The sequence below is a fragment of the Amblyraja radiata genome, chromosome 19 (assembly GCF_010909765.2).
Source record: "Amblyraja radiata isolate CabotCenter1 chromosome 19, sAmbRad1.1.pri, whole genome shotgun sequence".
In the NCBI taxonomy this organism is placed as follows: domain Eukaryota; kingdom Metazoa; phylum Chordata; class Chondrichthyes; order Rajiformes; family Rajidae; genus Amblyraja; species Amblyraja radiata.
This window is the reverse complement of record NC_045974.1, coordinates 22661837-22726233: the sequence shown is the minus strand read 5'-3', so window position 1 is coordinate 22726233 and position 64397 is coordinate 22661837. Positions and strand designations below refer to the sequence as shown.

General features: G+C 44.3%; 3 protein-coding genes across 4 annotated transcripts; 2 read left to right on the top strand and 1 right to left on the bottom strand.

Annotated features, from left to right (window-relative positions):
* The first annotated feature begins 3956 nt into the window (after positions 1 to 3956).
* LOC116984216 (GLIPR1-like protein 2) lies at positions 3957 to 10536 on the top strand. Its single transcript, XM_033038354.1, has 5 exons — positions 3957 to 4380; positions 6134 to 6246; positions 9998 to 10083; positions 10172 to 10198; positions 10292 to 10536. Exons 1-5 carry the CDS (start codon positions 4210 to 4212, stop codon positions 10387 to 10389), a joined length of 495 nt encoding a protein of 164 aa, XP_032894245.1. The 5' UTR covers positions 3957 to 4209; the 3' UTR covers positions 10390 to 10536.
* Positions 10537 to 14684: 4148 nt separating this feature from the next.
* LOC116983992 (GLIPR1-like protein 1) lies at positions 14685 to 31330 on the top strand. Its single transcript, XM_033037999.1, has 6 exons — positions 14685 to 14888; positions 20556 to 20804; positions 22156 to 22271; positions 29016 to 29098; positions 29200 to 29226; positions 29311 to 31330. Exons 1-6 carry the CDS (start codon positions 14718 to 14720, stop codon positions 29409 to 29411), a joined length of 747 nt encoding a protein of 248 aa, XP_032893890.1. The 5' UTR covers positions 14685 to 14717; the 3' UTR covers positions 29412 to 31330.
* Positions 31331 to 40410: 9080 nt separating this feature from the next.
* On the bottom strand, positions 40411 to 55133 carry krr1 (KRR1 small subunit processome component homolog). 2 transcript variants are annotated; one of them, XM_033037997.1, is made up of 10 exons: positions 55031 to 55133; positions 54163 to 54338; positions 52259 to 52393; positions 50270 to 50395; positions 49543 to 49626; positions 45409 to 45465; positions 44063 to 44233; positions 42568 to 42645; positions 42237 to 42330; positions 40411 to 41103 (listed from the first exon to the last, which is right to left on the bottom strand). In XM_033037997.1, exons 1-10 carry the CDS (start codon positions 55077 to 55079, stop codon positions 40970 to 40972), a joined length of 1104 nt encoding a protein of 367 aa, XP_032893888.1. In that variant the 5' UTR covers positions 55080 to 55133; the 3' UTR covers positions 40411 to 40969. The 2 variants fall into 2 exon arrangements, with proteins under 2 accessions (XP_032893888.1, XP_032893889.1); XM_033037998.1 differs by lacking the exon at positions 52259 to 52393.
* Between the last annotated feature and the right edge of the window lie 9264 nt (positions 55134 to 64397).

The following is a 64397-nucleotide window of genomic DNA, read 5'->3' as shown; positions in this document are numbered from 1 at the left end:
GAAACTTCCAGAAGGACAACTATATCAGCAGCACTCCACCAATCAGACCTTTATGGTAGAGTGGCCAGATGGAAGCCACTCCTCAGTAAAAAAGCACATGACGGCCCGCTTGAAGATTGCCAAAAGGCACCTAAAGGACTCAAACCATGAGAAACAGGATTATCTGGTCTGGTGAAACAAAGATTGAAAAACCTGAATGCGAAGTGTCATGCCTGGAGGAAACCATTGCCTGAACAATACCATTCCTACGGTGAAGCATGGTGGTGGCAGCATCATGCTGTGGGGATGTTTTTCAGCGGCAGGAACTGGGATACTAGTCCGGATCGTGGGAAAGATGAATGGAGCGAAGTACAGAGAGACCCTTGATGAAAACCTGCTCCAGAGCGTTCTGGACCACAGACTGGGGCGGAGGTTCACCGTCCAACAGGACAACGACCCCAAGACAACGCAGGAGTGGCTTCATGACAAGTCAGTGAATGTCCTTGAGTGGCCCAGCCAGAGCCCGGACTTGAAACCCGATCAAACATCTCTGGAGGGACCTGAAAATAGCTGTGCATCGACGCTCCCCATCCAACCTGACAGAGCTTGAGAGTATCTACAGAGAAGAATGGGAGAAATTACCAAATTACAGGTGTAGCAAACCTGTAGCGTCATACCCAAGAAGACTTGAGGCTGTAATCGCTGCCAAAGGTGCCTCAACAAAGTACTGAGTAAGGGGTCTGAATACTTATGTAAATGTGATATTTCAGTTATTTCTTTTTAATTACTTTGCAAAAATGTCTAAACAACTTTTCACCTTTTTATTATGGGGTATTGTGTATAGATTGATGATTTAAAAAATGAATTTAATCCATTTTAGACTAAGGCTGTAATGTCACAAAATGTAGAAAAAGTGAAGGGATCTGAATACTTTCTGAATGCACTGTACTGCCTGGCTCGCTGAATTACTCTAGCACGTTGTGTCGGTCAAAGTCCTGAGCTTGGGCATTAAACAGAAGCAAGAGCAGGAACTGGGTCTTCTACAGAGAAGGGAGACCCTCTTGACCTTCCAGGAACTTTTCAACATCTACAAAACACAAGTCAGGCATGTGATGGAATACGAAGAAAACCAAAATACTGGGGATGCTGGAAATCTATACATAACTAAAACTCTGATCTTGTTATCTTCTGGTTTGGCGGTCATTCTATTTGCGCAAAAATGGTACGCGATAGTGCTACGATTTTTCGCCAGCCTACTTACCGTTCTCCAGTACTGTGATTGCACCAAGTTTCGTTCTGATCGGTGGAAGCTGCTAAGAATTATCGAGGTTTAAAAATCTTAAAAACCGCACATGCGCAGATCGATTGCCTCTCTTGCCATTCAATGCGGCGCCGATTGGGCCCTTCTACTGTCACTCCACGGGACGGTCCACCCCTTCCTGTGCCGTCACATCTTTACTGCAGTTGCGGGAGGCTCTGGATGGCCGGCGGAGGTCTCCAACCGGACACAATTTTCGGAGGGAGGGATCGGAAACAGCCCAGCCCAGCCCTCCCCACAACGCCCGCCCTACCCCCACACCCCTCCCCCCACACACACCCCTCCCCCCACACACACCCCTCCCACACACACCCCTCCCACACACACCTCCCTCCCACACACAGGACATATATTGTCACATACACCAATTGGTGCAGTGAAAATTGAGTTGCCATTTGCAGCACACCAATAAAAGTAAAACACAACATTAAAGAACTTGACATTAAACATAAAAACATATACCAAAATATTTTTTTTTTAAATTAGACTCTAATATTACTAATTATATTTGGGACTATAGATCACATAGAATCACAAAAAAACACTTATGTAAACCAAAAGAGGTCGGGGGACTTTCACTTCCGAATTTTATGTATTATTACTGGGCAGTGCATATTAAGAATATGATTTATTGGTTGGATAGTTCTACCCAACAGACAGAATGGATAAAAATGGAGAAGGAGGATTGCCATCCTTGTAATATAGGAACGATCCTCTTCTCCCCAAAAAAACTGAATAACACAATATATAAGAAGAACCCAATTATATATGGTACAATAAGAATTTGGAAACAAATAAAATTATCTTTAAAATTAAGAAATCTATCACTGTTAATGCCAATAGCGAATAACCCTGTATTTAAACCATCTCTTATTGATAAGACATATAACCAATGGGAAAGTCTCGGAATTAGAAGGATCGGGGATATGTACGAAATGGGAAACCTACTATCATTCCAACAACTACAATTAAAATTTAAATTGAAAAACAACCAATATTTTAAATATCTTCAGATTTGCGATTTCGTGAAAAAATATATACAAGGATATCAAAAAGTAACTCCTGACTTATTGGAAGAAGCAATGAATATTGAAGCTGACTCACAAAAATTAATATCATATTTATATAATAGTATTCTAAATATAGACCTACCATCGACAGAGGTACTTAGAGAAGAGTGGGAACGGGAACTAATGATAAAAATTACGAAGGTTAAATGGGAAAAATACCTGATTCACAAATGTTCAATTAATGTAAGACATAATCTAATTCAATTTAAAATTGTACATAGATTATATTATTCAAAAACAAGATTGAACAAATTTTATCCAAATATATCCGCCACTTGTGATAAATGTCTAGCCCAAAAGGCAACTATAACACACTCCTTAGTTTCCTGCATAAAACTTTATAGATTTTGGAATGATATTTTTGAAATATTTACAAAATTATTCAAGACAAGAATGGAACCTAATACTGAAATGATTATATTTGGCGTAATGGAAGATGGGAATAAATTGAACACATCTCAAAATCTATTCCTTAACTATGGTTTAATAATAGCAAAAAAATTAATTCTTAAATTTTGGAAGGGTACATCAATACCAAGGCTTAAAATGTGGATTGCAAGTATGTTGGACACCGCTCATCTTGAGGAAATGCGATTCCTCCTAATGGATAAATCAGACCAATTCATAACGAGTTGGTCTCCACTCGTTGTTTTTTTGGAATCATATGGTGCAACACAATTGTAAAAAATAACTGTTTCAGGACTGGACGAGGGTTGGTCAAGATTATAAATAATGATCTTTTCTTTTTTATTTTATTTTCTTTTCTCTATTTTCTCTCTCAACTTTCTTCATTTACTCGTTTTCTTTTTTCACACACTATATATTTCACATCTTTCTATCCTTTACTATCTAGCATCTTTTTCTTATTCTAATCTTTTTTCAATGTAACAAAAAAAAAAAAGAAGTTGTAAAATTTTTTTTTAAAAAACATTAAAAAAATCCCCCCACAATGGTTCCCACTGAGAAGGAAGGCAGCAAAGTCCAGTCCTCTTCCTCTTGTTCACCCATAGTTGGGGCCTATTTGAGGTCGCCGCGACGGCGGCCCGATGTTTCAGGCCCTCTCGCCGGATGATGGAGCTCCGGTGTCGGAGGAACACTCAGCGGCCTGGAGTGACTGGAACGGCCGCTTGCTGCCAGAGACCAGCGCGGCTCCCGAAGTCCACAGGCCGCGCTGGTCGGAGCTCCAACACTGGCGATCTTGGCGAGAGATCCCAGGCACCGCGGTGTTTAAACTCAGCGCCGCCCACAGCTGGACGCTCCGCGATGTTGGATTTTGCGGTCCCAGTATTCCGGAACTTACCACACGGCGACCCGGGTAAGGCATCACCCGCTCCGTGATGGTGCTTCAGCGCTGTTCCGCTGCCGAAGCTGATGTTCTGGCCGGTCCCGGCAGGAAACGCCGCTCCAGTACCGCTGGTAGGCCGCGAGGAAGGGGCGAAGATGCGGCTCGGATGAAAGCCGCATCTCCGACCAGGTAGGGACTGAGAAATACAGTTTCCCCCTCCCCCCCCACCACCACATCAAAAGACTAGACCTCCAAAAACAAAACTTGACACAGTAAAAAAAATTAAAAAAGGGTGAAAGGACGAACAGCTGCAGGCTGGGCAGCCATACTTGACAGCGCCTCTTTTAGGAATAGATTTAACAACTTGGATTTCTCACTGAAAATCAAATTCAATATGTTCAGTAAACTTATTTACTTTGTTTATAAGTCACTTGAAATGCTGTTGCATATATGTAATTTTATTTTTTGCACAAATCTAGAGCTGGGATGCAGGACTTGCTAAAACTGCCAAAGCATGGAGCAAGACATGCAAGTTCATAAATAATCCATTTCTGAAAATGCCAGGAAAAGGCCATCCATATTTTAATAGCATTGGAGAAAACCTCTACATTACCCCAGACAAATTTACTGTGGAGCAAGCTATTGAAGAATGGAACACAGATGGCAAACATTTTGATTATTACCAAAATACATGCGTAAAGCAACAAAAGTGTGATCGTTTCACCCAGGTAATCCTTGCCTTTCTCCCTACTATGCTTCCTGTTTGATATTGTCATATATTTAGTCACAGTAAAGGGGAATGCGCAATATAAATTATCACCTCAAGATACTACTCTTCAGTTTGGATGAGTGTGAAATGGGTGATAAATATCTACTTGTAAGAATGAAATAGAGCAGCAATAAATTCATCAAACCGACTCTCAAGATTATAGTTTTGTCTACTTTGATTTCTCTGCTGAAAATCAATCTCTCAGCCATAAATACACTATTGTTGAACATCAAAGCCAGATGGGGTAAAAACAATTACAACATTCTTCATAAAGAAATTTGTCTGTAATTTCATCCTTTATATTAAGATCATACTCCCTAATTCTTAATTTTTTTCTGGATTTTATGTCCAGCAATCAAAATTGCCAAATGAAATGCTTGATATAAGGGTGTGATCTTAGCAACTTGCATGTTTGATTACATTAGTTTCTATTTATGAAGTGTACAAGTTATAATTTTCCAATAGTATCCATTTGCAGCTGGTTCCATTAAATTAATACATTATTTGAAAAGTACTATTTCATTATATGTAACCGAGAAAATAGAACTTTTCATACTTATTTAATGGAACTATTTGCATATGATAAATAAATCAGCAAATTTATTCTACTTTGCCTGATGTCCTTGAATAATCCCAGAATTAACTGTTTCAACACGCGACTTGAATAGTGCTATTTATTCCTTGGAAGTCTAAATGATCAACAAAAGTCCTTTCCTGATCTCTACATCCCTGAATGCATGTTACATCTCTTTATACAGTCTGATTTAGCACAGTGCCAGTTTTACTTTTAATGTTACTGAGGAAATGAATGAAGCCAAGGCAGTGATGGATTGTTGGGAGATTTCACAAAAGATTAGCTTTTGGAGCTGAAATGGATTTAATTGAAGGATACAGAATGAAGCGATTCACCATGTCCACGCTGATCTTTGATCATCCATTCACACCAGCTCTGTGTTATCCCACTTTCACATCTTCTAGTGCTCATGTAATCTTCATTCACTTTATTGTGCTCTTTCTCATAGTACCTATGCATCAGCGAGAATTATTAATGCAATGAGAAAGCTCTGAAATAAATTCAATGCTGCTGCACCCGCTGAGTTTCTCCAGATGCTGCTGCACCCGCTGAGTTTCTCCAGCATTTTTGTGTACCTTCTGAAATCATCTAAGCAGCTAGCCTTACTAATCTTCCATTGCCTTACCAAAAGGCTTTCTCTAATCTTTAAAATGGACAATGTGTCTGATGGTTCCAAATTTGTACGGTAAGCGGTCCTTTCCAAAGAAGCCGCAAAAAGCGTTGACCTACTTGCTTTAATCCAAATATTTTTACGTGGCCTGCAAGAATTAGTTTGAAACATTTTGTTTACTGTGAGGCATGGCAGCACTTCAGGACATGCTTCCACACATAAACTGTAAAAGGTATTATATTTTCCAAATGGTGACATTGAATCTACTTTCTTAAAACCCCCTCCAGTCCATAGAAATGAAGGAACATAGATGCTCCATTGCAAACCCTTTAAAGCTTTGGCTTGTCAAAAAGAATCCAAGACAGTTAAAAATGCAACTTGGTTCTTTAAAGATAGAAACAAATATTTATGTGATAAACATAAAAATCTCTTAAAAGAAAAAGTATTGTATCTAATTAACCACATTAGATCGATATAAAGTTTAATCTTCCTTTTGAGAACAATTAATAATTTTTACTTCTCTTCTAGCTTATATGGGGAGATAGTTATAAACTTGGCTGTGGTGCTAATCATTGTAAGAAAGGGATTCAAAATTCTAACTTGACAAGTGGAATATTGTTTGTGTGTAATTATACCCCCAGGTGAGTATTTTCATTGCATTGCTTGAAATGCCATGTTTGCAATGTTACAAGTCCTACATAAATATTTATTTTGCAATGTTACTTTTTTTTAAATGACAAAGAATGATCTTAATATTTTCACTTTGATGAACAATCTGACAATTTAATAATTAAGCTGTTGCAAAATTTTAGCAATTGATTGATTACTAGCTGGAAAATACTGTTGCTGCAATATTTTATAAATAGTTATAGCACTTGGACAGATAAGAGTTTTATACGCTAAGATAGAAAATGACCAGAACTTGTTGGAATATATCACACTACAATCCTTTATTGGCCTTGGTCACTGCACCACACACAACTTGTGCCGTAATTTTCTTTTTGTATTTTTTTTAGTTGAGAGATACACCGCAGAAACAGGCCCTTCGGTCCACCAAGTCCACGCCAATCAGCGATCCCCATACACTAACACTATCCTACACAAAATTTACAGAGGCCAATTAACTTACAATACTGTATGTCTTTGGAATGTCAGAAGAAAACCCACGCAGAGAAACCCATACGGTCACAGAGAGAACATAAAAACTCTGTACAGACAGCACCCGTAGTCAGGATCGAACCCGGGCCTGGCGCTGTAAGGCAGCAATTCTACTGCTGTGCCGCCTTGGCACAGGTATTGACTTCACTGTAATGTGCCATAGGTGCCACAGGTGCAAACATAGCAAATGTATCAGCATATTGAAATTAACAATGATTGATACAAAGGCCTGAAAGCAGATCCTTCGGCCCAATTCATCCATGCCAGCCAAGATGCTCATCCATCCTAATTCTATTTGCCTGCATTTGAGTTGTATCCCTCTTATTTTAATCATAGTTATTAATTGATATCAAATTTCCGCAGAACGTCCTTTTTTGCCAGCAATAAAAGATCAGAAATATGCAAAGCATTGATCATAGAAACATAGAAAATAGGTGCAGGAGGAGGCCATTCGGCCCTTCGAGCCAGCACTGCCATTCATTGTGATCATGGCTGATCGTCCCCTATCAATAACCCGTGCCAGCCTTCTCCCCATATCCCTTGACTCCACTAGCCCTTAGAGCTCTATCTAACTCTTTCTTAAATCCATCCAGTGATTTGGCCTCCACTGCCCTCTGTGGCAGGGAATTCCATAAATTCACAACTCTGAAAAAGTTTTTTCTCACCTCAGTCTTAAATGACCTCCCCTTTATTCTAAGACTGTGGCCCCTGGTTCTGGACTCACCCAACATTGGGAACATTTTTCCTGCATCTAGCTTGTCCAGTCCTTTGATAATTTTATATGGTTCTATAAGATTATCCCTCATCCTTCTAAACTCCAGTGAATACAAGCCTAGTCTTTTCAATCTTTCCTCGTATGACAGTCCCGCCATCCCAGGGATCAATCTCATGAACCTACGCTGCACTGCCTCAATCACAAGGATGTCCTTCCTCAAATTAGACCAAAGCTGTACACAATACTCCAGATGTGGTCTCACCAGAGCCCTATACAACTGCAGAAGAACCTCTTTACTCCTATACTGAAATCCTCTTGTTATGAAGGCCAACATTCCATTAGCTTTCTTCACTGCCTGCTGTACCTGCACGCCAACTTTCAGTGACCGGTGTACAAGGACACCCAGGTCTCGCTGTACCTCCCCCTTACCTAACCTAACCCCATTGAGATAATAATCTGCCCCCTTGTTTTTGCCGCCAAAGTGGATAACCTCACATTTATCTATATTATACTGCATCTGCCACGCATCTGCCCACACACTCAACCTGTCCAGGTTACCCTGCAACCTCCTAACATTCTTTTCACTGTTCACACTGCCACCCAGCTTTGTGTCATCCGCAAACTTCTAGTGTTGCTCCTAATTCCCTCTTCCAAATCATTAATATATATGATAAACAGTTGCGGCCCCAACACCGAGCCTTGCGGCACTCCACTCGCCACTGCATGCCATTCTGAAAAAGACCCGTTCACTCCTACTCTTTGCTTCCGGTATGCCAACCAATTTTCTATCCATGTCAACACCCTACCCCCAATACCATGTGCTCTAATTTTAGTCACCAGTCTCCCGTGCGGGACCTTATCAAAGGCTTTCTGAAAGTCTAGATACACTACATCCACTGGCACCCCTTCATCCATTTTACTTGTCACATCCTCAAAAAATTCCAGAAGATTAGTCAAGCATGATTTCCCTTTCATAAATCCATGTTGACTTGGACTAATCCTTTTAATGCTATCCAAATGTGTCTTTAATAATTGACTCCAGCATCTTTCCCACCACCGAAGTCAGGCTAACTGGTCTGTAATTCCCCGTTTTCTCTCTCGCTCCTTTCTTGAAAAGTGGGATAACATTAGCTATCCTCCAATCCACCGGAACTAATCCTGAATCTATTGAACATTGGCAAATGATCACCTATGCGTCCACTATTTCTAGAGCCACCTCCCTGAGGACCCTGGGATGCAGGCCATCAGGTCCAGGGGATTTATCATCTTTCAGTCCCATTAGCCTACCCAATACTATTTCTCGCCTAATGAAAATTTCTTTCAGTTCCTCTACCCCCTTAGATCCTCTGTCCTCCAGTACATCTGGGAGATTGTTTGTGTCTTCCTTAGTGAAGACAGATCCGAAGTACCTATTCAACTCTTCTGCCATTTCCTTATTGCCCATAATAATTTCACCCGTGTCTGCCTTCAATGGACCCACATTTGACTTTGCTACTCTTTTTCCCTTAACATATCTAAAGAAGCTTTTACTGTCCTTTATATTCCTGGCCAGCTTCCCCTCGTACTTCATCTTTTCAGCCTGTATTGCCCGTTTTATTTCCTTCTGTTGTCCTATGAAAGTTTCCCAATCCTCTGGCTTACAGCTACTCTTTGCTGTGTTATACATCTTTTCTTTTAGTTTTATTCTATCCCTAACTTCTCTTGTCAGCCACGGTTGCCTCCTACTCCCCTTAGAACCTTTCTTCCTTTTTGGAATGAAATGATCCTGCGTCTTCCGGATTATGCCCAGAAATTCCTGCCTTCTTTTAAATCATTTAAAAGAAATGATCATTAAAAAAAAAAAAAATCTTCCTATGATTGCAATGTGAAAACACTACTTAATATTTCCTCATTATATCTATTCCTGAACCACAGTATAATTTTGTTTGCCTTGTCTGCAGTATCTGTTTTTGTTTCATCATAACTCCTACTATGCATGCAATGGCTTTTTCAAATCCAAATCCAAAATATAGAAGAAGATAGAAAATTCAGTATGGCTGATCTATGTTAGTCTCAGCAACTCTTATGTGCCAGTTTCAAGTAGAAGCAAAGAACAGCAGATGCTGGACCCAATAAGGGTCCCGACATGAAAAGTCGCCTATCCATGTTCTCCAGAAATGCTGCCTGACCCGTTGAGTTACTCCAGCATTTTGTGTCTTTTTATCCTCAATCCTTCCTAGATCTTTCAAATACTTATCCACTCAAAGTCTATACATGACTACAATCAAGGTGTCCACAGTGCACAGATAAAGGATAAAGGGTACATAATTTAGTGCAACATAAAGTCCGATTAAAGATAGTTCAAAGGTCTCAAATGAGGTAAATGGGAGGTCAGGACTGCACTTTAGCTGGTGAGAGACTTGTTCAGTAGACTGGTAATGGCTGGGAAGAAATTGTCCCTGAATCTGGAGGTATGCATTTTCAAAATTCTGTACCTCTTGCATGACTAATAAACATTATGATTCCAACTATTTTTACAGTGGAAATCTTAAAGGAGAATTACCCTATATAAGAGGGCCGCCTTGTACCTATTGTGGTCCAGATTTTTGCAGGGACAAGTTATGCAGTAAGTTAAGAAGTCAAATAGATTGAAAAGATTTAATTATTAATTTCAGCAACTTATTTGACTTGCACCTTTCTTTTTCTGTTTTCAGGTGATCCAGATCGAGAATCAATCAATCGTATGTTTTTAATGCATTAATATAAATAGCTAATTCCAAATATTGTTAATGTTATTATGGCAAATTACATATTCTTTTTTTCATATTTTACAGAATATCCTAATTGGAAACCAGATTTTGGGTCAGCATCCATTTTATTGTCAAAATGCTTTTTGCTACTATTATCTATTATAATACACATTTTATGGTAACTCCCCGGACAAATTTCATGTAATTTATTATCTTTTTCTTCCCTAATTTTCCTCAGTTTCAACAGTATCATCATTAGCACTGTTAGCATTGCTAACAATGTAAATAGGGATTTACTTCCATCCTTACATTTAATTTAAAAAACACATTACCTCCAGTTTTCTATATCCTTACATACTCGGGGGGGGGGGGGGGGGGTTATATTTGTAAAATGTTCCAGTTTTGCTGAATATATCCAAGTTTAGATACTAATTCAAGGGATTCAAATTTATCAATTAGTTTGCAAAATAAAGCTGATATCCAATTTACTGAACTTTTATAGAAAACAAAATGCTCGGGTAACTCAGCAACTAAACTTTTAATTTCATCACAAATATTGACCAACGCATCTTTGTGTTGAATAAAAGATTTTGTCAATAATTGAGAATTTTTAAAATTATTTAAGGTAGCCTTTTTACCATCACTTTATATTTATGGTGTCAAAATTTTAAACCAATGCAAGAACTAGAAAAAAACCCAGTGGAAATGACATCCAGCATTACATTTAATTCGAAGATAGACCCAAAAAGCTGGAGTAACTCTAGGAAGGCAGCATCTATGGAGAGAAGGAATGGGTGACGTTTCGGGTCAAGACTCTTCTTTCCAGAGATGCTGCCTGTCCCGCTGAGTTACTCCAGCTTTTTGTGTCTATCTTCGGTTTAAACCAGCGTCTGAGGTTCCTTTTTACATGTTACATTTAATTCTGCAGGAATAGCAGAAAGAGATTATGTACATATACCAAATAGATGAGAACAGAATTATTTGTAATTTATTCCCTTTACTGTCTGTTAATGTATGTCATACAGTACTACATTGCGTACTGGACGGAATTATTAACATGCAGTAAAAGCACCTTGAACTCCTTGCACGAAAGAAAGAAAGAAATTAAACTGATTTCCACTTCAGACATTAGAATGGAGGAAAACTACTGGTGGCTGCAGGCTTTGTTCCCTTGGTCATTTTTTTAGCTTGTTGAAATAGTTATATAACCAACAGGGTAACGTCATCTGATGGACATAATTCGGGGCAAATTAGGCTTTAAGAACTAATACGCATCTTGTATAGTTCAGTGAGTTAAGGTAAAAATCATCTAGCACTCAAATGGCACTCTGCAAAAAATATAACGACATTCAGAAAAAAGTATCAATCTTTATGTATTTTATAGTGCTAAAGAACAAAAACTAAATAGGGTAGACAATGGCAATTTGAAACAAAGATTGAAGTTATTGAAAATACTCAGAATATCAGGCAGTATTTGGCAGAGAGGAAACGAACTGGCAGAATTTCAGGCAGAAAGGTCATCAATTTGAAACATTGACTCTTAATCATCCCACATTGCAACATTTCCATCACTTTATGTGATTCTTTTGGATTTCTTTTCTTGTCTAAATTTCTGAAAAATCAAATTTAGTATTTATTTGTTTAAAGGTGAGGTTCAATGGTCAAATAATTATATGTCTGTATTCTTATCTAGTTGTAGTTAATGTTACTATGCGTCAATATTTAATAATCAAGTATTTTTTGAGGGCCTTGGATAAATGTATCTGAGAAATTGTTTGCTCCCCATCATTACTAATGAGTATTTGATGTGTTTTAGCAAACATTTGGGATTGGCAGTGCATAAGGATGAAACAGATTTTTAAATGAACCAAATCTGGATTTCTGAGAAAGGGTGTCAGATTTGGTATTATTAAACATATCAAACACATTAAAAAAAAAAGATTAAAGACTGCTCTGAAATCAACAATGGGGATTCCAATAGAATCCTGTGTAGATTCAAATATTCAGTTACCCAATTCAACAGAAATTTTCAGATAAGCACCCATCTCTCCTGATTGATCCTGCCACTATATGTAATCATACAGTGATTGCTGTATAATGTTTGCAATACTAATCCAGAACATATTGTATTTATTTTGTATTGATTGTTTCTTTAGTGAAGTCATTCCCTCATTTGAATTTCAACTGGATGTCAGTTGTCATGTGCAATTTCAAGTATTTTATCATTTTAAATTTTATTAATTGAACATTGTGTATATAATTGTAATAGCTTTATAAACCATACATTAATAAAATATATCTCTGTTTTTCCCCACCAGTCTATTCAGTCCTTTTTGCAGAATTAGGGTTAAAGTCTAAAAAATTGGCATGACCCCAGTGAAAGTGGCAATTAACAGAATACCAAAGCAATTTCACCATTGGAGGTCTTTTGAGAATTCTTTCAGAAAGCCTAAAAGTGTGTTCTAGGTGTCTGGATTCTGCTATTGAGGACCACTTTCACCTCTCAAGGATGGGGTGGTCTATTAGGCAGGCCACAAAATATTGCCGCAAAGACGGTTGTGCTCAGATAATAACATTCACAGCTGTTCCTTTATCGACCATGTTAATGAACCCGTTAAAAAAATAGTTGGATTAGTTAAACATGATTTGCCTGCAATAAATCCTTACTATTAGTGCTCAGGCACTCTCGCTATTAACAGATTCCACTACCTCATCCAGATCAGACATTGGACATTTATCTTTCCTATCATTTCATAATCTGCCCATCCCTTCTAATTTTCAACGTTGACTTCATTACTGTGTTGGCCACGAATGTTGGATATTCCTTCCATTGCCACTTAAATTTTATTTTACAAACATGTATGAAAAGCCAACTTCTTGTCATTCTCCACACTTAAAGGTTACGAGAGTCCACCACCCGGCAGGCAATATTTTCCAAATTTCAACCATCCTTTGGGTGATAGAATTATTTCGCAAATCTCTTGTAAATTTCTTCTTTACCATAAATCCATGTCCTCTAGTCTTTGATAGCTCTGAAATGTTGTTATTAATACCTATCCTTCAATTATTTATTTTTTGCCTCAATCAGATGCTGCACCCCATCCTCCTCCAACTTAAGGAAACAATTGTAATCTATTCACTCTCTCCTAACTGAATTATTATATCCTGGTGAATCTCCACAGCTGTTAAAAAAATTAGACAAATCTAACAGATTTTGCTTATGAAAAACAATCAAAATGAATAAAGTTGGGACAGGAGGGGCTTAGGGGTGACAATAGGTGTTTATGATATGAGATGATAAGCAAGTCTTTTTCCCAGGGTAGAGGAATCAAGAACCAGAGAACATAGGTTTAAGGTGAGAAAGGAAATAAATAATAAGGAACCCGAAGGGCAACTTCTTCACACACAGCGAGGTGGGGATATGGAATGAGATGCCAGAGGAAGTAGTTGAGGCAGGGATTGTACTCTGGCGCTGTAAGGTAGCAGCTCTCCTACTGTGCTGTTCTCTTAACATCCCCCTGTGCAATGTTCCCAAGGGTCATGTCATTTACTGCATACTCTGACTACCAAATTGCAGCATTTCACACTTGTTGCAATTAAACTCCATCTGCAATTTCTCTACAGATATTTCCAAATAATCCATATCCCACCACTGCACCATTTTGTGTTTTGCTCCAGATTTTAGCATCTGCAGTTTAACCTGCCAACAGGGGGGGTCCAAGGAGGGACCTCATTGAAACGTACCGAATAGTGAAAGGCCTGGATGGAATGAATGTTCAGAGGATGTTTCCAATAGGAGAGGGAACAGCCTCAGAATAAAAGGACATTCCTTTTGGCAAGGAGAGGAGGTGAGATGATTAATTTAGTCAGAGGGTGGTGAATCTGTGGAATCATTGCCGAAGAAGGCTGTGGAGGCATCAATGGATATTTTTATGGCAGAGGTAGATAGATTTTTGATTAGTACGGGTGTCAGGAGTTATGGGGAGAAGGCATGATAAATCAGAACATAGCATAGAAAATAGGTGCAGGAGTAGGCCATTCGGCCCCTCGAGCCTGCACCACCATTCAATATGATCATGGCTGATCATCCAACTCAGTATCCTGTACCTGCCTTCTCTCCATACCCCCCTGATCCCTTTAGCCACAAGGGCCACATCTAACTCCCTCATAAATATAGCCAATGAACTGGCCTCAACTACCTTCTGCGGCAGAGAATTCCACAGATAGCAGAGATAGGATGAGTTGAATAATCGATTCCCAACTCACAGTATGATTGCAGAAGTAGACTTGATGAGGCCAATTACCTGATTCTGCTCCTATGACATGAACATTTGAATAAAACAACATGGATGGAGGAGGTGTAGAGAAAGGTGGAGGCAAATGATGGGTATCCTGATCAGCATGCAGGAGTAGGGCCGAAGGGCTAATGTTACCATTGCTGTATTGGTTCAGGCCATGGAGGAGGAGGCGCATGCGCGAGCTCGGTAACCCGCGCACCTGCCCGCCCGCCATGGCTGCTGTGGTCGCTGCACGGCTGCTGTTACTTGCCCTTTGCTCGCCGCTACCGGTGTCCGCCGACGTCTACTCCATCACCGACGCGGGTTTTATAACGGAATGCGTGAACGAGCACAACAATTATCGGTCGGCGACGACCCCAGTGGCCAGCAACATGTTTAAGATGGTAAAGTGTGAAGCCGGGGACGTGGGGTTCCGGGGAACTCGATGGTCGCCGCAGCCGATGGAAAGGTCTGGAAGCGGCCGGCAGTTGGGCCCGGGTTTTCCCACGCCACCCAGTCAACCCGCACCTTTCCCGCCAATTCTACAGACGACGACGGAGCCGGGCTGCAAAAATACAGACGGGCTATATATATAAAACAAATTTCAAACTCTGGGGCCCGGGAGTGGCTGAGGAGGAAGAAAGTCGTCGTGTCAGGCAAAAACGTGTCGGGATTTTTTAATTATTCTGAGTCGGGAAGGTGTGGGTTGGGTATATGAGGCTATTCAGCCTCTCCATTCCCTGCTATAATTCAATTTGGTAGGGAATAGGGCTTTCAGCCTATCCAATAACTGCTATCATTCAGTTTGGTAGGGATAGGGGGTTATTCAGCCCATCCAATCTTTGCTATTATCGGTAAGGGTTAGGAGACTATTCTGTTTCTCTGCTATCATTCTGTTGGTTGAGAATAGGTCATTCAGCCCATCCAATCTAGGCTATAATTCTTTGGGTTGGGACTAGGAGGTCACCCAGCCCATCCAACCCATACTATCATTCTGTTGGCAGGGAATAGGTGATTTAGCCCATCTGACCTATGCTATCACTCTGTCAGTAGGAATAGGGCACTATTCAGCCCATCCAATCATTGCCACCATTGTTGGTAATGAATAGGGGGCTATTTAGCCTATCCAACCTATACTCTCATTCCATCAGTAGGAATGGGAGGCTATTCAACCCATGCTATCAGTCTGTTGGTAGAAAATAGGTCATTCAGCCCATCTGACTATGCTATCATTCAAAGATAGACGCAAACAGCTGGAATAACTCAGCCGGACAGGCAGCGACTAGAATGAAGGAATGGGTGACGTTTTGGGTCTAGACTGGTTAGGGATAAGGGAAACGAGAGATAGACGATGATGTAGACATAAAGAACTATGAATGAAAGATATAGAAAAAAGTATCTATGATAAAGGAAACAGGTCCTTGTTAGCTGTTGGGTGAAAACGAGAAGCTGGTGCGACTTGGCTGGGAGGGGGGATTAGAGAGGGAATGCCAGGGCTACATGAAGTTAGAGAAATCAATATTCATACCACTGGGCTGTAAGCTGCCAAAGCGAAATATGAGATGCTATTCCTCCAATTAGCGTTTAGCCTCACTCTGACAATGGAGGAGACCTAGGAACAGAAAGGTCTGTGGGAATGGGAAGGAGAATTAAAGTGTTTAGCAATCGGGAGATCAGGTAGGTTCAGGCGGACTGAACAAAGGTGTTCAGCGAAACGATCGGCCAGTCTGCGTTTCGTCTCGCTGATGTATAAGAGTCCACATCTTGAACAACGGATACAGTAGATGAGGTTGGAGGAGGTGCAAGTGAACCTCTGCCTAACCTGAAAGAATCGAGGGAGTAGGTAAAGGGACACGTGTTGCATGTTCTGCAGTTGCAAGGGAAGGTACCTGGGGAGGGGGTGGTTTAGGTGGGAAGGGATGAGGGAGTTGCAGAGGGAACGGTCTGCGGAAAGAGGTGGAGATGGGAAGATGTGACTAGTGTTGGGATCCCATTTGAGCTGGCAAATATTTTGAGAGATTATGTGTTTTATGCGACGGCTGATGGGATACCCTGGGTACCGACGAGACACGAGTGAGGGCCCCAACTATGATGGGAGAGGGAACCCCCGTTCCCTAAAAAATGAGGTCATCTCATCTTGGCTGCAGATGCGGCATAGATGGAGGAATTGGGAGTAGGGGATAGAGTTTTTGCAGGAAGCAGGGTGGGAAAACGTGTACTCAAGATAGTTGTGGGAGTCAGTGGGTTTGTAATAGACGTCAGTCGATAGTCTATTTCCTGTGATGGTGACAGATCAAGAAAGGGGAGGGAGTTGTCGGAGGTGGTCCAAGTAAATTTGATTGCAGGATGGAAATTGGTGGTGTAGTTGATGAAGTCCATGAGTTCTGCATGGGTGCAGGAGGTAGCACTGATACAGTTGTCAATGTAACGGAGATAGACTTCGGGGATAGGGCCAGTGTACGCCTGAAACTGATTGTTCAACATACATTACAAAGAGGCAGGCATAGCTGGGGCCCATGTGGGTGCCCATAGCTATGCCTTGGACTTGGAGGAAGTGGGAGGAATCGAAGGAGACATTTTTAGTGGAGGACCTACTCCACTAGGCAGAGTGTTAGAAGAGACAAATTGGATAGTCGTGCGGTCATGGAAGAAACGGCTTTAAGGCCTTCCTGGTGGGGGATGGAAGTGTAGAGTGACTGAACGTCCATAGTAAAGATGAGGGAGTGGGGGCTCGGAAAGCGGGAAGTTATTAAAGAGACGAAGGGCATGGAAGGTATTTTGGACATAGATTGGGAGAAATTGGACCAGGGGGAATGGGATGGAGTCGAAGTAGGTGGAAATCATTTCAGTTGGACAGGAGCAGGCAGAAACAATGGGTCTGCCAGGGCAGTTGTGTTGATGGATTTTGAGGAGAAGGTAAAACAGGGCAGTGCGGGGCTGTGAAACGATAAGGTTGGAGGCTGCGCAAGGCAGATAGCCAGAAGTGATGAAATCAGAAATTGTCTGAGATTATAGCCTGGTGCTCATCTGTCGGATCATGGTCTAAGGATAGGTAGGAGGGGTGTCCGAGACCTGGCGCCTGCCCTCAGTGCGGTAGAGGTCAGCTGGCAGGTTTGATGATAATGTTGAGGTTGCTGCAGAGTTAGTGGAGGGCTGTACGTTCAGAGGGGATGAGGTTAGAGTATGTAAGGGGAGTGGAAAAGTTAAGACGGTTGATGGCGCGCCGGCAATTAGAAATAAAAAAGTCTAGAGAAGGTAGAAGGCTGTTAGGGGGAGTCCAAGAGGAGGGAGACCGGTGGAGTAGGGGTCATCACTGGATGGCGAGTACTCCTTCCCACAGAAAAAGGCACAGAGGTGGAGGCGATTCAAGAAAAGGTGGCGAACCCGGAATCATTCTGTCAGTAGGAATAGGAGATCACTCAACCCATCCATCTTTTGCTATCATACTGTGGGTTGGAATTAGGAGGCCACTCAGCCCATCCAACCTATGCTATCATACTGTGGGCCAGGAATAGGCCATTCAGCCTCTCCAATCTCTGCTATTATTGTTGGGATGAAATAGGATGCAATTCAGCCCCTCCAACCTATGCTCTCATGCTGTGGATTAGAAATAAGCCCACTCAGCCCATGCAATCTATGCTATCATATTGTGGGTTGGGAATAGGAGGCTATTCAGCGCCTCCAACCTCTGCTATCCAGTGAATTGTGAATAGGAGGCCATTCTGTCCCTCCAACCTATACTATCCTATTGATTGGGAACAGGAAGCCATACAGCCCCTCCAAACCTTTCTATCATTCAGCAGACCATCACTAAACTCTTGGAGTATGGTGTTCGTTTTTGGTCAGCCTGCTACAGCAAAATGCCATTGTGCAGGAAAGATTCACGAGGAAGTTTTCCCAAATTTTCATCACTGCAAGTATAACAATTTTCCAGTCATTAAACATTAAAGGATACAAAACAAATTGTGAGAATGTTGCCGAGACTGGAGGATTTGAGAAGGAAGGAGAGACTGAATAGGTTGAGTCTTTTTACCCCGTTCGTAGGAGGCTGAGGGATGATCTTATAAACTTGTATAAATTCATGAAGGGAATTAATAAGATGAATTAACCTTTTACCAAGGTAGGGGAATCAAGAATGAGAGGATATAGGTTTAGGTGAACGGGGGAACATTAAATAGGAACCTGAGGAGCAATTTTTTTCCACACAGAAGGTGGTGGGTTTATGGAACGAGCTCCCAGAGAAGATATAACCACATTGAAAAGACATTTGGACTGGTCTGAGGGGTCTCGACCTGAAACGTCGCCCATTCCTTCTCTCGAGAGTTGCTGCCTGTCCTGCAGAGTTACTCCAGCTTTTTGTGTCTATCTTCGGTTTAAACCAGCATCTACAGTTTCTTCCTACACATATGGGCCAAATGCAGGAAAATGGGACAGACTTAGACAGGGCATCTAGTTCAGCATGGATGAGTTGGGCCGAATGGCCTATTTTCCATGTCCCTTAATACCCCTAGTCGATACATTGCTATCCACAAGAGTTCCAAACTTCCAACACCCCTTCCATGTAAAAACATTTCCTAACTCCACTCATGAAGCACAGTATTTTCTTCAAGCATAGCCCCATATTCCAACTTCCCAATGGGTAGTTGTTCATGTCTTAAAATGTTAACTTAGTACATTCTTTAACCTTTGAAAGTCCAAGGAATGTGATCTAATTGTGTAATGCCTTGAAATCTAACTCCTGGGAGGTGAAGTGTCATTCTGGCCAGCCCATGTTACACTTTCAAAAAGGTGCTGAACCTGTTCAGATCACTCCAGGTCTAACCTGGGCTTATACATTGTGTTATGCCCAAGATACTTTGTATAAGTTGTATGCCATTATGGTGAAGCAGTTGTATTCTTTTTTGATCTTTCCTTGCTTTGATTTTCAACCTCGATTATTGATTTATTGCCTTCAATTTTATGCTTTACCTAATCTCTGGAGAAGGGGAGGGTGCTGAAATTTGGTGTCGGTAAAGTGTGCAGTGCTTAAATCAAATAGACAGTTTGGGGAGCGTTGGTGAGGTGGAGAACTTTGCAAAAATAATAAGCAGGGCTGCCTTAGGTACATAAATGCAAGGATGAAAATGGATTTTATCCTCAGGACAACACAATCTAATTTCATATTGGCAATCGAAGAAACAATTGCATACCTGATGATGAAATCCCCTATGCATACAGTAATTCCAGGCTATATTTGTCCCCGTCTTTCCCCCCCCCCCTCCAACAACATTTGTGCAACCTGTTGCTGCATAACCCATTCTCTGGACTAAATTGTTGTCGCTCCAACCAATCTCTAATATTGAGTACCACAGCCAGACAGACATGCATGTGGATGATTCCTGAACATTCCTTCCTGCCATTTCAAAAGATCAGACTTACTATTCCGAAGCTCCGGTATGGACATCCCGAGCATATGATGTAGAAAAGTCATAATTTCCTTTATGCTCTGCATTGACGAGCTGACTTTCAAGCTTAGATTTCCTGTCTTTGAATTCAAGCAAGCAAAGATACTGATTGAACATCTAGTTCCTTTGAATTGTCCTTCAGTTCATTTTTTAAATTCTTACTATTTACCCTAATGTACTTCCCTTTGATGTGTGTCTTTCACCTTCCCAGTTTAAATTAGCAGCACGTTCCTATTCTGACCAAATACTCAAGTTTAGCATTATTCATCTGTACTCTGATCAAAATCTGGGCACTTCATATAAATGTAATCTTTTTAGTAGTGGTACCCATCATTTACAAATTCACGTGCATACCAAATTCATGACATTTGCAGTTTGTTAAAGCCGGTTTTAGTTGAAGCTGCACTTTATGCACCATACCTACAGCACGAGAACATTAGAATAAATTCAATAAGATTAGAATAACATTCAATAAGATCATGGCATATCTTTTACTCCAGCTCCACTTTGTTGAACTAACTTCATATTCCTTAAAATCTATGAAACCTGGTAAGGTTAGTTAAGATGGCAGAGGAGTCAGCTGGTGTAGAAACGTGTTAGTATTGTCTTTTTTTTTTACCATTCTAGACATGGGATGAAGCTCTTGCCAAATCTGCAAAAGCTTGGAGCAAAAAGTGTACGTTTAAGCACAATTCAAACCTGAACAAAAATGGAGTAGTGCATCCAACCTTCTACCCTGTAGGAGAAAACCTTTATGCTACAACAGGCAGTTTTAATACCAAAGACGCTATTAAGGCATGGAATAGTGAAGTAACGAATTACGATTTTGATACAAATACCTGCAAAAAATATTCTGTATGTGGACATTACACCCAGGTAATATTCTTTCTTGTAAATCCTGTTAACTTTTAACTGCCAAATGAAGAAAAATTCACCAAATATATAAAGCAGAAAATGTCACAAATACTCAGCAGCATCTGCAAAGAGAATTAATTTCAGACTGATGACTTTTCACTGGTCTTTATAAATGTCTGATCTGCTGAGCCTTTAAATGATTTTCTGTCTTTAATTCATATATGTAGCATATACAGTTTTTTTGCTTTTGTCATGTTTCTGGTTTATTTTGCACCTGGTGTATTATTTGCAGAAAGAAGACTTCTGAGACTGGATTGTAAACTCACCAAATTGGTGGCCTTGAATTAAATCAGCTGTTAACTTGACAAAAAAGTAGGGATAGGGGCCAGGGATAAGCGCCACTGCTGATGGGAAGTGTTTGTTTATTTATTTAAGATGAAGGTTATCTGCCTTGAGTTTTATATTTTCGGTATTCAACTAATGGTGGTTAGATTTATCAAGCTTGGGAAATCTGACACCTGCAGGCAAGCAGGCAGGATTGAAGCTATGAGGTAGGTAACTTACAGTACTAAAAATGTTACCTGCATATTTCTAGTTCTCTTTTTAGGCAGTCCTTCAGGACTGAGCGTGACATGATTCCACTCCAGATTAGGTGGCTGACGAGATTCTTTTTAGACACATGGTGGAATTTTGAGCAATAATCTAAATTACTAGAGGAACTCAACAGATCAAACAGCATCTGTCTGAAGAAGGATCTCGACCCTAAATATGGTCTATCCATTTCTCTCCCCACATGCTGCCTGATCTGCTGAGTTTCTCCAGAGGCTTGTTTTTTTGCATGAGATTTTTTAATTCTCAAACCTTGTCCTTTGTTATTGGGTAGAAATCTCTTGTCGAGCTGTATTGAAATATTAATGAAAATAGTTTGTGAATAACAAAAACATAAAATTCACATCTCAGGTTTTTTATGATAAAAAATATCAAAAGAGAATTTTGAGGTGGCTTCGATGTTCTACCATTGCAATTTATATTGCCAGTCACATTATTTTTTTCATGATTTGAACAGAATTAATATGGATTATTCCACAATATTTTTTCACGAAGAGATTCATGTTATTAGTTAGGTTGGCATCATCTTAAGCACAGACCTGGTAGGCCGAAGAGCTTGTACTGTCTATGTTTTTGTTTTATACTCCACTAGACTAAGTGGGACCCGTTGGGTCCCAGCTTCACACGGGAGGGCTGGTCCCCCAATGCAATATTCCACCTCTCCACCAATTCCAATATTGCTGGCCAGTGGGGGGACTATGGAACTAAACTTTGCAAAATAAGTACTGTGCTAAACATTGTACCCACATTATTTATTTTCCAGGTTGTCTGGGAGAATACTTACAAAGTTGGTTGTGCCGTTACTAGTTGTCCCAATGGAATTAAATCCTCTGGATTAAAGGGATCAGCAGTAGTATTTGTATGTAACTATGCACCAGCGTAAGTTTCTAAAGGATTTCTTTTAAATAATAGTTTATTTTGAAATGCCATTGCTTTTTTTTTATTGGAAAAAAAACATGAGTAAAAATATTAGGGCAGGTATTCAGATAAGTGATAAGGTCATTGTTTTTAAATTCTCAAACATTACCCAATGATACCAATGTTACATGAAAAGGCTATAATTCAATCTCAGTTTGGGATTCAATCTATAGATGGGATTGGATCAAGCTGGATGTCTTAAGGTAATTACCATTATCTAAATGACTACCCTTTTGAGCCTATGCATATAAATGTAAAATAGAATCCAGAAAGCAGTGATCATGACCACTTTGGGATATTTTTGTCCTGCAAAATCTTTTCACATCAGAAGACATCGAGCACATTTATCAATCTTCAGTGCATCTGTAGTGATAACAATTGCCATGTATGTCAGAAGATATCAACTGGACACGTTATAGCAAATGACATGTGGTCTATTGTAATTTTTAAATCATCTTATAAGTAACTGATCAACGGAATTATTCATTGTGAAATCTGTGATCTTTATGAAGGATTGTAATCCATGTATTTAAAAGAATTTAAAATGTTTCAAAATACTACATATATGGTTATAGATAAAGATAAATCCTTTCCACCTTAATTATAAACATTAAAGGTGATGGGAGTTTGAAACACTTGTCTTCAAATTACAATAAAAATTGGGTCTGTCATGTATGTTAAATCTGAGACTAATTGATAACTAAAGATATTAAGGAATAGTATGGGATAAATGCAGAGTACAGAGTTAGTTCACACATATATTGCATAAGATCATAAGTAATAGTAGAATTAGGCCATTCGGCCCATCAAGTCTACTCCACCATTCAATCATGGCTGATCTATCTTTCCCTCCCAACCCCATTCTCGTGCCTTCTCCCATTAACCTCTGACACCTGTACTAATCAAGAATCTATCTATCTCTGCCTTAAAAATATCCACTGACGACCTCCACAGCTTTCTGTGGCAAATAATTCCACAGAGTCTCCCCCTTCTGATTAAAGAATTTTCTCCTCATCTCCTTCCTACAAGAACGTCCTTTAATTCTGAGGCTATGACCTCTAGTCCTAGACTCTCCCACTTGTGGAAACATCCTCTCCATATCCACTCTATCCAAGTCTTTCACTATCCTGTATGTTTCATTGAGATCCCCCCTCCTCATTCTTCAAAACTCCAGCGAGTAAAGCCCAGTGCCAACAAACACTCATCATAGGTTAACCTACTTATTCCTGATAGACAAAAATGCTGGAGAAACTCAGCGGGTGAGGCAGCATCAAGGGAGCGAAGGAAATAGGCAACGTTTCGGGTCGAGACCCTTCGTCTGATGAAGGGTCTCGACCCGAAACGTTGCCTATTTCCTTCGCTCCATTGATGCTGCCTCACCCGTTGTTATCCATGCTAGTATCTGCCCTTTGATACCTTGGGCTCTCATCTTCCTCAGCAGCCTCATGTGTGGCACCTCATAAAAGGCTTTCTGAAAATCTAAGTAAACAACATCTACCGACTCCTTTGTCCTGCTATTTACTTCTTCAAAGAATTCCAGCAAATCTGTCATGCAAGACCTCCCCTTCACAAAGCCATGCTAACTTAGGCCTATTCTATCGTGAACTTCTAAGTACTCCGTAACCACTTCCTTTATAATGGACTCTAAAATCTTACCAACCACCGGTCAGATTAACCGGCCTACAGTTCCCACTATTCTGCTTTGCTCCCTTCTTGTGCAGCAGGGTAATATTGGCAATTTTCCAATCAACTGGGACCTCTCCTGTCTAGTGATTCTTGAATTATCACTGTCAATGCCTCCGCAATCTCTAAAGCCACCTCTTTCAGAACCCTAGGGTGCAGTCCATCTGGTCCAGGTAACTTATCCACCTTCAGCCCTTTCAGCTTCCCAAGCACCTCGCTAGTAACAGCCACTCCTGTAATTTCCACCCCCTGGCTCTTGAATTTCAGGCACATTGTTGGTGTCTTCCACTGTGAAGATTGTTACAAAAGAGACTCACCAAAACAGTCGAGGCAGACTCCGGCTGCCCTCGAGCCGCAGGAAGGAAATCCCCGGGAATCCCAAATAGCCATACACCAACTCAGCGGACGACGTATCCAGGTCTGCTTTAGACGCTGTACGGATGCCTAACAGCACCCAAGGCAACTGGTCGACCCAGTCCGGACCAGTGAGCCGTGCCTTCAGCGCCGATTTCAGGTACCGGTGGAAACGTTCCACTCGCCCGTTGGCCTGGGGGTGATAAGCGGTGGTATGGTGCAACTGCGCCCCGTACAGTTTTGCCAGTGCGGTCCACAACAAGTAAGTAAACTGAGCCCCCCCCGGTCGGTGGGAATGTCTGCAGGCACCCGAAAACGAGCAATCCAATGGGCCGCCAGAGCCCGAGAAGACACGGCGGAGGTGTCCGACAGCGGTATAGCATCAGGCCACCCCGTAAACCGATCCATGACTGTGAAGGAATGCGTGGCACTGCGAGACGGTGGTAGCGGACCCACCAAATCCACGTGGAAATGCTGGAAACGGCCCGAGGGAACCACAAAGTCTTGTACTGGAACCTTGGACTTCTGGTAGGGGATGCAGGCTTTAGCCCAAGCCGCGACCTGCTTGCGAAGGCCCTGCCAGACGAATTTGTCCGCCACCAGCGCAGAATTCCCCGAATGGAAGGGTGGGCAAGGTCATGGATGGCATCGAAAATCCTGTGGTGCCAACCCACGGGGACAATAGGGCGTGGGCGCACCGTGGACACATCGCAAAGGGCCAACACTCCTGTGGGGCCGAAAGGGACGTCGGCTAACTCCAACCCGGAAGCGGCCATCATGTAACCATCCATCTCGTCACCCGAGCGCTGGCAACCGTGTCGAACACGGCGTTGGCAACCGTGTTGAACTTCCCGGCCTCTTCCCGAACTCTGACAAGAACGCCAGATGTCGCTGTTGTCGAGCAGACCAGGGGTCTGACACCTTGGCCAAGGCGAACGTTAAGGGCTGGTGGTCAATGTAAGCCGTGAACGGCCAGCCCTCCAGAAAATATCGAAAGTGCCGGATAACTAGGTACAGGGCGAGGAGCTCCCGGTCGAACGCGCTGTAGTTGCGTTCGGGGGGCCGCAGATGACGGGTGAAAAAGGCCAGTGGCCATCAATGAGCTGCTCCAGCACCGCTCCCACGACCGTATCGGAGGCATCTACCGCGAGGGCAATTGAGGTGTCGGCCCGCGGGTGTAGTAGCACGGTGGCTTTGGCCAGTGCCTCTTTCGCGCAGTCAAACGCGGCCTCAGCCACAGCGGACCACACTTGGTCCCGTGGCTTACCGGCGAGGCACTGGAACAGAAGGCGCATGATCCTGGCAGTTGCCAGCACGAAACGATGGTAAAAGTTCACCATGCCGACAACCTCCTGCAGCCATTTGACGGTGAGCGGCCGAGGAAACTGCCGGATGGCCTCTACCTTGGTGGGTAACGGGGTTGCGCCCCGCGAGGTAACATGCCCCAGGAATGATATTGTACGGAGGCCGAACTGGCATTTGGCGGGATTGACCACCAGTCCATGGTCCTGGAGCCGCTGGAACAGCGCCCGCAGGTGCGTGTATTGTTCCTGTTGGGAGCGGCTTGCAACCAGGATGTCATCTAAGTAGATGAATATAAAGTCCAATCCCCTACCCACCATGTCCGTGAGCAGCTGAAATGCCTATGTAGCGTATTTCAACCCGAATGGCATACGCAGCCCTCCGAAAAGCCCAAACAGGGTGATGGTGACGGTCTTAGGCACATCGTCCAGGTGAACGGGGATCTGGTGGTAGCTGCGGACCAGGTCTACCTTCGAAAAAAAGGTGGCACCCTCCAGATGAGCTGTGAAATCCTGCGTGTGTGGGACCGGCTAGCGGTCCACGGTCGTAATGGCGTTCAGGCGCCGATAATCCACGCATGGTCTCCACCCCCCAGATGCTTTAGGGACCATGTGTAAAATGGACGCCCACGGGCTATCCGAGCGCCATACAATCCCCATGCCCTCCATCAATTTAAATTCCTCTTTGGCGATGCGCAGCTTGTCGGCGGGATCCTGCGCGCCAGTGTATGTATTGGCGGTCGCGCGGTGGGGATATGGTGCACCACCATGTGCTTGAGGTCAGTCGCACGAAAATGGGTGGTGAGGAGCTCTGGGAACTCCGTGAGTAGGGAACTCACCTCGGCCACCACGTTCGGCTGCGGGCCGGGGGGTTTCGCGGAGTCGTGGGGGTGGTGACCGCTGGTGGAACGAGGCGCCCGCCCCGCACGTCCACCAGGAGCGAAAAGGCCCGAAGGAAGTCAGCGCCCAGCAGCCGCTGGGCCACGTCCGCAACGGTGAAAGTCCAGGCGTATGGGCAGGAATTAAAGTTGAGGGATAGGGTTCGTGTACCATACGTGCAGATGGTGCTACGGTTAACGGCAGTCAGGACGGGGCCTCGCTTACCGGCACGGGTGTCCAGACCAGTTGGGGAGAGGATGTTGACAATGACCCCGGAGTCCACCAGGAAGCGAATGGTGGTCTCGAACGTAGAGGCGGTGATTCTGGCCGATCGCGATAGCCCCTACTGATGATCGGCCGAGGCGTTTCCCGCAAACGAGCAGGGGGCGCTGCATTGGTAGGCCTCAGCACCCCATCGTTGGTGGCACTAACACCACTGGCGCTTACCCAGGTCTCCGGAGGGCAGCTGCGGCGCGGCGACGGTTGCAGAGGGTTGGGCATCTCTGCGGGGCTGCTGGTACATGGGCGCAGACACCCGGTTGATGGACCCACCATCCTGCTTCGCGAGCCACAATTCGTCGGCCCATTCGGCGAGCTGCAGGGGTTCTGCAAAGTCCAACCCGGTGAGGAGCAGGCGGATGTCGTTGGGCATTTGCTCTAGAAATGCCTGCTCGAAAAGCAGGCAGGGTTGATGGCCGTCCGTCAACGCAAGCATCTCACTCATTAGTGCGGACGGCTTCCAATCGCCGAGGCCGTCCATGTGGAGCAGGCAGGCGGCGCGATCTCGGCGACTGAGCCCAAAAGTACGGAGCAGTAGGGCCTCGAGGCCTTTGTACTTGCCGATTGCTGGAGGATCCTGCAGATAAGGCAGCAACCGCGTGGCTGTCTCTTGGCTAAGCGTCCCGACCACGTAGAAATATCGGGTGGCGTCGGCGACGATATTTCAGAGGGGGAATTGGGCCTCAATGTGGCTCCTCTGCCCAGAAAACGGATAGTTTCAGGCCCACGGAATTTTGCTGGGGGAGCTGAGCGTCGGGGTTAGCGGCGGCTTGCATGTTCGATAGTCCGAGTACACGATCGGACTGATGGGGTCACCAGTTGGCGAGCCGAGACAATCTGGTACAATAAAATTCTTTATTTTTAACTAAAATAAAGCCATTAAGTGAGTTAAACAGCCAAAATTAACAATGCTCCTTCGAACAGGGTGGAGCTCAAATGAATGGTTTACTAAAAACCCGCGAAAACGCTCACACGATCACGTTACCGCGCCAGCCAATAGCGAGGGTTTGTCATTCCCCAGGCCACCACTAGGTTCTACTAGAATGGTTCATTTACCTTGAGTTCCCTTATCAAATCCAGTTCATTACATAACACTAAATCCAGAATTGCCTTTTCGCTGGTAGGCTCCACTACAAGCTGCTCGAAAAATCCATCTTGGAGGAATTCTACAAATTCTTTTTCTTGGGGCCCAGTACCAACCTGATTTTCCCAGTCAACCTGCACATTGAAATCTCCTATTGCCATTGTCATTTTTACATGTCAATTTTATCTCCTGATGTAAATTGTACCCTATATCGTGGCCACTGTTTGAGGGCCTGTAAATAACTCCCATTAGTCTTTTTACCTAGTGTTTAAGAAGGAACTGCAGATGCTGGAAAATCAAAGGTACACAAAAATGCTGGAGAAACTCAGCGGGTGCAGCAGCATCTATGGAGCGAAGGAAATAGGCAACGTTTCAGGCCGAAAGGTCTGAAGAAGGGTTTTGGCCCGAAACTTTGCCTATTTCCTTCGCTCCATAGATGCTGCTGCACCCGCTGAGTTCCTCCAGCATTTTTGTGTACCTTTAGTCTTTTTACCTGTATAGTTTCTTAGCTCTATTCACAATGACTCTGCATCTTCTGATCCTATGGCAACCCTCGCTAGGGACTGAATTTAATTTCTAATCAACAGAGCTACCCCACCTCCTCTGCCCACCTTTCTGTCTTTCCAATAGGATGTATAACCCCGATTGTATTAAATGGTGGAAAGGGTTAGAGTGGCTAAATAACCTCTCTAGTCCATGTTGAAAAAAAAATTCCTCCATCGTCCCCATCCAAAACTGATTCTTCCCAAAGCTGCTGCAAGTATTGCCCTTTCCTAAGTCATATCCTAGTATTCCTGTAGGTAGTCCATGTCTGAAGGGTAGAGGTGGGCATGTGGAGGTGAGTCACTGCTGCACATTTGGACGTTGTCCCTGAATGTAACTTCTGATATTGAACTTATGTTGGTGTTGCCATGATAAATTCTAAGATTACCATGCAGGGTGTCAAGGGTTATGGGTAGAAGGCAGGGGAATGGGGTTAGAAGGGAGAGATAGATCAGCCATGATCGAGTGGTGGGGTAGACTTGATGGGCCGAAAGGCCTAATTCTGCTCCTATCACTTATGACCTTATGAGAATTCTACCTACAATAAATTGTTTCCATCCAACTCTATTTATTTTCATGCAGTGGAAATTATGCTGGAAGATCTCCATTTGCCAAAGGCACAACAGCATGTTCAGGTTGCACCACGTGTAGCAAAAAGTTATGCAGTAAGTTAAATTATTTTTCTTGTTCTTGCATGGAAGTTATTGTAAAAGCTGAAGCGTAAGCTATTACAATTTACATTTACAATTTTCTCTTTCATTCTTAGCTGATGCAACCCGTGATAAACAACAACGTATGTATTTTGTATTATTAAATATTTGTTGTTTGTTAATGTTGTACAAATTAATTAAATGTTTCCCCTTAATTTATTTGGCAGAGTACCCTAACTGGATGCCAGACTTTGGAGCAGCTTCCATTTCCTTACATGATCAACTAATATTTCTTATCACTATTATTTTAATATATATTCTACAATAATTATTTAAATGTAATTTATCTTTACAGGATTTTTTTGAGCGAAGCTGAGAGAATGCAAAGTGCAGGTTTTGTAAACAATTATTTTTTCTACAGTAGGCTTGCTTTCAGCAATTCTCATCACCTTCCATGTTTTTGCAAAGCACTCAATCTAGTGAGCAAATCAAATATTGACAAAACAAAAAATTAGAATTAAAATAACTGGTTGACAGGCTAAACCAAGAGATTTAAATGGTGATCTTTATTTGATCACCAAGCTGTTCGGGAATTGCACCGGCCTCTTCCCCAAAAACTCCTCCATCTTATCTACTAAGATTGTAGCCTTCTCAATCAGAATCTCTGGCCAAATATAATTCAAAGTAATAATGATTTTTGTGACTACGTATAATATGTTGGCATGTAAATAATGCTGGCATTTAATCCATGGTGGCAAACAAGTTGACAAAAAAAATTTGATTCCAGTTGGCCAACTAATATTATAGACAGAAAATGTCTTGAGAAAAGCTTACCTGCAGTTTTGACTGCGTTTTGCAGGCTTTCTTGTTAGCTCCGTAAGTCCAGAGTTCCAATTGCTTTTAACAAGGTTGATTCACTGCCAAACTTCATTTTACTCATTTTTAAGGAGATCAGTTGATGAAACAAAAACAGTAAAATGCTGAAAATATTCAACGTGTGGCAAAATATAACAAGACTGACATTAAACATTGACAATTTGGATGTTTAAATAATTGTTTTGTTTCAGATTTCTGCCATTTACAGCATTTTTTAGTTCAAACATTTGCATGATGATGCCCCTATTTTAACAATGAGTGATTGCGAAATATTTTAATTTGACCATTTATACTTGGAATTTATTCCAGCATCTGCAATACTTTTTGTTTGTATTAATGTGATGTATGTGGAAAAATTGATAAGGATCCCTCGCTAAGTTACCACAGCCACACCTGCAAAATAAACATTTGCCAACTTTTATCACAAGATCCTTCAGGTTAAATAAATTAATGACAGCATTGCGGTTTGTTTTAAAGCAAAACGCCACAGAGACTTGAAATTGGAAATTAATCACAAAATGGTAGATGTATTCAGCAGATCAGATAGCAACCTTAGTGTGAGGTTTAAAGTTAACATTTCAGATCACCCAAGAATGTTAACTATTTCTTGGACCACTGATTTGATAAGTATTGCCACCGTTTTCTGTTTTGACACCGAGCTATGTTACAAGTGTATCAAAGCTCTATTAGATTAGGATCTGTTGATCCTTGCCAAGTACACGTCAGAAAATTGTAATGCTCAACTATATTCCAAAGCCTTACAAATTGATACTCTGCCTAACAGAGTAGTGACCTCTTGTTTCAGGCCTTACCATTACAACCCAACATTTTCATAAGATTAACAAAACCAGTCAGGCCTGACAAATTCATAAAGACCCACATTTTGATGGGTATTATTATTCTTTTTGCCTGACCCAGTAGTAAAATTTCATTATATAATGTTTGCCAAGAGGAACCCAACCTGAAAAATCACATTCAACATCAGTCACTATTGTTAAACGAGATTAGTCAAATTGGACATTTAATATACATCTCAATAGCATGAGGGGTGCTGAACAGATTGCAATCCAACATTGCATAGTATAAAAATTGAATTTAATGTCTGTACATTTTGCTGTTCTAAATACTGCCTGATTGAAATTAACTCTTTCAAGTTACTGTGCACAGCTTTTAAAAACAATTTTATTGAAAATCAATTTTTGACTTTTAGAGTTTGCAGAAAATATTTAAAAATATCTTGTCCAAATTCAGTATTTTGAAATTGGGTAACAGATGTTATTTATGAAACTTAGCTTTGTGTTACAGAATTGCAAATAAAATAGTTAAAGTATTTCAAATGTATTAATAAATGACTTCAGTCACCAATTCTATCATGTCTACCAGTGCTTTGTTAGATGTTTATCCTTAACCATACTGATTACCATGGATGGTAGGAAATCAGAAGCCAGTCAGCCAGTAAGGCTGCAATAAATCAGAAGCAAGTTTTGACAAGATGAAACTTGCAAATTATTCATCCAGAAATATTTGCTGCCAGATCATTGCACACGCTGCTTGTTTTTGTTCCATTTAAATTCATTGTAGCATTTCACAGCCCCTCCTTTTAACCCCAAAATATTTAAATGTTCCTGGTTGGGACCCTCCATTAGTTCATGGTGATGTTTCAATGATTAGACTGCTGTATCAGTGACCAATGTATAATAACAGTGTGGCGCAGTTTTGTGGTCTAGCCACTTATATCAAAGATTCTAGAGGAGCTGGTAGATGTGGATGCCATGACAGAAGCCTATTCAAAAAAAAAAACCCTCATATATATGATTCCCAAAATGGCGAGAAACAAATTACCCATGAGCCCATGACCGTACTACAACTTTTTCGTTGAGTGGTTTATCTTGCTCCTCTAGAATCTTTGACATATCTCGAACCTTCGATGGTCGGGCTCGAACTCTCACGTGGACCGGGCGTGATCACAGCCGATCAATCACGTGGTTGGGGGCGGGCTGTTAGGAAGTTGGAATTTCGAAGGATTGGTAGTTAGGATTCGAAGGATTGGCAGTTGGAGTTGAACTCATGTTTTGGGCGCGTGAGCGACTGGGCTATATCGGTTAATTATTAAACCATGTTTACACAACTTGTGGACCTCTACAGTGGTAACCCTCTACGGTGAAGGGACTTGAAGAGTTTGTCGGCATGGTAAATTTTTATCACCGTTTCGTGCCACCAGCCGTCAGGATCATGCAACTGCTGTTCAAGGTCATGGCCAGCAAATAGAGAGCTTGTTTGGGATGACGCAGCCACGACCGTTTTCAACAATGCCAAAGAGGCACTGGCAAAGGCGACTATGCTGGTCCATCCACGGGCCAACGCGGGTGTGGTCGTGACGGTGTATCCTTGTATATGCTCCCCTTAGGCCAAGTAATTGAAAGGCACGGCATTTCCTTCCATTGCTACGCAGATGATACCCAACTCTATCTCCCCCTGAAGCCCAAAAACCAATCAAATCTGTTTAACCTTACCCACTGCCTCGAGGATATAAAGTGATGGATGGCCCAGAACTTCCTCCAACTAAACGAGAGTAAGTCTGAGGTCATCCTTCTCGGCCCCTCGGACTCAATCAAAATGATAGCAGGCAGCCTTGGAACCCTTACCCCACTACTCAAACCTCACGTCAAAAACCTTGGCGTGATATTTGACTCAGCACTGAAATTTGGCAAACAAGTCAATGCCGTGGTAAAAGCTAGCTTCTTTCAGCTTCGGACGATAGCTAAAATAAAACAATTCCTCCAGTTTGATGACCTGGAAAAGATCATCCACACATTCATCTCCTCCCGCCTAGATTACTGCAACTCCCAATACACTGGCATCAGCCAATCTTCCCTGTCCCGCCTGCAACTGGTCCAAAACGCCGCAGCGAGACTCCTGACGGGCACCTGAAAAAGGGGCCACATCACCCCGATCCTGGCCTCTCCACTGGCTCCCTGTGCGGCTCCGTATAAACTTCAAGATCCTCCATGTCTACGAAGCCCTCAATGGGCTTGCCCCCACCTACATAAAAAGTCTTCTCACCCACCACTCCACCTCCAGGCCCCTTAGATCAGCCAACTTGGGTTTGCTGAATATCCCACGGTCTAGGCATAAACTCAGGGGCAACCGCGCCTTTGCGGTTGCAGCCCCTAGACTGGAACAGCATCCCCTTTCCCATCAGAACTGCCCCCTCCATCGACTCTTTTAAGTCAAGACTAAAGACTTATCTATACTCCCAAGCCTTTCCTGACGTCCTCTGAGTGAGCGCTACATGTATATATGTATGTATTTTGTTTTGTTGTGCTATTCTTATAACAAATGTAAAGCACTTTGGCCAACGAGAGTTGTTTTTTAAATGTGCTATATAAATAAATGTGACTTGACTTGAGAATGCAGGGTGACTTGGACAGGTTGGGGTAGTGGGCAGATTCATGGCAGATGAAGTTTAATGCGGATAAATGTGAGGTTATCCACTTTGGTAGCAAAAACAGGAAGGCAGATTACTATCTAAATGGTGTTAAGTTGGGAAAAGGGGAAGTACAACGGGATCTGGGGGTCCTTGTACATCAGTCTATGAAAGTAAGCATGCAGGTACAGCAGGCAGTGAAGAAAGCGAATGGCATGTTGGCCTTTATAAGAGGAATCGAATATAGGAGCAAAGAGGTCCTTCTGCAGTTGTACAGAGCCCTACTGAGACCACACCTGGAGTATTGTGTGCAGTTTTGGTCCCCTAATTTGAGGAAGGACATTCTTGCTATTGAGGGAGTGCAGCGTAGCTTACAAGGTTAATTCCCGGGATGGCGGGACTGTCATATGCTGAGAGAATGGAGCAGCCGAGCTTGTACACTCTGGAGTTTAGAAGGATGAGAGGGTATCTCATTGAAACATATAAGATTGTTAAGGGCTTGGACACACTAGAAGCAGGAAACATGTTCCCGATGTTGGGGTAGTCCAGAACCAGGGGTCACAGTTTAAGAATAAGGAGTAAGCCATTTAGAACGGAGACGAGGAAACACTTTTTCTCACAGAGAGTGGTGAGTTTGTGGAATTCTCTGCCTTAGAGGGTGGTGGAGGCAGGTTCTCTGCATTTTTTCAAGAGAGAGCTAGATAGGGCTCTTAAAAATAGCGGAGTCAGGGGATATGGGGAGAAGGCGGGAACGGGGTACTGATTGGGGATGATCAGTCATGATCACATTGAAAAAGGCTTGAAGGGCCGAATGGCCGACTCCTGCGTCTATTGACCATGCTGATGCGCCTCTGGGAGAAGGTGGGCACGCTCTCATTGGACCGTCTTATGCCGGCACACTTGAACATTGATCAACCAGTGCAGGTGGCACAGCCCCACCGTAGAGGGCATACACCGTCACCACACCCGCCCTCAACTCTGCCAGCTGCGACCCCGAACACAGATGTGTACACGAGATCAGGCCACCTCACTTGGAAACCTACTCACCTGTATCGGTTAATTATTAAACACAACACGTGAACACAACACGTGAACCTCCGCAACAGTAACAATAAAAGAAACATTTCATTAATCAAACATGAAAGCTGATAAAATGAGGCAGAGTTCCTTGGATCTACTTTAGTCACGTCAGATAACCCTGTCAATGTAAAGTTTTTAAGACAAGTTAGAGGAAATATCTGAATGGTTTAGTTTAGAGATACAGCACACAAAAACAACAGGCCCTTCAGCCCACCGGGACTGCACCAACCAGCAATCCCAGTATATTAACACTACCCTACACACTAGGGATTTTACATTTATACCAAGCTAATTAACTTGCAAAACTGGATGGTTTTGGAGTATGGGAGGAAACTGAAGATCTTGGAGAAAACCTATGCCATTTCACTGGGAGTGTGCAGAAACTGTACAGACAGCACTCGTAGTCAGGATCGAACCTGGGTCTGTGGCACTGTAAGGCAGTAGCTCTACCACGGTGCCACTGTGCTGCCCAGGTTGTAGGTTTTTAATTAGTTCTTAAATTATTCTAACATCATCGCTGAGTTGTAAAGAGATAACGTGAAAACAGTCCCTTCAGCATACTTGGTACATCACGCAACCAATTTTACACTAATCATATCCCAACCAAAATGGAACCGGTTGTTACTGCCAAACAACTAAATTCCAAAGGATACTTCATGGCAAGCATTCATCTTAAAGATGTTTACTATTTAGTACCATTCACAAGGATCATCGCAGATACCTGAAATCTACCCGGATGGGGCAGTTATAGCAGTTTAAAGCGTTACCCAATGGGTTCACATCAGCCCAAGAGTGTCACCAAGACACTAAAACCAGCTCTAGCAATATTCAGAAGACAAAAACATATTGTCATGGCAAATCTTGATGATATCCTAAATGGTAGGCAAGACCATGAATTTGACTATGTTAGCTGTTCAGCTACCAAACAGTTATTCGAAACCCTGGGGTTGTCTTACATCCAGATAAATCTAAGTTGAAGCCATCCTCTATCATGGACTACTTGGGCTTCACAATTAATTCAGTCTACGTGACTGTAACATTGCCAAGAGACAACATAGTTGAATTGGCACAATCATGCAACAATTTAATGGTCAACAAATTACCAACTACTCGACAAGTAACAGAGTAATTGGGAAAATGGTAGCAGCATTTCCGGCTACATAATTCGGACCTTTGTACCAAAAACGACATACAGGTCATTATGATCGTTTCATGAAGTTACCCACTGAAGTAATATCAGAACTACAGTGGTGGGCAAAAAACGTTTGACATAGTTTCAGCCTATTATCATCACTAACCCTACGTCAGTTATCCAAACAGATGCCAGTGCTCAAGACTGGGGAGCAACTAACTCTATATCCAGCACAAGTAGTAGATGGACTAACCCAGAATCATCGTTACCACTTACACTGGGCATTAATTATCTAGAGATGTTGGGTGACTTTTATGGTTTAAAAGCATATGCATCAAATATGCATCACTTGCATGTACGGTTACAAATAGATAATACTACGGTGGTGGCCTACATTAACCATATGGGCGGCATAAAATCGGTATCATGCGACAAGTTGGTCAACACAATTTGGCAATGGTGTGTCGAAAGACATATTTGGCTATCAGTAACTTACCTGCCAGGTAAGCTAAATATAGTGGCAGACACCAGGTCACGTAAATTTAATGACAACATCGAATGGATGTTAAAACCCCCAAAAAAAATTCACAAAACTTATCGAGCAATATGGCACGCCAGATATCGATTAATTTGCTCGAGGCTAAATCACCAGGTACCTATGTAAGTCGCTTGGGAACCAGACCCTGAGGCAGCAGCGGTAGATGCGTTCGCGCTGGATTGGTGAAATTTTTCTTCTATGCATTTCCTCCCTTATGCCTCATCAGTCGGAGACTACGCACAGTACAAATGGACTCTGCTTCAGGTATTTTGATAGTACCCGACTGGCCTACACAGCCATGGTTCCCAATACTCCATGACATGGTTGTTGAAACTCCGATGGTATTCCCCAGTGACCCAGAGTTGTTAACACCCAGTGTCGGGCACAAGCCACCCGTGCCCTGAAAAAATCAAACTCCTGGGTTGCAGATTCTGCACAAACCACTTCTGGGACTGGGATTATCATTACAAACCGTCGACACCATGTCAGCATCCCTCCGAACATCCACTAAAAAACAGCACTTGTCCAGCATCAAAAAAATGGGAGAAGTACTGCTTGGATACAGGGACCACCTACTCAACCACTACAGTTACCAACGCACTGGAATTCCTGGCGAACCTTCACCACGATGAAGCACTCAGCTACAGAGCCATCAACACAGCTAGAATTGCCCTGCCTGTCTATTTAAAACCAGCTCCAGGACAACAGGCCATGGGGTCCCACCAGCTGGTGGTCAAACTAATGAAGGGTATTTACAACTCTAACCCCCTAGATCAAGGTACACCCATATATGGGATGTCAGTGTGGTCCTGACATACCTCAGGGGATGGCCACCAGCCAGATCCCTCAACCTGGAACCATCCATGCTCAAAACACTCATGTTGTTGGCACTTGTAGCTGCACAGAGGGTCCAGTCACCACCTATTGCGACTGGACACCATGCCCACAGCTCCAGACCAGATCTCTGTCGTTATCCAGGGAATGATCAAACAGAGCAGACCAGGAACACCTAATCCAGTCGTGGAATTCCGGGCTTACCCGCCAGACACGGTTATGTGCCATGACCCTATTATCCTACATAGACACAACCAAAATATTCGAGGGAGATGAAAAGCCTTGTGGGTCAGTCATAAAAACCTTATGGTTGGGTGACGAGCCATTTCGAGATGACTCAAGCAGGTGCTAAAAGCTGCTGGGATAAAAACTAACATGTACAAATTTCATTCCACCCACATCCTGGCTACAGCAGGATGGTGGGGGGAAAGACCGTTCAGAAATTTTATAATAAGCCATTGGCAAAACCTGTTTTATTTGCAGGAAAGATTTTACAGACTGCAAATATTTACTTTAAGCCCAGGGGAGCAATTTAATTTCTTTGTTGTTATTGTTAAAATACCATTGTGTTTTTCTACAAACAGATTCATTGGTTGGTTACGATAACACACTTCCTCCCTCAAAGACTTCGGCAGTGATGTAGTAATAACTGTTACACGGTTTGAAATCTTCACGGAATCACTCACGTGACTGAAGTAAAATAGTAAGATTAAACAAGAACTTACCAGTTTGAAGTTTGATCTGTATTTTATGAGGAGTTACGATGAGGGATTACGTGCCCTCCGCTCCCACCCTCAATAATATGGGTCAAATTCATAAACTGATGTCTCCTTTTCTTTGACGACTGCTTTGGTGCCACCTCCTGCACCCACACACAACTGACTGACTTCATCCACTTCACCACCAACTTCCATCCGGCACTCCAATACACCTGGACGATTTCCGACACTTCCCTACCATTCCTTGACCTCACCATCTCCATCGCAGGGGACAGACTCCTGACCGACATACATTACAAACCCACTGACTCACATGGCTATCTGGACTACACGTCTTCCCACCCTGCCCCCTGTAAAGACTCCATCCCCTACTCCCAATTCCTCCGCCTACGCCGCATCTGTTCCCAGGATGAGACATTTCATACCAGGGCATCGGAAATGTCCTCGTTCTTCAGGGAACGGGGATTCCCCTCCGCCACCATAGATGAGGCTCACACCAGGGTCTCATCCATACCCCGTAACACTGCTCTCTCTCCCCATCCCCGCACACGCAACAAGGGCAGAGTCCCTCTGGTCCTCACCTTTCACCCCACCAGCCGGAAAATACAACACATAATCCTCCGCCATTTCCGCCACCTCCAACGTGACCCCACCACTCGCCACATCTTCCCATCTCCCCCCATGTCTGCCTTCCGCAAAGACCGCTCCCTCCGCAACTCCCTCGTCAATTCTTCCCTTCCCTCCCGCACCACCCCCTCCCCGGGCACTTTCCGTTGCAACCGCAAGAAATGCAACACCTGTCCCTTCACCTCCCCCCTCGACTCCATTCAAGGTCCCAAGCAGTCGTTCCAGGTGCGACAAAGGTTCACCTGTATCTCCTCCAACCTCATCTACTGCATCCGCTGCTCTAGATGTCAGCTAATTTACATCGGTGAGACCAAGCGTAGGTTGGGCGACCGTTTCGCCGAACACCTCCGCTCAGTCCGCAATAACCTACCTGACCTCCCGGTGGCTCAGCACTTCAACTCCCCCTCCCATTCCCAATCCGACCTCTCTGTCCTGGGTCTCCTCCATTGCCAGAGTGAGCAACAGCGGAAATTGGAGGAACAGCACCTCATATTCCGTCTGGGGTCCTTGCGCCCTTATGGCATCAACATTGAATTCCCCCAATTTGGCTAGCCTGTGCTGTCTCCTCCCCTTCCTTCACCCTCTAGCTGTCTCCTCCCACCCTCCCATCCGCCCGCCCTCGGGCTCCTCCTCCTCCTCCCTTTTTCCTTCTTTCTTTCCCCACCCCCCATCAGTCTGAAGAAGGGTTTCGGCCCGAAACGTCGCCTATTTCCTTCGCTCCATAGATGCTGCTGCACCCGCTGAGTTCCTCCAGCAATTTTGTGTACCGTCTCCTTTTCTTTACTATGTTTACTTCAATAACTGTGTCTATCTGTGATTCCACACCGCTGCTTTAAAGTATGCCCCGCATGTGTGCTGAACGGGTTCTTCACGTAATCCCTCATCGTAAATCCTCATAAAATACAGATCAAACTTCAAACTGGTAAGTTCTCGTTTAATCTTACTATTTTAGATGTGCACAAGGCATGAAGTATGAAATACCACAGAAATTTCAGAACATTTTCTCTGCATGGTACTATGTATGATAAACTAAACTGTTCCATCTCAAGAAGCACATTAAACAGATTTTACTGTCTTTGAAATTCATGGAAGGTTTCAATTTCCAATACAGGTGCACAACCTTTTATCCGAAGATCCAAATAACGAAAACCTCCGAATAGCGGACATTTTTTCGGTCCTTGAAGAAAGGTCCTTGAAAACGTTCACCGAGGGCGGCCCGCAGAGGTGACAGCGGAACCTCCGGTCGGTCCTCCAACAAAGGGGAACTAAATCCCCATTCATAAAAGAGAAGGTGAGTGTATATTGCGCGGGAGGGTAGGAATCATTGTAAATCATTGCTTAAATGTTAGCCAGTTAGTTTGGTGGGCTTTTGGGGGGGAACTTTAATTCTTAGTCCCCTACCTGGTCGGAGAAGCGGGGAGCGGGCAATGCCTTACCGGGTCGCCGTGCAGTAAGCTCCGGACCGCTGTGCCGCGGCTCCCAACATCGTGGAGCTGGGGCTGTGGCCGGCTGCGCTGGATTTGGATTTGTAGCGCCGCGCAGCCAGGGGTAGAGTTCGCCGTGGTCGGAGCTACAACCGGCACCGCCCGTGGCCGGACCACCGCAGCCCCAGCTCCACGGTGTTGGGAGCCGCGGCCCACAGCGGTCCGGGCTGCGGTGGTCCAGCCACGGGCGGCGCCGGTTGTAGCTCCGACCACGGCGAACTCTACCCCTGGCTGCGCGGCGCTACAAATCCAAATCCAGCGCAGCCGGCCACAGCCCCAGCTCTGTGATGTGGGAGCCGCGGCACAGTACTGCACGGCGACCCGGAAAGGCATTGCCCGCTCCCCGCCTCTCTGACCAGGTAGGGGACTAAGAATTAAAGTTCCCCCCCACCACATAAAATCCCTCCAAACTAACTGACTAACATTTAAGCAATGATTTACAATGATTCCCCGGTCACCGGGGAGGAGGCAGCCGCTGCAGACTTTCCAAGCCGCCAGCGCTACCTACCTAATCTACGCTAAAAATCTTCCATTCCGAAACCCGAAAATGTCCGATATCCGAAATGTGTCTGGTCCCAAGGCTTTCGGATAAAAGGTTGTGCACCTGTACTGCTGAAAAACAATGATTTTATCTTGACAGGCAACAGCCAGACTGAGAATATTCGCACAGAATGGACACAGTAGGATCGTTGTGATCTGCACAATTTCAATTACATTTCGGTAGCCATTTGAATGCAGTGCACCCTCACAGTCAGGTGAAATATACATCCAACAAACTGTGTATTTCCCCTACCTCACTTAAAAAAACATTATAGAAAGTCGTCCTGATCACAATCAACTGTTGGTAACAACCTCAGCACTTGGTGTTCAGCTGTCAACATCTGTTTAACAAAAGATCTAAACCGGTTGACCATTCTGAGGTAGTACGTAGCTGGGGGAAATCACGTACTAACCCAACCAGCCCCATTGTCAATCATCAATTGCTGAACTCTTCTGTTCCGACTGGTGCCATGTCTTTCACATTCATTGGCTGTTTACTTTGACCATTGGTTGTCGCGAGAAACACGACACAGCCTCAATGAGAAGAACTCCAGTCATCTGGATTGTTCCAGTAGTTCAATGGTGCTTGTCCAAAACACGTTAGGGAGATATGGAAGATTAAGGTAATTTTATTTCTTCTTCTTCTTCTCCCTTTGAGCCATCTTCTGTGCAACTTCCTCTGCTGCTGGAGCTCCAAGCTTCTTTTTCTTGGCTGCTTTCACTTTTTCTTTTAAAACCTGTATGTCAACTTTGGTTTCTACAGCTGAAACAGAGGGGGTTTTTTCACAATGTAAATACCATAGATTAAATATAACAACAATTTAATTTTTTTATAACCAATCTAAGAAGAAAACATTTACAAGTCTGTTGCACTCTTTGTCTACCCTGTGACATATTGAGAGAGAATTTAGGAAAGCCATGGCCGAATGATTGAGCATTGTGTACAGATATTTGTTTCTTTGTGCGTGATGTTATTATCTATTATCTGCAAATCAAACAGCGCTAATGTACGGGTCTGAGTAATGTAATTTAGGCAGTTTTGATCAAATCGCAACTCCCCGACTAAGCTGTTTAAGGAACTCAAATCTGGGCTAGTTCGCACATACACTTGTTTGTTCAGCAGTATATAAACCCGCGCTGTCAATGCGCGTAAGGAACTGTCTCCCGGGGCAGTTCCTCCGTGATATCAAGTAATAAAGTCTCGCTCGACATAAGACCGAGTCCTCGATTTATTTTTTCTGACACATATCCTCATACACCCATCTTTTCCCTTTTGCATTAATATAATTTTTATATATTAACCGGTGGTGCAGCGGTAGAGTTGCTGTTTTACAGAGTTTGTACATTCTCCCCGTTTCTCTGGGTGCTCCGGTTTCCTCCCACTCCAGACGTGCAGGTTTAGAGGTTAATTAGCTTCGATAAAAATTGCAGATTGGCTCTAGTGTGTACGGATAGTGCTTGTGTATGGCGTGATCGCTGGTCGGCGCCGACTCAGTGGGGCGAAGGATCTGTTTCCATGCTGTGTCTCTAAACTAAACCACTCAGTTTTATTATTAATTTTTGATCAGGCATTTTGTCATGTGTGAATATTTACTAAATTCAATCCAATTTTTGGACTTAAGTCTAGCAGAAATATTTTCTATCTGTCCTTGGTTCCCCTTCAATCAATCATGTTATAACAAAATTCCAGAGAACACAAACCTGGTTTCTGCATTATTTCCATGTAATTTAGTCCTTTAACCCCAAGCATTTTTCAAAGTCCTGATAACTATAATTTCAACTACTTAATACCAACCCCCACACTGAACTAAAAAAACACAAGCACTTGGTAAGAATCCTTAGAACAGGTTTTATGTAGTGGAAATTTACTTGTTTGTAAAAACAAAATTATTTTACCTTTCTTTGCTTTAACCATGGGTTTCTCTTTAGGAGGAATAAAAGCTTTATTTCTTTCTTCCTTTCGTCTAGCTGTTGCCTCTGCTCCTTTCGCCTGGTGATACAGATACAAAATGTTAGGCAATTATTATAAAGATTCATTGGGAATAATAGACTTCCAATCCCTTTGGTCAAACGGAGACAAATGATCAATAAATAAGCAAATAGATTATTTAGCTTTCATTTCTTCCCTCCCCTCCCCTCCCCACCCCACTCCTCCCCACCCCACCCCACCCCTCCCCACCCCACCCCACCTCATCAAATGTGTAGCAATTAAACATTAAACACTGACCTTTGTTTCATGGAGTTTTATCTTCCTCTTGTCTTTCTCCTTGAGAAAGTATTCACCAGTTGCCAGCTCCTGATCCACCTAGATAAATAACAACAGCAATATAGGTTGGTGGTAGTCAGCAGACAGGGGATCAATATTTTCCTTTAATTTATCAATCCCAAACCCTTCAATGTTAACATAAGCCTTTAACCATCTCTATAAAGCAATAACTTGCGTTTGCGTACAATTTTTAACACAGAGAAACATACCAGACATTGGAGCAGCGGTAGATTTGCTGCCTCACAGCGCCAGAGACCTGGGTCTGATCCTGACTACGGGTGCTGTCTGTACGGAGTTTGTACGGTCTTGTGAACGCGTGGGTTTTCTCCGGGTGCTCTGGTTTCCTCCCACATTCCAGGTAGGGGTTTGAAGGTTAATTAGCTTCTGTGAATTGTCCCTCGTGTGGGATAGAACTTGTGTGTGTATGATCGATGGTCAGCGTGGACTCGGTGGGCTGAAGGACCCGTTTCTACATTGTTTCTCTGAACTAAAACTAAACTAAAATGATTGATGGTCGGCGTCAACTCGTTGCATGGGTGGAAATGCCGAGGGGGGGGGGGGGTGTGGGTGGGGGGACATGGCCCCCACCCCCCCATGTTTTGAGAGGTGGGGGACAGATGATCGAGGGCGCCAATTGGACAAGGGAGACGTCGGTCAGTAGGCAATGGGGGGACGGGACATGATGATTCAGCGCGATGATTGGAGGAGGGAGGTGTCAGTCAGAGGCGGAAGTAGGGGGCTGGGACTGAGGATAGATCACGGTGATTGGAGGAGGGAGACGTCCTGGTGGAGCAAAGATCATAGAACGGAGCTTGAATTGGCCCGTTTGCGTGGCCTTTCATCGCCTGGCACGGCTTAAAATCGGCCGCGGGATCTTCCATCGCCCCACGGTCAAATTGCTGCGTTGAGTCGATCGAGGCTCCTGATGTTGAAGGTACCTGCCGGGCGATGAAAGGCCCCGCGAACGGGCCAATTGGAGCCCGACGATTCGAGGCGAACGAAGCTGCTGTTGCTGGAGTTCGGAGTCGGTCACCAACCAGGTCAGCTCCCGATGTTACCGTCCACAGGGCCTACGGCTGAAGCCTCCAAAGTCTCGCACGCGGCGCTAAAAAATTGTGTCCCCATCCCCATGGTTTGATACCGATTTCCGCCCCTGACTCGGTGGGCCGCAGGGTTTGTCTCCGTGCTGTTTTTCTATCTTTCAACAGATCGATCAAGCCACGCCAGAGTAAACCACTGCCTATGGCACAAAGATTTACTCTATCATGTCTACTGCTGGTTCTAAAGGAAATCTCAGCATCTGGGATTGAATGTTAGAAAGTGGCCACAAGGGTCTTCACTCATCTGTGGGTACTTGCAAAGTAGCTGTGTTTATGGATCTCAGTCATGCAGCAGAGATACAAAGCAAGTATCCTACCATGACTAGATTGCCAGATTAGGAGCAAAGAGTACCCACCTTGCTTTCTGGTTGTGGTGGAGGGAAAGGTGTGTACTCCTTCTTAATCCTCCTCTTCTTGGGTACTTTACGTTTGCTTAGATTCTTGGATTTGAACGTAGGCAGAAAGCGCTCCCAGTTTTGTATTCTTAGCTCCTCGTCTTTTGCTAATTCCCGTTTAATCATCAACGTCTTCGAAAAGATCAAAGTTTAGCCCACATAAGTATCATACATATGAGTCATGCACAATTCTTAAACATTTAGAGACACTTAGCATTAGAATGAATCAAACATAGGGAACAAATATGTTGCTTTAAGTTCTGTTAGGAACAGTGAAAGGTCTGGATAGAGTGAATGTGGAGAGGATGTTTCCACTATTGAGATTCTGGGACTTAGAAAGGAGGAGGAATTTCTTTAGTCAGAGGGTGGTGAATCTGTGGAATTCATTGTCACAGTCGGCTGTGGAGGCCGTCAATTGATTTTTTAAGGTGCAGATTGCTAGATTCTTGATTAGTAAGGGTGTCCAGGGTTATGAGGTGAAGGCGGGAGAATGGGGTTGAGAGGGAAAGATAGATCAGCATGACTGAATGGGCCGAATGGTCTAATTCTGTTCCTAGAACCTATGAACTTATGTATTTCCACACATGTTGCAGTTGCAGCTTAAACATTTCCTCCCTCTCTTTTGTGCATTTTTGATTCATTACACAAAGTTAATTCTGAGTGAAATACTGAAATAAAAAAGTTTCAGATCTTTTATATGGGTGAGTGAAATTAAAGCAAATTGGCATAAGGAGTTTAAAATGGAGACAGCCCTTAACTGGGAGTCAGTGTGAGTTTCTAAACATAGGGGTATTGGTATGTTATTGTCACATGTACTGGGATACAGCAAAAACCTTTGACAGATTGTTGATTAGTAAGGATGTCATGGGTAATAGAGAGAAGGCAGGTGAATGGGGTTGAGAGGGAAAGATAGATCAGCCATGATTGAATGGTGTAGTAGACTCGATAGGCCGAATGGCCCAATTCTGTTCATAGGACTTATGAACATTGTATGCTATCTGGTTAAATCAAACAATAGTATACATGCGTACAAACAAGCCATACACAAGTACAAAAGGTAGTGCAAAGAGAAAAATACTGGTGTAAATACTAGTGTGCAGTATATAGTGTTACAACATTATAATTACAGAGTATTAAAATCACCGCTTTAAATGTTTCATTGACACCATACAGCACCCCTTACGGAAGAAAATGACACGATTGGCAAATACTCATCTCATCTCAGTACTCGTTGGCAACTCCTCTGGCCAGTAGTACTGACACATCCTGCCAACATGTTTCTTATTTGTTTCTTAAATTAATCATACCTTGATATTGTAGATCGGGTGAATATTCTTCATGGTATCAATGACTACTTTTCTAGCCTGGAAAAGTTAAGAGAACAATTAAATATTATTGCCCGGGAACTTGTCTAAAGGAGAAGAGCCCCAACCCGAAGCTCCTGCATTTTCAATAAATTGAAAGTGATTCACAAGTTTTCTGCTGGTAGTTTACATAACAGAAGCTTAGAATTGTTCCAACACATAACCAGTAAAATAAACCCCAAAGGATATATATTTCATGAGATGGACAATAGGTGCAGGAATAGGCTATTCGGCCCTTCGAGCAAGCACTGCCATTCACTGCGATCATAGAAACATAGAAAGTAGGTGCGAGAGTAGACCACCAGGTCCGTCGAGCCCGCACCGCCATTCGCTCATGGCTGAACACTAAACAGACACACTTACCCACAAACAGTAGACACAAGACACAGAACACAAGACACTACCCTCCCCTTTATACCGCTATCACCCCTCTCCACCCCAAGAACCGCGTGATCTCCTGGGGGAGGCAAAAAAACGGATAAAAACCCAGGTCCAATTCGGGAAAAAAATCCGGGAAATTCCTCTCCGACCCCAATCCAGGCGATCGACACTTGTCCAGGAGATCACTCAGGTCTTACTATACTAACCATACCTAGGTCCATATCCCTGCCCTCTCCCCGTAGCCCCTTATCCCCTTGGCAGCTAAAAAACCATCTATTTTAGACTTAAATATATTTAACGTTTCTGCTTCCACTGCTCCCTGGGGCAGTGAATTCCATAAATTAACCACCCTCTGGGTGAAGAAGTTCTTCCTCATCTCAGTTTTAAAAGAGCCCCCCCTTATTGTGCAACTATGTCCCCTAGTTCTAGTTTCCCCGATCATTGGGAACATCCTCGGTGCATCCACCCGATCAAGGCCCCTCACGATCTTATATGTTTCAATGAGATCGCCTCTCATTCTTCTAAACTCCAAAGAGTAGAGTTCCAGCCTATTTAACCTTTCCTCATATGTCAATCCCCTCATTGCAGGAATTAATCTTGTAAACCTTCGCTGCACTGCCTCCAGGGCTAGTACATCCTTTCTTAAGTATGGACCCCAGAACTGTACACAGTATTCCAAATGTGGTCTCACTAATACTGTGTACAGCTGCAGCAAGACCTCCGTGTTTTTATACTCAATCCCCCTAGCAATAAAGGCCAAAACTCCATTGGCCTTCCTGATTGCTTGCTGCACCTGCATACTAACTTTTAGTGATTCATGTACTACTACCCCTAGATCCCTTTGCGTTGCATTACAACGCAGCTCCTCCTCATTTAGAAAATAACTTGCCCTATCATTTTTTTTCCCAAAGTGAAAGATCATGGCTGATCATCTAAATTAGTATCCTGTTCCTGGCTTCTCCCCATATCCCTCGACTCTGCTATCTTTAAGAGCTCTATCTATCTCTCTCTTGAAAGGCTCCACTGCATTCTGAGGCAGAGAATATCACAGATTCACAACTCTCTGTGAAAATGTTTTTCCTCATCTCCGTTCTAAATGGCTAAAGGGCCTGTCCCACTTAGGCGACTTTTTCGGCCAGAGAGTTGTGAATTTGTGGAATTCTCTGCCACAGAAGGCAGTGGTCTCGTCTCCTTCAGCAGCACCTTGGTCTCCCTTCCTGAGCTCAGACACCCATTTCTCCTCACCTCACCTACGATAACATCTCCTCACCTGCACCTCGTCTAAAATCCCCTTGCCTCACTAAACCCCTCGCCTCGATGATGCCGCAATACCAAACTTCCCCTCACACCTAAACTTTGCCTAAACCGTACCTCATTAAACCTCACCTAAACCTCCCACCTCACGATGAAACTGCATCGCCGCTTCTCACCCGCTCCCGCTATTTCTAGCCCTGCCCCGGCCGTTGGCGGCTCCAACCAGGGGGGCGGGGCCGAGCACGGAGAGCGACGCAGGCACACTGCCCGAGAGAGCAGGTGGCAGGTGAGAGACGCACTCTCGCTGACGTCGAGCCCGAGCCCCGCTCCCCCGCCCGTAGCCCCTCCCCGCAGGAGCGGGAGAGAGGCGGTGATTTGTCGAAGCAGGGATTATTTGTGAGGTGGAGTTCGGTCGTGAGGTGGGAGGTTTAGTCGAGACGAGGTTTAGTGAGTTGAGGTTTAAGTGTGAGGTGAAGTTTAGTCGAGGCGAGGTCTCATAGTTGAGGTGAGGTTTAGTCGAATCGAGGTGTTTAGTCGAAGCGAAAAATCTGAATAATTTCTAGGAAAACAAAAATAATCGGAATTCCGATTTAAATCGGAAGAATATCATGCCTGAAACATACAGTGGATTTTTTTTGCATCCAGTTCAGTATTGCCGTACCTAACCACAATCCCCGATTAGCAAAGTGTACAGAAATAGTCCACTGCATGCAAGAGTTGCCAGGTTTTGGCGCCATTCCAAAGTCCAGTCCGGTCCGCGCGCTTGGTCTTCTGGAGAGACACGATCCAGGCGAGTTCCAGGCATCTGCAGGACCTCCAGCCATCACCGGATCGGCCAGCGAACCATCGTCCCTCTCCTCACCTGGCCACCTTCAGCCTTTATGCCCTGGGGATGCCTTGCGCAGACGGAAAGCGAGATCCTGGTTCACCCATCCAACCAACCCTTGTTCTCGTGTCCACCGTCGCCCTCTGTCCCTCCTCTCTGGTCTTCGGGGGACAAACAGTGGCCGGTCTTGACAGCTCCCTCTACAGGCTACTCTACAGGCTGGTCTTATATAGTTTGCGGATGACACGAAGCTGGGGGGCAGTGTTAGCTGTGAGGAGGATGCTAGGAGGCTGCAAGGTGACTTGGATAGGTTGGGTGAGTGGGCAAATGCATGGCAGATGCAGTATAATGTGGATAAATGTGAGATTATCCACTTTGGTGGCAAAAACAGGAAAGTAGACTAATATATCTGAATGGTGGCCGATTAGGAAAAGGGGAGATGCAACGAGACCTGGGTGTCATGGTACACCAGTCATTGAAAGTAGGAATGCAGGTGCAGCAGGCAGTGAAGAAAGCAAATGGTATGTTAGCATTCATAGCAAAAGGATTTGAGTATAAGAGCAAAAAGGTTCTGCAGTTGTACAGGGTCTTGGTGAGACCACACCTGGAGTATTGCGTACAGTTTTGGTCTCCTAATCTGAGGAAAGACATTGTTGCCATAGAGGGAGTACAGAGAAGGTTCACCAGACTGATTCCAGGGATGGCAGGACTTTCATATGAAGAAAGACTGGATAGACTCGGCTTGTACACGCTAGAATTCAGAAGATTGAGGGGGGATCTTATAGAAACTTACACAATTCTTAAGGGGTTGGACAGGCTAGATGCAGGAAGATTATTCCCGATGTTGGGGAAGTCCAGAACTAGGGGTCACAGTTTAAGGATAAGAGGGAAGTCTTTTAGGACCGAGATGAGAAAATCATTTTTTACACAGAGAGTGGTGAATCTGTGGAATTCTCTTCCACAGAATAGTTGAGTCCAGTTCATTGGCTATATTTAAGAGGGAGTTAGATGTGGCCCTTGTGGCTAAAGGGATCATGGGGTATGGAGAGAAGGCAGGGATGGGATACCGAGTTGGATGTTCAGCCATGATCATATCGAATGGTGGCGCAGGCTCGAAGGGCCGAATGGCCTACTCCTGCACCTATTTTCTATGTTTCTATATATAAATACATTTATATATGCTTTAGTCTGCACACTGAGCAAGTCCACCGATCATAGGTTATAGGAGCAGAATTAGGCCATTCGGCCCATCAAATCTACTCTGCCATTCAGTCTTGGGTGATCGATCTATCCCTCTCAACCACATTCCCCTGCCTTCTCCCCGTAGCCTCTGACACCCGTACTAATCAAAAATCTGTTAATCTCCATCTTAAAAATATCCATTGACTTGCCCTCCACAGCCATCTGTGGTAATGAATTCCACAGATTCACCACCCGCTGACAAAAGAAATTCCTCCTTATCTCCTTTCTAACAGTATGTCCTTTTATTCTGAAGCTATGGCCTCTGGTCCTAGACTATCCCACTAGTGGAAACATCCTCTTCACGTCCACTCCATCCAGGCCTTTCACTATTCAGTAAGGTCATAGAACGAGTGCCCCAAACCTGACGTACTCACCTCTTTCAGTCCAGAGTACGGGCCCAGTGCAGACACGGTATTCCCTTGCACCATTATATAGCAATTTGTCAACAGCTCCAAGGCCTGCAAATAGAAGATAAAACAGAAAGAACATCAGTGACATCCACATACCCTCCTGACCCACTGAAAATCAGGCAGTACATCATCGCTTTACACTGTGAAATTTCTTATTCTGACATCAAAATGCAGTTAAAAGGGCACAAAGCGCTGGAGAACGTGGATAGGAATTGCAGATGCTGGTTTACAAAAAAGACACAATGTGCTGGAGTAACAGTGCTTGAGATAAGTGAGTAAAGTGCTTGATCAGTACGGGTGTCAGGGTTTATGGGGAGAAGGCAGGAGAATGGGGTTGAGAGGGAAAGATAGATCAACCGTGATTGAATGGCGGAGAAGACTTGATGGGCTGAATGGCCTGATTCTGCTCCGAAAACCTACAAACTTATGAACATGGATAAGTGATGTTTCAGATGTGGACTCCGCCACTTTGTGCCATTTTTTGTAAATCAGCATCTGCAATTTCTTGCGTCTCCAAACTGCAGTCTGAAGAAGGATCCCGTCCCGAAACGTCACCTATCCATGTTCTCCAGAGATGGTGCCTGACCCGCTGAGTTACTCCAGCACTTTGTGTCATCATAGTTGCTTTCACAGAAAGATTTACAATTCCGCACAAGGTGACTGCATTCTTTAACGACTAGCAGCACATTACTTTAAGTGTTGATCCCTTTGGTCCGATAAGCCTCATTCTCCTCTTCACTAATCGTTCACGGTTCCTAACCAGTGACCCGATCTTGATAATGTCACATGCCACGTCATCTTGGAAGATGCGAACTGCCTAGAATAGGAAGCAAGAGAAGTTATAATCTGACACTGGTCACCACATTTAACCTCCTAAGTGAATTCTAAACCAAACACGCAGAGGTCATTTCACAAGTCTGTCTTGACCATTTCATGCAAAAATTGCCGAGTTTAGTTTAGTTTATTGTTACGTGTACTGAGGTACAATGAAAAGCTTTCAGACAATAATCAAGATGATACACGATTACAATCAAGCCGCCCACCGTGTGCAGATAGAGGATAAAGGATATAATGTTTAGTTCACCATAAAGTCCGATTAAAGATAGTCCCAGGGTCTCCAGTGAGGTAGATGGGAGGTCAGGACTGCTCTCTAGGTGATAGGATGGTTTAGTTGCCCAATAACAGTTTTTTCAGGAAGAAGAAACTGTCCCTGAAATATGGAGCGTGTGTTTTCACACGTCAGTACTTCTTGCAATGGAGGTAGTGACAGTCAGGAGTGTTGAGGGGCAGAACAAGTCTTTCTTCCAATATTTCCCCCAGAGCCCAATCATTTGAAAAATTAACTGCAGTTTTATCTCATAGTCATAAGAGTTACACAGCACAGAAACAGGTCCTATGGGCTAACTCATCCTTGCCGACCAAGGTGCCTAACAATGCGAGTCCTGTTTGCCTGTTTGGCCCGTGTCACACTAAAACATTACTATTGACGAGTCGTCCTACCAGTTCCACTGTTCACATCCCTGTATCCCTCCACTGCCACCTCTTCCCCAGCCATCAATGGGCCATTATGGGCTCAGACCTTCCTTGGTCATCTGTTGCCAGCCCTGCTTTGTACATGTTTTTCCTACCTCCAGTTCCTTTCCCTCTACTTTCAGTCTGACAAGTGGCGACCTGAAACGTCAGCCATCATTTTTTTTCCAGAGATGCTGCCTGGCCCGCTGAGGTACTCCAGCACTTTGTGTCTATCTTCTAAACATTGTAATTATTCCGACCTCTACCACTTCCTCTGACAGCTCAAACCATAAACCCAACAACCTGTATGTGTAAAAGTTGCCCCTCAGATTTACTTCGTCTTTCTCCTCTCACCGTAAATCTATGCTCTCTAGTTTTAAACCAACCTATCCTTACAACTATCCCCCGTATCCATGCCCCTCACATTTTAAATGCCTCTACAAGGGCACCCCTCAGCCTTCTACACTGCAGAAAGAAAAATCCAGCCTCTCCTTATAACCTTCCAGTCCCAGTAACCATTTTCCTGAAACCTTTCCAGCTTACCATCACAACGTTAAACAAACATTTGGACGGATACACGGACAGTCAAGTGAGTTTATTGTCACGTGTCCCTGATCGGACAATGAAATTCTTGCTTTGCTTCAGCACACAGAACATAGTAGGCATTTACTACAAAACAGATCAGTGTGTCCATATACCATAATATAAATAGGATTATTTATAGAACAGGGTATGGGGCAGATGCAGGCAGGTGGGATTGTTGGTCGGTGTGGGTAAATTGGGCCGAAGACCTTGTTTCCACACTGCATGATTCTATGACATCCTTCTTACAGCTGGGTGATCAGAACTGTGCACAAAATTCTACGCACCAACATTTTTCGATTTAGGGGCGCAGCGATAGAGTTGCCACCTTACAGCAGAGACCCGGATTCGATCCTGGGGTTTTTCCGGGTGCTCCGGTTTCCACCCACACTCCAAAGACATGCAGGTTTGTAGGTTAATTGGATTCTGTAAATTGTCCTCAGTGTGTAGGATAGTGCTAGTGTACGGGGTGTTCGCTGGTCGGTGTGGACTAGGTGGGCCGAAGGGCATGTCTCCAGGCTGTATCTCTAACGACTAAACAATATGTGATTTCACTGGAGATTTCTTTCGCTATTTTGCTACTCACTTGCTCAAACGGAACGCTCCTTGCTAAAAGCTTTATGAAGTCTCGCGCCTTCACAATGGAATACGGATCAAATGTCTTCCTTGAGGTAGACACAGTGACGCTGCCTTCTATCAAATCTAACGTTCCTGTAATGTGCTAAATTAAAGAGATATTATAAGCATAGCTTATTTCAGCAAATTTAAAACATTAGAACTCAGAGAAGACACCACAAAAAAATCAAATATTTTAAACAACTCAATCGCAAATGATAATTTTTATAAAACCTCAAATGCTGGAAATATGAAATAAAAACAAGATGCTGGAAATAACCAGTAGACACAATAAACTGCAGATGGTGGTTTACAGATAAAAGACACAAAGTGCTGGAGTAACTCAGCATGTCAGGCAGTATCTCTGGAGAACATGGATTGGTGACGTTTCAGGTAGGCACCTATCTTCAGTCCCGACCCAAAACGTCACATGACCATGTATAGGAAGGAACCACTGATGGAGGAAATATCTCAATTGGGAGTTAGAGGAAATATCTGGCTGGCTTAGTTTAATTTAGAGATGCAGCAAGGAAACAGGCCCTTCGGCCCACCGAGTCAGTGCCAACCAGCGATCCCCGCATATTAACCCTATCTTACACACACACTAGGGACAAATTTATACTTATACCACGCCAATTAACCCACAAACCTGGACGTCTTTGGAATGTGGGAGGAAACTGCAGATCTCGGAGAAAGCCCACGCAGTCACAGAGAGAACGTACAAACTCTGTACAGATAGCACCTGTAGTCAGGATCGAACCCGAAGCGCTGTAAGGCAGCAAATCTACCGCTGTGCCACCGTGCCGCCCATTTTCAGGTTCAGGAGTTTTCTGGGGAAAGTTAGGCTGGAGCAATTGACTTTGTAATCCTGATGTTCTCTGGTGCTCAGAGGTGCATCTGAATGGCAGAGGTCAGGGTTTAACGGAGATCAGTCATCTTGAAAAGACTGCAACCTCCGAGTCAATGCTCCAATCGACTGTGGTAACATTCTCCCCATCATCTTTCCACTGCTGATGTTCTCCCGGATCATTATAACATCACTGTGCAGAAGCTGCATTCTCGTTTTACAGATCTTTGATATCGGCAGATTTCTAAACCTAATTCCTTATTGACCAAATGGTGCCAGCACAACAACCTGGCTCTCAACACCAGCAAAACCAAGGAACTGATTGAGGACTTTGGAAGGGGCAATATAGGGACCCACAATCCCGTTTATATCAACGGGATGATGGTGGAAAGGGTCAAGAACTTCAAATTCCTAGGCGTGCACATTTCCGAAGATCTTTCCTGGTCCCAGCACATCTGGGACACATGACAATAAAACTCTCTTGACTTGACATGATTTCTCTAACTTCAAGTAATTATTGATTTCTCTAACTTCAAGTAACCTTTGAGTCCCCTTTCTCTCTGTCTCTCATCCTACTAGTTTCACTGTCATCCTGCTGAGTTTCACAGTCTGAGTTTTTACTAGTCATCACCTTCCCCACAGCCAACAATGGACCATTGTGGGCTCCGCCTTTCCTTGATCAATGTTGCTTTTTGTATATTTTTCATTCATTTGTTCTATGTACCTTCTGTATTTCTCGTTTACCTTTCCCCTGACTCTCAGTCCGAAGATGGGTCTCGACCAGAAACATCACAGATTTATTTTCTCCATAGATGCTGCTTGACCCGCTGAATTACTCCAGCATTTTGTGTCTACCTTCAGTGTAAACGTGCATCTGCAGTGCCTTCCTGCACCTTCCTTCCTTCCACAACCCCTATCCCTCACATCATCATAGTCAAAATTCATCGGAAAATCACTGTTAGGTGCTCTGGAATATTTTAACGCTTAAATCGCCATTGTAGCATTTATTGATGATCAAAGTTTCTTACGTAATCACTCAGCGCATTCTGCACCAAAGGCCAGCATTCCTTCAGATATGCCTCCCTGTACTTGGGGAAGAGCGTTGCAAAGCTGCTCTCTTCCAGAAGACCATGGACATTGTCCTCTTTGGTAAACGGTGCTTCCTTCCACCCCTCTGGTACAGTCAACAGCTCACTTTCGTCCACTGTAGAAAAATCCTCAAAATTAACATCTGCCCCATTCACAACGTAAACATCTGCATTCCTGCAACCTGTACAGACATCCAAAATCATTAGAACGCGTTTCCATGTACATAAATACAATGTGCAACATGGTGCTTGGACATGGACGTATTAAAATAAAAGAGAGGGGATGGTTTGAGGGTGGGGGAATAGGGCAGAAGGGAAGGGGGAGAGGGGCAGTGGTGAGAAGAGGCAGAGAGAATGAGCAAACAGACGGGGAAGGGAGTGAAGGGGAAGGGGGTGACAAGGCAGAGGGTGAAGGAGCAGAAGGGAGAGGGATGGGTCATGGGGTGCAGGGCGCAAGGGGGGAGGGGAGAGAAGGGGAAGAAGAGAGGGGGGGAGAGAAGGGGAAGAAGAGGGGGGGAGAAAGAGGGGGAGAGAGGGAGAGGAGAAGAGAGGGGAGAAGAGAGGGGGAAGAAGAGAGGGGGGAGAGAAGGGGAAGAAGAGAAGGGGAAGAGAGGGGGGGGGAGAAAGGGGGAGAGAAGGAGAGGAGAAGAGAGAGGGGGGGGGAGAGAGAGGGAGAGGGGGGAAGAGAGGGGTGGGGGGGGGGGAGAGAGATATGGAGGGCGGCCTGCCACAGATCCGGGGCTCCCCTCCACCCCCTGCAGCAGACAGTGGGAGATACCGGTCCCCGCAGCCCCGGGCCGGCCATTACCCTCGTCTTTCCTCCGCTTCTTCCCGCCTGTGGCCGCCGCCGCCGCCATGCCGTTGCAGCGCCCGACCGTCTCCCACGGCCACTTCCGCCGGTGCAGCGGCGAAAAGCCTCCCCCCCCCCGCCGGGGCTGAGCGCTCAGGCACATGGTCACAGTCACAGTATAGAGCTCCTCTAGTATCTTTGGTCACATCCGCCCCCCTCAACCTCAACACCCACACAGCCTCACACAGCTCGCTGCATGGCCATGGCCCAAAACATTGCCTGCCCATTCCCCTCCACTGATGCTGTAGAGCAAAGATCCTATAGCATATCTTTGCTGTAGAAGGAGAGTGTGAGTGTGCACACACACAGAGTTTAGTTTTTTATTGTCACATGTACAAAGGTACAGAGAAAAGCTTTTATGTTGCATGGTATCCAGTCAGAGGAAAGACTATACATGATTACAATCCATTTGTCCAGGGGAATAACATTTAGTGCAAGATAAAGTTAGATTAAAAATAGTCCGAGAGTCCCCAAATTCCAATGGGGTAGATGGGAGGTCAGGACCGCTCTCTAGTAGGTGATAGAATGGTTCAGTTGTCTGATAAGAGCTGGAAAGAAACTGTCCCTGAATCTGGAGGTGTGCATTTTCATACTTCCTTACATCTTGCCTGATGGGAGAGGAGATTAAGGTGAGACTGGTCCTTGACTATGCTAGCGGTCTTGCCGAGGCAGCGTGACGTGTAAAGGGGGTCCATGGAGGGGAAATAGGTTTGTGTGATGGCTGTGTCCACAATTCCTTTGATCTTGGATGGAGTGGTTCCTAAACCTAGCTGTGATGCATCCCAATAAAATGTTTTCTACAGCACATCTATAGATGGTGACAGTTGTTGGGAATATACCAAACTTCCTAAGCCTTCTAAGGAAGTAGAAGCATCTGTGTGCTTTCTTGGCCATTGCTTTGATACGGCTGGTCCAGGACAAGTTGCTGGTGATATTTACTCCTTGGAACTTAAAGCTTTCAATCGAAGGTAGACATAAAATGCTGGAGTAACTCAGCAGCACAGGCAGCATCTCTGGAGAGAAGGTTTGGGTCGAGACCCTTCTTCAGACTGATGTCAGGGGAGTGGGCGGGATAGAGATAGAATGTAGTCGGAGACAGCAAGACTGGTGGGAGAACTGGGGAGGGGATGGAAAGAGAGGGGAAACAAGGGCTATTTGAAGTTATAGAAGTCAATGTTCATACTGCTGGTGTGTAAGCTACCCAAGCAAAATAGGAAGTGCTGTTCCTCCTATTTGCACTGGGCCTCACTCTGACAATGGAGGAGGCCCAGGACAGAAAGGTCAGATTGGGAATGGGAGAGTTAAAGTGCTGAGCAACCGGGAGATCAATTGTCTCTATTCCAGCACCATTACTGTATGTGTACGCTGCGCAAACTCACATTTGTTTGACTTGAATGGTTTTAACACAATCGAATTAGTTTGAGGGCAGCTGATCAACATCAGCTGTATCTTCCCCTTTGCTCTACCTATTATATAAGAGTGTGAACTGATTGTATTTATGTGCAGTATTATCTGATCGGATTGCATGCAAAACGAGGCTTTTCATTGTACCTCTGTACACGTGACAATAATAAACCTAAACATAAACTTACTTCAGTTTTTAGTTTGGAGATACAGCATGGAAACAGGCCCGTCGACCCACAGAGTCCACACCAACCATTGATGACCCATTCACACGCATTATCCCATTACACTTTCTTTAGGGGCCATTTACAGAGGTCAATTAACCTACAAACCTGCACGTCTTTGGGATATAGGAGGAAACTGGAACACCCAGATGAAATCCACACAGGGAGAACGTACAAACTCCACACAGACAGCACCTGTAGCCAGGATTGAACCTGGGTCTCTGTGAAGTAGCACCTCTACTGCTGCACCACTGCTCCTCCCAGCAATGTATCCAGACCCAAACCACTTGTTACATCGAGCTTTTCCATGTAACACTCCAATCACGCACCTCCCCGTTACTTGCCCCTTCCCTGCCAGTGAGAATGAGAACATCTCCTCCCCATGCTCCATCCACACGTTTCATATTCTTCTGTTCCAAGGAGAAGCAGTTCAAGCAAAGAAAACCAAAAAAAGACAGAAAATACACCCAAGACGGGACAATTTACTTTTATTTTGGAAACCCACTGGAGCAGACCCTCGGAACGCACCTCGCTCCCAGAGAGTGAACGTCTAAGCAGTTCTCAGAGAGCAGAACTTGCGTGACCCTCAATCAATCTGGCGGCCATTCTAAACCGTGCACGTTCTTTCATAACCTTCATTGCAACAGCTGCAGCCACCATCAGCAGGGACGTTCCAGTCATACAGCCGGATATCCAGAGGAGAACTTTCAATTCACGCCCTGCAGTGCAATAACAAACACAGGCTTAGATATTCACTCCCCAAGATGATTGAAGAAGCCCACACTCACAACAGTGGTGGCAGCACAGTGGCGCAGTGTTAGAGTTGCTACCGCACAGCCAGAGACCCAGGTTCGATCCTGACTGTGGGTGCCGTTTATACGGAGTTTGTACATTCTCTGTGACCGCGCGGGTTTCCTCCCACACTCCAATGATGTGCAGGTTTGTAGGTTAATTGGCTTGTGCAAATTGATACTAGTATGTAACATAGAAAATAGGTGCAGGAGGAGGCCATTTGGCCCTTCGAGCCAGCACGGCTCGAAGGGCCGAATGGCCTCCTCCTAGGATAGAGCTGGTGTACAGGGTGATCCAAGGCCCAGCTTTAACTGTAAACTTTCCCTTATAGTCAACCTCCCAAAGTACCACACTTCACACTTTCTCCAATTAAAGTTAATCTGCCTTTTCTCCACCCATATCTGTGGCTGATTGACATCCCTACCATTTGCTGCTTCATTTGATATTCTACCATTTTTACTATCCCATAATTCTCCTCGACTCTAGACTTTGAGATACAGCGTGGAAACAGGCAGAGTTCACACTGACCAGTGATCACCCTACACACTAGGGACAATTCACAGAAGCCAACTAACCTACGATCCTGCACGTCTTTGGAGTGCGGGAGGAAACCAGAGCACCCAGAGAAAACCCACACGGTCACAGGGAGAACATACAAACTTTGTGCAGACAGCACCCATAGTCAGGATCGAACCTGGGTCTCTGGGGCTGTAAGGCAGCAATTCTACCGCTGAGCCTCTGCGACGCACCCCCCCCCCCCCCCCGCCCCCGCCCCCCTCCCCCAGCAACATTCTGCATCCAACACGTTACACCAAACTGCTGTACAAATCAACATTTTAATAAAGGCTTTGTGTCAAAAATTAAGGCTCAAATCTTCAAAACTCGCTCACATGCACATGCTAGTGTAGACACACCATCAGGCGTTAGCCAAGCTATGGGAGGGAGTGAACTCTCGCCTGTATTTAATCAGTTCACCATCGCTACATTCATTAAGGATATTCCAACATAGAGACCAAAACCACACACAAAAAACTCTGGTCATAATTGCCATTGGAATTGTACATTGAAACACCTTGCCCCTCGGCTTGTCATTATGAACGTGGACCTTTGATTTTCATTTCAAGCTAGAGTTTTTACAGAGAGGTCATAGCAAAGCCAGTTCCCTGGTACGCACAGTGTGTGGTCGTTTCTCCCTGATCTGTCGGCTGTCTCGGAGAATCGTGCAGCGCGATGGGGCCCGTGGAAACTATGCCAGTCCCGGGCTCGGGAGGCACTGCCTCTATTTTCTGCTCTTGCTTTTTGAGAATCTGTGGGCTGGGACATTTCTGGGGGAAGAAAGAAAACATTCTGATTATCGATGTGTAACACAAGAAGACATTGCAATTTTAAAGAGCAAAGAACTCGATCTTATGGTCCCACCACCCTGCCCCAACATGAAGTCCCACCTTCACACATGTTGTAGTCTATGTAATGAATTTCAATGTTATATCTTGCATGAAATGTGGTATCCTTTATCTGTACACTGTGGATGGTTTGATTGTAATTATGTACCTGTAGTGCCTTTTCTTTGAATGGAAAGGATTCAAACAAAAGAGGTGGCACAGTGGCTCAGCAATAGTGTTGCTGCCTTACAGCGCCAGAGACCCAGGTTCAATCCTGACCACGGGTGCTGTCAGTACGGAGTTTGTACGTTCTCCCAGTGATCGCCTGGGCTTTCTCCAGGTGCTCCGGATTCCTCCCACATTCCAAAGACGTCCAGGTTTGCAGATTAATTGGCTTCCGTAAATTGACCCTAATACGTAGGATAGAACTAATGTCTGGGTGATCGCTGGTCAGCATGGACTCAGTGGGCCGAAGGGCCTGCTTCCACGCTGTATCTCTAAACTAAATACGTTTTTCCACTGTATCTCGGTACATGTGACAAAACAAAAACTAAACACCAAACTTGACATTTCATCACTGAGACGACATACCATAAAACACAGAACCGAATCACCTCTTCCTCATTCCCCATAGATCCTCCATGCATCCATACTCTTAGTTGCCTGCAAGATGGTCTGCTATAACCAAAATCCGCTATAAAGAGGTTTGTAATAATGGGGATGTACTGTAGATTCTGTACTATACTGTAGTTCCTACCCAGCTGTTATCAGTCAAATAAACCTTGAAAATCACTGGTGTTACATTGACAGTATTGGCACTGGTTTATTACCGGTCATGTGCACTGAGATAAGTGAAAAACGCTGCTTGCAATCCAGAAAAATTATCCATACACAATTACAATAAAACCATGCATGCATGCAACAGGTAGCACAAAATAGAAAGGAGTGGAAGGAAAGGAAGCAATTTATGGTGCATCTGTAGAAACTGATGAGTCATTTGAGACATGCTGACTTTCCTCCATATGCCGAGTCCATCTACGCTTCACGCTGCCTCGGCAAGGTCACCAGCATAATCAAGGACCAGACTCACCCTGGTCACGCCCTCTTTCCCCCTCTCCCATCAGGCAAGAGGTACAGAAGTGTGAAAATGCACACCTCCAGATTCAGGGACAGTTTCTTTCCAGCTGTTATCAAACAACTGAACCATCCCATCAACAACTAGCAAGCGGTCCTGATCTCCAATCTACCTTACTGAAAACCCTCAGACTAAATGGAGACATAAAAGACTTTTAAATGGAGAGACACAGTAATCTCGTTGTATGTGACACATGCAATGACAATAAAGCATTCTGATTCTGATCTTTAATCAGACTTTATCTTGCACTGAACATTTTTCCTTTTATCCTGTATTTGTACACTGTGGACGGTCGATTTAAATCATGTACAGTCTTTCAGGTGACTGGTCAACACGCATCAAAAAGCTGCTCATTGTACCTCGGCACACGTGACAATAAACTAAACTAGATTTAAATGGCCAACCTACCGTCAAACAATCTGCCCTAGCTTCAACGTTGCAGACTTTTGTCTGACAATGCAGGTAAACAGGATGCTTCTCCATTTCCGTGAAGTGGAACATTTTGATGGCAAATCGAGTACTATTGTTCATCCCGTTCACGGAATGCCATCTGAAGGTCTCGTCCACAGGACAGCTACAGAGGCGGAGATGGGAGAGAGTAGAGTACAGTAAGAAACAACCTCAGGTAGCTTAAACCTAACAGTATGAACAATTAATTCTCCATTTGAAATAACAAGGACTGCAGATGCTAGTTTACCAAAGACACAAAGTACTGGAGTAACTGAGCAAGTCAGGCAGCATCTCTAGGGAATATGGATAGGTGAGGTTTTGGGTCGGGACCCTATTTCAGACTTGAATTCCCCAATTTTAGATAACCAATCTACAAACCCCCCCACAATCCACCATCATGTTTTCTTCCCCCCTGTGCCCCACCTGGAATGGCAACCATTTCTCCCCTCCCCTCCACCTATGTTCCTTTCTCTGGCTTCACAATTCGTACCTCTTCTATCCAGATCTCACACCTTTTGTCTTTTCATCTCTAGCCTTTGTCCAACCATCTGCCCATCAATACCCCCTCCCACCCCTCTCACCTGTATCCACCCATCACTCGCCAGGCTTTGTCCTGCCCCCACCTTTCTTCCAGCTTACCACCCCTACTCAACAAACAGTGCGAAGGGTCACAACCTGAAATATCATCTATTCATGTTCCACAGAGATGCTGACTGACCCACTGAGTTACTCCAGCACTTTGTCTTTTTGTTGTTGTAAACCATCATCTGCAGTTCCTTGTATCACCAAATCCATCTCATCAGCAACGGACACACAGTGGACAGTTGTGCAGAACTAAGGGAGAACTGCACTGTCAGAGATACCATCAGCTTAACATGCATTATTACGTAGAAGCCACAACTGATCGAGTCGGTAGATTAATTGGCCGCTGTAAATGGCCCCGAGTGTGCGGGTGAGAAGTAGAATCTGGGGATAGTTGATGAGAATAAACTGGAATCAACTTCGAACTGGTCTATGCCGACCAGTAATTCCCCGCACACTAGCATTATCCTACACTTTTGATTGTTGAGTTTAGCACACAAAGAGTCGCCCGGCTTGGGCACCTTAAGAATAATTTTATTATTAATGTTTAATGATTGTGTCATTCTTAATTGTTACTGCATGTCGTGTTGTTACTTGCGAGCGGAGCACCAAGGCAAATTCCTTGTACGTGTACATACTTGGCCAATAAACGTATTAATTCATTCATTCATGGATTATGATAGGATCAGGGGTATTAGCTACAGGGAGAGGTTATGCAGGGATATGGATTATGTGCAGATAACAGTTGGTCTTGGCATCATGTTGGGCACAGGCATTGTGGGCCAAAGGGCCTGTCCTTGTGCTGTGCTGTTCTGTGCTCTACCAGCAAACAGCAGCCTGTGAAAAACTTTCCTCAAGACAGCCCGCCCATTCCAGGATCGGAATGCGCGACCTCCTCCTTTTGGGAAAGAGATTCTCACCCATCCCGGAGGAAGTAGAAGGCGTTTCTTCCCAGCGAGTCCGCCAACACGGTGGCCCAACACGAGGTCACTTGTGTGATCAACGGCATTCCGGCGCTCCCAGCCACCGACGGTCCCACCTCCAAGTACAGGTCATCGTTAAGCTGGATGGTTGGTGCCTTTTCATACACGGCATCTGGCGAGAAGGTGTCATCTTTGTAGAGAAAGATAGCGAGCTGGAGTGGGTCTTCGTTGTATCCCACTATCGGTTCAAACATCCTTCAACAAAGAAACAAAACGGTTTAGGAGACTTTAGTCATTTCTAAACCACTTCAATAATACAGATCCACCCCCTGATGATCCGGATGTCTGCTTTAACCCGGAGAAAATTATGAGAGTGCACTTGAAATCCACCCCCTCGGAAGTTACCCCGAAAATGTGGCGCCTAGGCCGGGAGAGGCGGCCGATCTCAACCTCATCAGGACTTCTGCTGCAAAAAGCACATGACATTAATAGACAAAATTAAATAGGATATTTTCAGAAGTTTAATAATAAAGGGAGATAAATGGGTGGGGGGGGGGCGAGGAGAAATAAAGAGAGTGGTGGGGGAGGGTGGAAAGAGACACACACATGCTTTCTCTCACACACTTGTGCACGCACTCCCTCCCGCGCACACACACAGCTTCACAGAACCTTCAGGCCAAAGGTCAAATTTGAAACGTACCTAATCTGTGGGATTACATCCATAGGCATTTTTGCCGAGGAGCTTCGTGAATAGGCGCAGATCACAGAGAGGGTCAGGGGAGGCTCCCTGATGATGGGAGATTCAGAATGATGCTCATGCACAATCACATGTTTGAATATTTGGTGAGTCTCATTCATCTGTGGGGGGAGGGGGTGGGGTGGGGGGGGAAATAAAGAGACAACCACAGTTAAACAAAAGAACAGGGGATCAATACTTTTATTACTCATGCAATATCTATTAAATGTTTTACAAGATTTACAAGAACGATCCTGGGGGTGATTGGGTTAACGTATGGTAAACATTTGACGGCACTGGGCATGTACTCGCTGGAGTTTAGAAGGATGAGGGAGGGGGGGGGGGGACCTCATTGAGACTTACCAAATAGTGCAAGGATAGAGTGGATGAGGAGAGGATGTTTCCACTAGTGGGAGAGTCTAGGACCAGCGGGCCTAGTATAAAAGAATGTACCAGATGAGAAGCAATTTCTTCATCAGAGGTATGGTGAATCTGTGGAATTCATTGCCACAGACGGCTGTGGAGGCCAAGTCTTTGGGTATTTTTAAAGCAGAGAATGACAGGTTTGTGATTACTAAGGGTTTCGTTTTTTTAGTTTAGTTTAGATATACAGCACGGAAACAGGCCCTTAGGCCTACTGAGTCCACGCCGACCAGCGATTCCCGTACTCTGGCACTATCCTACACAATTTACAATTTTTACCAAATCCAATTAACCTACAAACCTGAACGTCTTTGGAGTATGGGAGGAACCTGGAGCACCTGGGGTAAACCCATGCGGTCACATGGAGAATGTACAAACCCCATACACACAGCACCTGTAATCGGGATCTAACCTTGGTCTCTGGCGCTGTAAGGCAGCAACTCTACCGCTGTGTCAAAATGCCACCCTGTTAAAAGGTTATGGGGAGACGGCAGGAAAATGGGGTTGAGAAGGAAAGGTAGATCAGCCATGATTGAATGGAAGAGTAGACTCGATGGGCCAAATGGCCTAATTTTGCTCCTCTGAATTACAAACTTACCAGGAGCTGCGCTCCACAGTAAGCCTTGGTTTTGGTGACAGTGAACAGGTAGAAGTCTGTGTTCTCTTCCACTCCGCACTCCCCGTCGTTCAAGACCAGATCTAATCCCGTCGACAGCTGTTCCGCCAAGAATTCTCTCGATACGCTAATTTTCATTGAATCCATCCCGCAGTTTGCGAACACCCCTTGATCTTGAGCATGGAAATAAAAGGTATTCCCATAGATAACATTACAATCCTAGGGCACAAAACAGGTGGCAAGGTGCAGAAGCCACAACTCAGAGCCATAGAGTTAGGAAACAGACCCTTGGGGCCCAAAATGTCCATGGCCAGATTCAGGGACAGTTTCTTCCCAGCTGTTATCAGGCAGCTGAAGAATCCTATCACCAACTAGAGAGCGGTCCTGATCTCCCATCTACCTCGGACTATCTTAATCTAACTTTACTGGACTTAATCTTGCACTAAACATTATTCTCTTTATCCTGTATCTGCACACTGGACAGTTCGATTGTAATCATGGATAGTCTTTTCACTTCTTCTCTGCTTGCCCTTCTGCACAGCCTAAAGTTGTAAGACAACTTGTTCTGTATGATCTTCTGTTTGTACATGCCAGGCTGATTGCATTCGTCGAAACAGGGTGGACCATGTGAAGGTTGCAATCTCCCACCCCGTCCTTT

Excerpts from the sequence above, each read along its gene's own strand:
- LOC116984216 (XM_033038354.1), top strand. The coding sequence starts at position 4,210 with ATGCCAGGAAAAGGCCATCCATATTTTAATAGCATTGGAGAAAACCTC. Across the intron at positions 6,247-9,997 it reads GTGTGTAATTATACCCCCAG|TGGAAATCTTAAAGGAGAAT; the intron begins GTGAGTATTTTC and ends CTATTTTTACAG. Across the intron at positions 10,084-10,171 it reads TTGCAGGGACAAGTTATGCA|GTGATCCAGATCGAGAATCA; the intron begins GTAAGTTAAGAA and ends TTCTGTTTTCAG.
- krr1 (XM_033037997.1), bottom strand. The coding sequence starts at position 55,079 with ATGGCGGCGGCGGCGGCCACAGGCGGGAAGAAGCGGAGGAAAGACGAG. Across the intron at positions 49,627-50,269 it reads CAAAGGGATCAACACTTAAA|GCCTTGGAGCTGTTGACAAA; the intron begins GTAATGTGCTGC and ends TTCTATTTGCAG. Across the intron at positions 44,234-45,408 it reads ACCCGATCTACAATATCAAG|ACGTTGATGATTAAACGGGA; the intron begins GTATGATTAATT and ends ATCTTTTCGAAG.
- LOC116983992 (XM_033037999.1), top strand. The coding sequence starts at position 14,718 with ATGGCTGCTGTGGTCGCTGCACGGCTGCTGTTACTTGCCCTTTGCTCG. Across the intron at positions 14,889-20,555 it reads CCAGCAACATGTTTAAGATG|ACATGGGATGAAGCTCTTGC; the intron begins GTAAAGTGTGAA and ends TTACCATTCTAG. Across the intron at positions 29,099-29,199 it reads GTGTAGCAAAAAGTTATGCA|CTGATGCAACCCGTGATAAA; the intron begins GTAAGTTAAATT and ends TTTCATTCTTAG.